The sequence below is a fragment of the Larus michahellis genome, chromosome 1 (genome assembly GCF_964199755.1).
Source record: "Larus michahellis chromosome 1, bLarMic1.1, whole genome shotgun sequence".
Classification (NCBI taxonomy): domain Eukaryota; kingdom Metazoa; phylum Chordata; class Aves; order Charadriiformes; family Laridae; genus Larus; species Larus michahellis.
The window spans coordinates 60113016-60185104 of record NC_133896.1 but is presented as its reverse complement, the minus strand read 5'-3'; the positions used below and the strand labels follow the sequence as shown (position 1 = coordinate 60185104).

The window sequence follows — 72089 nt, the reverse complement described above, 5'->3', positions numbered from 1 at the left end:
TCAGCTCATCTCTTTCTTTGTGCAACCCAGGGTGATGGCTGAGAGAGTACCACCAGGGAAGGGACTTAAGCCCTGCAAGTCGGGTCAGGGCTGTTTCCCTGTCTTACCTTCTGCACAAAGAATGATAAAACCTCTTGGTCCCACTCTCTCTTTGATTTTTCTACTTGATTATGGAGTTTTTGAGACAGGTAGAGATCTCCAGCTATTACACTAGTACATAGAGTAAATCCTACAGGAGAACTGCTCTTGTCTAGGACAGAAGCACTCGAGGACCCCAGAAATGCGGGTTTGTTGTTTCTATTTTGAACAAAACTTTCCAATGGGCCCCTTTTAAAGTTACGGTGTTCACTAGCCAAGTTATTATGTTCACCAGCAAACATCCCTGCAATATTGTGGCAGCAATTCCAGGGGTCTCAGATAAGTCCTATTTGTTCAGGGGCATCTTGACAATATGGAACTGAAATATGTTTAGCTTCACTCCCTTGTTTATATTCCTTATTAGGCATGTATAAGGGGTTTTATATTTGTATTTGCACTAGAGTGAGATTTCACTTTTGTGAATATCCTCTGTATATTTCTTACATTCTTACATTTCATACAGTAAAAAGAGGGCCTAAAACTTCAAATGATGAGAGGAAACAAACACAGAGTTTTCTTCATGCAGAAGGTATGGAAAACACCAGCTACTATTTTCATGAGAATGCTGGGAGGGGGTGAGGAGAATTTCTAGAAAACTATATTTTGCGTAGATTTGGTTTATGTTTCCTTTTGTTTTTCCCCTTCAGAAAATGTTGCTTTTCTAGCAGTCAGCTTTTCTTTTTTTTTTTTTAAGGAAAAAAACCCCAAGCACTCGAAAAGATTTCCTTAAGCTCAAAGCAGAGCATCCGTGCCTGGCATTTAAACTCACAGAATCTAAATTTTCCCCTTGGCCACTTCCACCAGTAGCCTCACCTGACACAGGTGGTTTTAATTCCTCCTGGTAACCTGAGCAGCAGCTCCAGCCCCGCACACTTTGGCCTATAAAGCCCAAGCAAAAATGTAGCCTAAAATCAACCGCTCAAGTGCGAGAGCAGCCTGGGCTGTGATTTCTGTATGCCTGGGCAGTAAATTCAGATCTGTTGGGCGTTTTTTTCCTCTCTGAGACTAGAGAATCAGCATTTTTTGATACTTTTGTTTCGGCTGGTTGTGGGCAGGAGGTAGAAGTCCTCAAGCAGTGTTTCCACAGAGGAGACGGCTGTCCTTTCCCTGACACCCTTCCAGGACAGCGGGAGAGCAGCGGGGACTGAAGCCCAGCTTCCCCTCCAATGTGTCTGTCCCAGCTCTGACGCTGACCCCCTGGGGCCACGAGTCACTTAAAAGACCTAAATTTCAGAAACGACAGACACCCGCAAAGTCTCCAGTGGGAGCTGATGGTGCTGCTCGTGCCAGCAGATCAAACGCGTGAGGGCTGTGGCAGTGATCTGCTTCAGCCATGTGCGGCCAAGGCCTTGTTGTGGGGTCAGGCTGATCAGCATCCATGGCCCCGAGTACTCTTTCTGCTGTTGATAAAGGGAAGTTTTTCATCAGACAGGGATCCTGAGGCAAACCCAAAAAATTCCTGCGGAGCAACAACTCAGCCCTGCCTGGCGGTGGGAGGCCCTGACGATGGCTCACGCTGACCCGAGGCAGCAACTGCGGGGAGGCCTCGGGGCCTCCTCCTTCTCCCGGCCCCGCCGCCGGGAAAGGCCTGTGGGGCTGCGCTTGTGTACCCTGGGCACTTCCAGCGACGGCGGCCATGGGCTCCCTGTAGCACCCAGGGATGCCTGGGGCTGTCCATGACCCTCCCGGCAGCTGCGGGTGCCCCTCAGCATTTCGCTGGGCCAGCGGTGCAGCTGCCAGCAGCCGGTGGCCATCAGCACCGCGGCAGAGTACCTTATTTAACCTTGGTGAGGGAAACACCAGCGCTTTCCCCTCTCAGCATTTGTTTTCAGTTGCTAATCCAGGAAACACACGTCCTTTCTGTTTACTTAGAAAAGAATGAATAATAACCACGTTTCTCCTCGGCTCCTTCCCCCTCCCCGGTCCTCTTCTCACACCCCCCCCACCTCCCTCGCTATTAAAATGGAAACCCCTGTGTTACAGACATCGCCGGGCTGCTAGAGCACTTAAGCAGCACCCTGTGAGCTGCAGCCATTTACTATGTGCGATTGTTTCTGCGAGACCTAATAATTCTACCATTGTTATTATAACACTGTGCACTAATACAAATGAGCTTGTAAATAGGGGTCCAACTAAAATAAAACCATTATAATCACAGCCCAGGCTGTAAATCACAGACTAGTGTGTTCTGCTGCGGTTTGACCGAACGCCAGGCAATAGTCAAATAATCAAACTGCAGATGTTGGGATAGCAAATCTGCTTAAATTTAAACAGTGGCAAAGGTCCAAACAACAGGGGGGGCAGAAAAGAGTCCGTTGCACAATGTTGGAATTCCCCCCCCACTTTCTTGTTAACTGGGTCTATAAAGTAACCAGACATGTTACCCGATAATAGCACTGTTCCTCAGCAGCTTGCGCACACCAGCGCCGGCTCGCAGGCACAGGAGCTGTGCAAAGCGTCTGCAGAGTGACTGATAATTAGCGCTAGCTGCCAGGCTTGCCGAGGCATCCCCCCCACCAGCCCCACGGCGACAGCGGATCGTGAGACCAAGCCCTCCAAGCCTTCCTAGTGGAGAAGCCCAAGGGTACACAATAACGTACTGTACCATGAACTTCATCAGAGTTACCTCAAAAGTCAATGATATAGGGTCACAAATTAATGCTCTCTAATTTCTTGAGCTTCTTACTGTGACTAACCTCGCTCCCTTCTCCCTCTCGGATGACACTATTTGCCCACAGTGGAAACCAGGATACAGCGGTAATTTGGATTCTTGCTCAGGGGAGCTCATGGCGGGCACTTACCACCCAATGCCAGGCCAAGGTCTCATGTCCCTGTCCCAAAGCATCCTTGGTCAGGGCACACAGAGATACCTGCCTACAAGTGGCACGCTGAGGATTGTTTCACTGAGCAAAGCAGCATGCAAGGGGCAGCCGGGAGACCATGCTGCAAACGTGGGGCAGCTGAGAAGAGGAGCCACATCAGGCTGTCCTGTTCTGCCAGCTGTTTCCACAGCTGTGGGAGATGCGGTGCGGTTGCTTCTCCTCCTAGCCAGAAACCAGGATCTGTGTCGGTAGTGCTCAAACTCAGGCGGTGTTTTTTCATTTGGAGAATACATGAGCCTTGGCTGTTGCCCCATGGCATTTGAAATGATGTTATAAGCTTCTTTAGGAAAAGTATACGGTCATTTGTTTCTCTGACAGCCCAAGGCAAACAAGTTGGATGGGTCCTGTTGCTCACCACGTTGTCACATGTAGTCGCATGAGGGCTGTTAAATGTGAGAACCTCCTTGATGTAACTTTAACTTACCATGAAGGAATTTTTTATGCTATTTTTTTAAATGTAATATTTAAGTGGCTGCTGGGCAACAAGTCATAAGAACTATCAATCACACAAACAGATGCCATGTAAATACTTCTTTTAAGCAAGTAGCTCAAGAAATCATTGAGGGGATAAAGCAGCCATGTCTCCAGGGGAAAATCAGCAAAATGAGCTTGCCAGTCTTGGATGAAGACTGGACAGGATACAAACCAGTCGTCCTCCTGGAGCTGCTTCTTCTCTGTGGCACTGACACAGCAGCTGTGACTATTAATGCTACTTCCCTAAAACCTTGTGACTAAATTCCACTAGCAGGAAAATTTGCCCTTCCTGCCCAGGAAATATTTGCTGTTAAAATGACTCGAAGGCAACATGAACCAAGCATGTTCCAGCTCCAAACTGCAGGGACCCCAGGAGGGGATTTTGGTTATGAAAAGCTCATTCACTGATTCGAAACCTTTTCCTTAGGATTTGAGTAACGAACTTGGAAGAACATCCTCTTTCCTCCTTTTTTCCATTCTTGGTTCTTTTTAAAGGACAGTTTATCTCTTGAAGGCAAAGAACTTTTTCGGCCTGAGTCTCCCTTCTGGAGGGAATACAATGTCAGAAGCAGAAAAATTTGCCACTCCAAGTACATATTGCAAAATTAACACCTTGGCATGCAGTTCTTGCATATCCATTATGCTAGATCCAAATTTCCACAGGTTTTCCTGCTCTTTTTGTCAAGGGCACCATTTTTAAAAAGTGCTATTCTTTTAGTCTCAGACTTACAGTAAGCCCATTGCTCAGAGGAAGCCTGCAGAGAAAGCCCGGTTTCCTTTGATGCATTCCTAAGTGTCTCGGTGAGAGGAATCGTTCTGGTGCGTGAATCAACTCTGCTTCCTCTGCTTGTCAGAAAAACAGCACAACTTTGTACTGCTGATGTCTGCCCCGCTGCACGGGATGTGGTTGATCTCTTCTGCTGCTGCTGCTGCTGCTGCTGCTGCTGCTGCTGCTGCTGCTGGTGCTCCACAGAGATCCATTTCACAATGTGTGTAGTAACCAGATTAAAATCAATGCCGGAGGTTGTTGTGAGCATTAAGCATTAAATAAACTCCAACATTGTACCGTAATTCCTCATGAATGATTAGATGATCCTGCTGGGAGTGCTACCATTATACATAAGGCAAATGTCACTGGGTGCCTCATAAATTTAGTGCACAAGTACTAAATATATTAGGTCTGATTCACTGCTGCCTAGCTTCAGTTTATCCTAGTATGAGGCAGAGGAGTTACATCGGCATAAATGTGCAGTGAAACACTGGTTCTCTTCCCGTTTTAAGGGATCAGCTGTTTCCACTGACTTTTGCAAGATGGACACTAAGTAGATTCACAGTTGCTCTACTCCAGCTATGTTAAGTGTCAGTTGCAGTAGATCACGCAGGGGAACCAGTCCCAGGAAAAAATATAGGCTGGTATTTCTGGCATAGAAATTGCACCCCCTAATAGTGAAGGTAGGTCTAGACTGCAAAATATAATGTGTTCTGGAGCTGGGTTGACAAAATCAAATTAGCTGATTTAGGTTAAAAAAACCCACAGGCGCAAGGCAGGTTGCCTTTTGACACAGGATAGCTGCTCATATGCAAGTCTACCACGGAGCTCATGTTGAACAGGAGCTATGTACATGATCCAAAACCCAGATTGTCTCCAATTCCCTTGATCTTCAACCAGAGAACTCCTGTCACCCACACTGAAACTTTTCTGGAAAAAGGGAAGGTTGGTGTGACACCATTTTGGTGTGTTGCACAGCCCCAGCTCCAAATATAGTGACTTTCCCTTGACATTTCAGATTTTCCATTAAAAGAGTAATTACCCTCAAAACAAGCTTCCCTCCACCTACTCCACATTCAGGGTGGAAATAAACATCTCCTGCGTCAAAAACATTGTTGGGAAAACCTTTGAAATCATATCCTATTGACAACCAGCACTGATACTAGAGCAGAATGTGGCCTCTGAAGCTTCCTGGTCCTTGACTTTCTCACTGAAGGATTATTCCCCACCATCCCCCCTCCGTGCATGTTGCCCAAGGTATTTTTAATGAGGTGTCGACTAATTCCTTCGGGAAACTTTTCTGCAGTCTGACAGGTCTCATTGTTAGCGTTCTACCCAGCCTAATTTTTGCTTTACCAGACTTCATCTCAAACTATTTTCCTCTTTCCTTGGTGTATTTTGCATCTTTCAAATATTTGTAGGCAGTTATCATATCCCTTTTTTAGCTGTCTGTCAGCCAAGTTAAACATAATTAGCTTTTTTAATCTTCCTCCATAAATCCATCTTGCTTTCTTGAAATCCAGTCCCCTTCTCCTGCTTACGTGTCTTTTTGGTATGATGAAGCTACATATTTTGTGGTTGTTTTTCACACGCCATCACTGATACCAGTAGGGAGAGGCATCAGAAAATCAGGCAGTAGATCGGGGATGGTTTCTATTCTAGGTTAATTTTTTGCTCTTTGTAGTATAAACTTAGCTTCACTGTCAAATCATTTAGGGTTTCCTTTGAATATTTATATCAATATTTACAGAATTCAAACCTTGTGCAGTATTTTCAAAACTAATTGCTGTAAGAGATCAATTAGGAATTTTGTGCACATTTTATGGGTAGACTGTGCAACAGTAGAACGCTACTGGAAGATTAATTTACCTGTCATGAAAATTTGTTAACTGATGGGGAAAAAGGATATTTTTTTCAAAAACAATTCCAAAAATGTTATCCAGGACTGGTTTTTTTTTTGTTTGGCACAAATGAAGCTAGTGCTTCAATGTCCCAGCACTCACTCTCTGAGCATTGGCTACATGATATCAAAACCCCATTTTTCAGATCTATGTAAATGAGAGGGAAGCATTTCCCAGCATATGCATCCCACAGGAGTAGGTGGAAGCTGAACCAGAGAAATGTTTTGCACACCTATTGATTTCGGCCGCAAGCAATATCTATTTACTCATTCCATCATTATTTAGTATATAGCCAGGTCTTTGTGGAGAAAGGGGCAGGGGATTAAGTGCACACGGTGGACGTTCACTGAGTGTTCATATTCTCCAGCCATTTTAAAATTTCTCATTGAGATCAAAAGACTTCAAGGACCCAATAACACTTTCCATTTCAGACATATTCCAGAGGGACACTATTGAAATGCTAAAGCAATCTGTCCGTATGGAGATTTTAAAGATGATCTGCCTTCAGGATTTGGGCTGCTCAGTTCTCAAGGTGACTCTGAAAATCTCAGTTTCATGTATTAGTAATAAATGACTGAAACACTTCCCGAAGGAATGCAATTGATTCTTCATCCACTGGAATGCTTGTACCAAGGTTGGTTATTTTCTAAATGATAAGCTGTAATTTAAACAGATGCAAGTCATGTCTGCTAAATCTCTATAACTTCTGTTTAGCAAAAAGGACAGATTAGAAACTAATCCTTTGTTTGCCCTTAAGCAGATACGAACAGCTCCTTCCTTCATTGCATGCGTACAGATTCGTAGCTTTTCACTTTGTCTCCCTCAAATACCACAGCTATGGCAAAAAGTCTAAAGAGGAATCCGACGAGTCAAAATGCCTGCAGGGAAAGTAGCAAATGAAGCAGGAAAATCCCTGCTGCAAGAAAATCCCCTGAAGCAGGGGTAGAAGCATTCTCAACTATAGCCCTCCTTCAATTTTAATATCCTTCCTGAGGGCAGAAGTCTTTGTTCTTCAGGCGTCTTATTTACAAATTCCCAAGTCTCCTCTAAATACGGCTGCAGAATGAGTGTGACTGCTTGAAGTTTTTGAAATTTTGGAATTTAGACAAAATGCTTTAATTACAATTTTAAGGGAAGCTGAAAAAAGCCTCGTTTTTTCCAGCAGCTTATATTGCTTTCACAGCTCTTCCTATGAGAATGTGCCTGTACCCAGAATCACTTAGACAGCAATTGTGCTATGCAGGTCTCCAGTTTCTTTGGTTTAGCTCACAATAAGTTCATAAGGAACACGAGTGTGGAAAAAAGTCGAGTGAAAGATTGAAGTCCAAGCAGACGAAAACTAAAAGAGAGGGAGCTACTTTTGTCATTACAATAGCTGAAAATACCCTGAACAGCAGATTTCACTCACCAACAGAAGAAAAATCCTACCTGACTTCCGTTTCTTTTCCTGACGATGCTTCTTCTTCTGCAAGATCTGCCCAATGCTGCTCCTCACTGTCATCAGGAAAGTGGAACAAAAGCCTGAACGCCACCTTGAGACATGTGGCATGAGTAATCATGACATCAGTTGGCGTTCTGCTCAGCTAAAGACTGTGGTATAAATGTGCATAAAAACTGCATAGCTGTATACGTGTCATTGTACCCCCACAAGGAGTTTGCAACCTGCAACGTGCTCCACGCAGACAGCAATGATCAAAAAAGATGCAAGCCTACAGTTTTATTTCTCGGTTCATCTTTTTTTAATAAAAATAATATTATAACATTACTCATTTTTACAAATTGGGAGAAAGCTGGATGAGCAGCCTGGGGCAGACGCTCGACTGAAAGAAATACATGTGGATGCAGGCGAGCTGCCCTCCCCACCTGCTTTAGCCAGCGGAGCAGAGGCCGTTATCTCAGCAGGTTATTGCAGGTCTGAGGTATCCCGGAGTGACACTCCGTTCTTGCTCTGCAGCTCAGCAAACAAGATAGCCTTCGTCCAGCCTAAAGGCGATTCCCGGCGCAGAAACCAACTGCTTCATCCCCCTAGTCCCTCCTTCCTTCCTGTACTTGGCTATCGACTTTTAAAATAAATTGCCTGCCCCAGCAGAAGGTGTAAATTAGCCCTGTCTAAGGGGAGCCTGTGAGAATGAACGATGGGATATGATGTCCAGCTAAGATTCAGACTCTGCTGTTGCCTGTGCAAACCCACAAATCAAAGTAGATTGGAAAAAATGGAGGAAAACACATGGTGCTTGTGCCCTGGCCCTTGATTAGCAATGAGCAGCAGCAGGCCAAATGCAAAGAAAAAAAACCTCAATGGTGGAAGTGCAGTACAAAAAACCCCAAGGGGATCCCCAAAGCCGTTCAGCTCAAGGTGTGCGTGGAGTAGAGGGTATTCAGGGGGGAGGATGCAGCAGGTATTCGGGAGGTTTCCTGGGTGTGATGGCACTTTCGGAGCAAGAAGGTCTGGGCTGGTGCTGGAGGCTGTTGTATTGTGCCTGGTGTGCGCCTGTGCTGTGACATGTTGTACGGCCCATGGTGTGACAAGGAAAGTCAGGGAGGAAAGAGGTGCGGAGAGATTCCCTTGCAACATCCATTTGCTTTAAGCTCTGGCTTTGCCTCTTTTCTTTCCTTCAAAGACTGTTTACTTTACTTTGGCACTTAAAAAGAAATCAAGCAGGTCAAAGGTCAGCTTTATTATTTTTGTTAGGTTTTTTAAGAAGTTTAAACCATAGTCTAAGGAGATTACCTATGCCATTTGGGAAAGAAAAATCTGCATATAAAACCAGTCATTTTAGACATAGGTGAGGATGACCTGTCCCCTACAACAGGGAAGATTTTACAGGCTACAAAGTTAAAAAATGACAGGGACCCTGGATGTACTGGAACAACCTCTTCAGCTTTTCTCTCCATCAATGAGCTTGCTGATTAAATTCCTTCTGAATTCATAATTATATAAAAGAAGATCAGGGCTGCCATTATAATCTTGCCAAAGTGTTCATTCCTAATGCAATAGTTCCTATAATGATCCTACCAGAAATGGGATCATTTTCTTCTGGGGCAAAGGCATAGGACAGGCTTTTGAGGGGCTGTCTGCAGAAAAAGAAAAAAAAAAATCATTGGGGGTTTTGCCAGTAACTTGAACAAGAACAGAGCTAGGCTTGTGCTGAATGTTTTTGAAAATCTCAGCTTTGATTTGTTAATGACCATTTGTATGATGGACTACTGCAAGCCATTTATCCGCAGAAATAAATACTCAGAAGAAAACAGGACATAGCCAGGCAAGCTGTGGTTTGTACCAAAGCTTCAGATTTGCTGAAAGACAGATATATAATATTCCTTAGTTTTTTTCTAGAAAACCACTACTGAAGAGTTTTTGCCAGCCTTTTTGAGTTCATGTCAAAAAATAATACTGAGAACTGACCTTTGGGGATTTTCCTGGATAGCATTTCACAGTCAGATAGAAAGCCATACCCCTGAATCAGCAAGGAACAAGCAGGCCTACCTTTAAACATGTGAAAGTTATTTATGGGAGTAATTTACTGAATCAGGCCTCGTATGAGAGAGATAAGGGGGAAGATTTCATAAAAAGACTAAACTACAGGAAATCCTGGCAGAGTTATAGTTGATATGTCACATGTGCCCCCTCCTCACTCTCCCTTTAAAATAAATTTATTAGTTGTAGCAAAACTCTTCTTTATAAAAGTGGTGGTGGTTCACTGGAAGGTGGACTTAATGCGATTTCTGCCAACTTGGTGGTAGACTTACATTAACGTGGAGTATGAAATCCAGGCAAAGCCTCCAAATATCAATGCAGAACAGATTACTGGAAGTCTTTCCTATTCTGATAGCAAGTTGGACTCGTAATTTCCTGAATGCTGACAAGTACCTGTCAAAGAAGCAACCACCAAGATCTGGAAGGGAGATCGAGTGCCTACATTTGTTGTTTCCTCATGGGAACCACTCATTCTCTAAAAAACAAACCTTGCTAGGGTGTCTCAAGTGGGACACTCGGGAACCGCGGTACCACTAGACATTTTATAAAACCCTAGCCTGAACCTACAATGAATTAGTCCAACACAAGAACAGATATCTCTAACAAAAACTTGCCTGTTCTGCTGAAAGACAATATCTGTAATCACTGGTAAGAAGACCACATTTGGTTATTTTTTGTAATTCTTCCCCACTCCTCGAAGCAAGCTGAAATGACCTTCCAACAATAGTTTATTTCTTCTTGGCTTGATCTGAACAAAGGATTTCTATTCACATGCCTGTGAAAGAGAGCGTGGATATTTTTGTGGTGAAAGATCAAATCTCTCTTTTGAACTTTGCAGTGGATAGCCTAATTGTAGCATCTCTGAGGCTTTCACTGGCCTTTCAGAAAGCAGCCAACTAAATGTTTGTTTGGCGTGTTTACCAGAAGCGAGGAGTTTATATACCAGGGCAGAGGACTAAATTAATCTAGAGTCTTCTACTGCTTCCAACATATTTCCTACCAGTGAGTAGTTAGTTAGTTGATAAGGCCTCATGGTATTTCTGGGAATTTGCCACTAGATACGCAATGTTCAATGCAGGCTGGTTGGCCAAGCTATGACTGGTCATAAGTCATGTAATTTTTATTTGATTTTGTTTTTTTTTATTTGATTTTGGATTTTATTTGAATGGAGCATCATTTCACTGGAGGATCTTGCTTCAGCTTTTGACCAGGGCTTCTTCAGAAGGAATGGTTTAAGGGAGGAAGACCTCTAAACCGCATGCAGGAATTCCTTTCTCAGCAGTACCAGCTTTGCCAAAAGAAAAGCCAGATAACTTTATGATGTACAGTTTTAATTAAGGCTAAGCAAGTGTGTTGACAAAAGTGGCTTTTCTGCTGTTTAAAGCAATCAGGTTCTCTCACAACAATGTGTGTTTTTTGAACTATTTTTAGAGGTGGCCTCTGTGGCAAGGGTGATTTTGCAGGTGGTGGGGGGCGTGCTTATGTCAGAGGGGAAAATATGCAAATCTTCCCTTCTTTGCATGGCAGAACTTTAACAAAAGCTGTCCCTGACAGCCCCATTCAAGCACATGACAGGCTCTGATCCCTCTCTCACGCTACAGTTGTCTTTGTACCAGGGCTCCCTGGAGGGGCTCTGAGAGCTCTCCCTCTGCCTGGTATCAAGCAGGCTCCTGTCCTCCACGCAATATTGCAGTTCTGCTGCAAACGGTGACAAGGTGCAAACCTGCAACTCTTGTGAGTAAACCTAACCCTTTGTACTTGCCATGGGAAAAGTAACAAGGGAGGCTTCAGTAAATCTGCTCCAATTTTAGAATGGAACACCAGGAGGAAACTGATCTATTCACTTACCTCTGGTGCAAGAAAAGGCTGTCCCTCTGCTCTTTCACCGAGATGAAACGTAGCCCCTACTCTGCCTCATTTTCTGTAATTGTCAATAGTTTAATTTCTTCCAGAGTTACCTGCCTAAGTCATTTGCCCGATCAGGGCCTTAACTTGGAACTTTTCAGAAAATAGCATTTTGGCTCTGGTAAACAAAGGAACTATGATGGCCACTGCAGTTATTTCTTCATAGACCAGGTGACTTTATTCATGTGCTACCTATCTGGGCTGTTTATGCATTCTCTATTAATGTCAAAGGAGGGCAATTTCCATGCCCATCCAGACCTGGATTGATCTGCATGCTGTTGCCACCGATCTGGTGGGATACACTGGGTTAAGACCCCATTAGAAACTTAACCAACAGCACCACTTCACTTCCCTTAGAAAAAGGCAGATTTATTGAACTATAACATGAGCTCTGGGCTGTTGGAAGCTTTGCAAGTGCCTTGTTTGCAAAGGGCTGAGGCTCCCTGTCCTCTAAGCAGTACTCCAAGTAATCCTGAGAAATTAAAACCATTTTGATTTCCTAAAAAAACGCCACTAACAATAAATCCCATTTCGGCTGAAGAATTGTGCAATTTCCCCAAAGTCCTGGAAGCAGGGACTGACTTACACAATGCCCCGGTGTGTCAATGATTGGAAAAATCCCTGCCAGCTAAGGCAAGGCTAAAGATTTCCAAGTTACTCACTTGGAGTATCTCCATTTTGAAATGTCCAGCCCGAGGTCCAGTAAGCCTTATCCTTGTAAGCACCAAGTGACCATGGCTCAGGCTGAGGTCATGGGGAGCAGAAGGTGGCCATTGGTTTCAAGAATTCAGGTGTAGGCAGCTCAAAGTGGCTTTTCAGAAACAGATATTTCTAAAACCACTTCTGAAAATCTGGAACTCTTCACACGGGGTATTCAAATGGTGAGCGTGTGGGACCTGAAGCCATCCCCACTGAATCCAATCAGAATTTCACAATGATATGAATTTATTTTTTAAGGCTGGATGCTTGTCCAGGTTGGGTCAACATCAGTTTGCACTATCTGTGGATCTAGTACTTGACCATTACCCATTGCTTCTTTCCACTCTGACACAAATTTTTCATGGGAGCGCAAGGGGATTAACTACCTTGGGGTTTCTAAGGGCCGGAGCTGACTAAACATTCCTCATGGCACTGAGTTGTATGGGAATTTAGCAAACCTCTCTTCTCAGGCAGCAGATCCCTTGTCTCAAGAAATCTTCTGATTAAACTGTCAAGCTCGGGGACGTGCAGCTAAAGAGAACAACAGAGTTTGAAGGAACATTTAAAGAAATATTTTTGACAATTCCCAGTGAGGCTGGGATGATGACACACACTCTGGTCCTAGCAAACTCGCCTGGCAGGCAGCTAGGGCTTTATATGTAAATATAAACATATATTTACATATTTCCTAACATCTGTTTTGAATTGTTTTTCCCTTTGGTTCTATTTAAAGTATGCCTTGTCCTATTATCTCCGAGGCTGAAGTTTGGAGGGGTCTGTTAATAAACTCTAGCACTGCGGAGCCACAAGACACACTGCCTCTCCTCCCTGGCTTTTCTGCCCCTTCCTCTACAGCTGTTCCTTGCTTGTATTTCTAAGTGCAACAGTATCTCCCCAGCCTATGAAAGGAGCACAGTTTTCTAAGTGGATTCCTGCTGGGTAGGGTATAATCTCACCACCAACTTCCAGGGATTTATATTCAGTTGGTCTAACCCATCTCTCCTTGCAGCCCAGCTTTTTAATTGTTCGTCGGCATGGTGTCTCTTTCAGAAAGTGCCCTGCTATTAGCTCAAGTCCCATCCATGGTTTCCCTATCCAGGAGGAAAAGTTACCTGCTGCAAGGCTGGAGACACTGCTGGAGCCGCCGTTGCAGAGCAAGACCGTGCCTTCAGCCAGCGATTCAAACAGCCTCCAAAGCAGAGGTGATGCCACGGCCAGGGTTAGCGCTGCAAAAGCTCCTCGTGAGCAAAGTTCAACCCGCCGTCCTGACAGGGTATTACGCAGTCTGTAGAGCAAAACTAGGCAACTGGACATCAAATGAGATTTGGACTACGTGAGAGAGTGAGGGACGTAATTTCTGTTAAATAAACAGGATAAAGTGAAAGGAGGAAGGGCAAAAAGAAAACGTCAAGGTTGGTTGATACCAGCATTTCCAGATGGTCTCCGATAGCAAAGGCATCAGCGCTGGGTGCGCAGTGTGAGAAAGCTCAGTGTCAAAAAAGTATGTTTGCTATGGCAGTAGAGCTGCTTTGCTGAATGAAGAAATAAAGTGATGTCCCGACCTGCAAGTGCACCTGTGGCCAACACCCACAGCTGATTTTCTTATTTCCATGGCAGTCAGCTATCTAATCCCTTCATGGTTCTGGGTCTGGTGCGCTTCTTCTCAGTGTGAGCTCTAAGCCCAGCACATGAGCTGGGATGAGGAGCCTTTTGGTGATGCATAAAATTGTCTTATAAAATGCTTTTCCAAGGAGCAATTAAGCATCAGTGCAAATACATGCCCAGTCCTTAAAAGTGCAGGGTTCTGTGTGGCCAGATGATACACAAATCAAAGGTTTTTCTCCACTGATGAAATTCCAGGTAATATGGGGCAGGGCGTAAGGGCTAGAGAGAGATAGATAGCCAGAAACAAAATGCTCAGATCATCTATCCAAAAACGTTGCTTCTCCAGCCAAATTACTCAGTCTTTTACGAGAAAGATGTCTTAGTTTGGCAAGGAGGAAAAGACAGCTCCACCAGACAATAATAAAATAAAATAGCCCTAGCTGAATACTGAATACCATTAATCCAGGGGAAACACGACTTGTTCTCTTCTGCGGTAAAACTTTCAGTTGAAACCCTGAAACCAGCAACCCTGGGACAGGTACCAGAGCGCCTGGGCTGACGCTAGCAAACACGGGAGTTTCTATTGGCTCTGCAAAAGCATTCCTGCAGCTTCGTCTCCAGAAGCATCTCATTAAAATAAGATGTGAAACTCTGAGATAAATGCTTAACTAAACTGATAAGCTCCTCATATACACCAAATTTACATGAGTATTGGACTGGTTATGACTTACCCCGTAGCTATAACTGAGGCTCTGGTGTTGCAAAGTTTATTATTACACATGCTTATGGAGTCGCTAGCAAGTTTCTCTGTAAACATAATTTGTCGGCAATAACTGAAAATGCTACCTCTTCACCTCAATTTAGCACCTTACTTTCGCAGTCCCTGAAGTCTCTAAACGGAGACCAGGCAGAGCTGTGAGAGGAGGCACAACTACTAACGGAACGCAAAGGTCTATGGCTAGAAACCATGCTGTTATCACTTTGCTCTGAATTTTGCTTCTTGCCAGCACTACGGGGCGGCTGCGGGCACCGCCTCAAAGGCTGTGACAGCACTGGAGGAGAGCTGCCTCCCCCTGTGTCAACGCAAGTCCTCTCCCTCTGCACCAGTGACTTTGGGGCTGGTGAGCTTTAGGGAGCAGCGTCAAGCTCTCCTGCAAGTTTTTGTGCTGGCCTCCAAGTGCTCTGCTGCCCCGTGGCAGCATCAGGCAGTGCCTCTCACGTGAGCTGGCGCCTGCACTCCAGCGAGCCTCCCGCAGAAGTGAGAGGCATCCCTGACTTTAGCACGTTACGCGCGTGCACAGGCCTTGCAGGATCCGAAATTGAGATTGTCAACTTCTAGAGGTAAAGAAAGGGTTATAACGGACAAGATTATTTGTGGCTGTATAAAAAAAAAAACGCTACTGCTTTTGTCACTTGACTGGGTAACTCCTAAGGCTCCTGTCTTGTTTCCTTGCTCCTGCCTTGCCCGATCCATAAAAATTCAACGATTCCTGAGAAACACTAGAATCCCCAGGGAGCAAGCGTAAAAGAAGATCGGGTCTGGCTACAGACTCACTATGTAACTTCAACTAAGGCGTATTGCTGTACACTTATCTCCTTTAATAAATAGGAAAATTAGACGCCCACCTTCCCACCCCACCCCACCCCAAAGCGTGCGCTCTCAGAGCTGTACGAACACGTACGTAACCACTTCTCAGTGTTTGCCACAGAAATGCACCATACCCAGCCATCCAGAACTTTCTTTCTAAAAGTCGTTATTTTTGAGACAAAACAAATGGTTTGCCTTCACCTTCACTTTTTTCCTAGTGTGTTAGGAAAAAAGACCAACAAGACGTTTCGTAATTGCTGTTGCAGAAGAGACTTGCATTATATTTTCCACCACCCAGCACCCACGCAGTTAGACCTTATTCACCTCAGATACAAGCACACTCGTGCTGACTTTGGATGTGTACCTTACAATCTCTGGCTCAATTAGCATACAGCAGCTAATCACTCCCTTTGTAATGTATTAACGGCTGTTTGCCTTTCTGCACCGTTGGCTTTTTCCCTTTATTCCCACTGGTTGTTAAGTGGTGATGATGAATAAATGTAGCACCTACAGCCACGGCTTCTTGCTTTAAAAAGCTCAAGAGAGAGAAAATGAATTAGAAAAATGAAAGCCTTTTTTGCATGATATCCAAACCTTGGATCCTAATCCAAACCGCCTGTAATTTAAAAAGCAGAACGTACACCACAGGTATCTTGGCTGGCTGCATCAAGGGTGAAGTTTAATGGTGTCTTGCTCGGAGCCAACGTTAGGACATTGCCAACCATTTCCTTTATTTTAACAAGTCCCCAGCACACACAGCATACCTAACACCCAGTTTCCCCTGTGATACCCACCTGTTTTCCAAGAAAAACACTCTAAAACCTTCTGGTTATCAAAGGGACTCCAAAAAATGAAAACTGACTCCCTTTTCCCCTCTCACCAGCTGACTACGTTGACTGCTCAAAGCCATCTGCCTGAAACCATCCCATATTTGACAGCAGTGGATGGCCACCAGTCTTTTTTGCCCAAACAACCCCTAAATTATACCAACAGGAGCATTAAAATTGTTAATAAAACTGTCCTCCTCCTTGTCAGAGAGTGGGAAAAGACCGTGACCATCTGCCTCCGGGCTACAAATGAGTCGTGCCGGGCCTGGTCGGCCAGCCTGCTTTGTCTCACCCCCAGCACACCTGGCCCACAAAGCTCGTTCATCTCCAGCAGAGAAACCCCAGTCAGCTATTCTTCTCCACCAAACATTTCTACAGCGGAAAGCTCTGGTTGCTCTGCAGTGCCAAATGCTTCATAGCACGGGAGTCTCCGTGGCCACCCACATTATATTCAAGTGCACAAACAAGACAAGAAGCTTTGCATAAACAACTTGGTACAATGTGCTGAGATGCTGCTGTATTTCTGCATGACAAGTTCATTACCATTTGGCCTCGGCTTATGCTGATGTACGGTGAAAAAGAAAAGGGTGAGAGAAAGAGAGACTTTTCACAGTTACATTAATTTCATTTTATTTAATAAAAAACAGTATCAGATTAAAAATACAAACACTTTGGGTGATTATCCAGCGTTTTCCCCTGTGTGCCTCGTAGAGCTCAAACCAACCAAGGATTGGGAGAAAAAAACAAAAAAACCCCAAAAAATAACACCAAACAATTTTGGCCGGAGCTGTAAAATAATGTTGCACCAATTAAATTACACCAAATATATTATTATACCTTTGAAATGGCTTTCAGACCAATAAATAAAAAAAAAAAAAGACAAATTCAAATAAAAAAGTCAACTTTGTATTACAAAAAAATTAAATAAAAATCACAACACTAATAATAACAATGTGCAGTCAAGTTTGTTTTTTTTTTCTTCTCTTCTAGGAATGATAACATGCCAGTAAACATGTAACATGCCAGTAACATGCCAGTAAATCCCTACGTAACATTTCCAGTTTGGCAGCAAGCAGTCACTCACTCATTCACATTTGTACACAAGGAAGCAGGCCTGGGCAAAAGCCTCGGGAGATACGAGCTTTTGGGGTGCTCCTCACTTCCCTGCCACGGCCGGCTGAGTTCCCTTCCCTTCGTCCTGAAACCTCTATAAATCCATTCAAGGTTTAGCGCCAGATCAGCAGGGAAGGTGTCAATCAGCGTAACCCCACCAAAATGATGCTCCGTCATGTCAAGGGGACAGCGCTGATTTACACCAGCTGAGGATCTGGCTCTCATGCTCCGGGGCACGAGTTAAAAGCCGCGGCTGCAAAGCACACCCTTGTTTCAGAAAGGCCGTGGAGACTATGACGAGTTGTTTTAAAATGCACCACAGCAAACTTGTCAACTCAATACACTGCAAAATGGGGCGTTCATTTGGGATGGGCTAAAAGAGCGCATGCAGGGCCTGTGAGAAGATGGGATGTCTGAACATCATACAGAGAGGTACACATCTGTAGGGAAATGACCTGCAGGTGCCCTTCCTGAGCAAATGGACAATGAGCCACATTTCACTTGACTGCCTGAGAGCACATCTCTCATAGATTTCATGGTATTGATGCCGCGTACTCCAGGGCCAAATTTGGTCCAGTGTTTCACAATAAGTAAAGGTTTTCCGTAGAGGCAGATTAACTGATCTAGGAAATTCAAGCTCATTCATCTTTCTGCTAGGTAGCCCAGTTGATTTTTAGGAGGAACCGGCAGACTTGAGTACCATGATACACTGAACAAGGAATCTGCAAGTGAAATAGCTCCCTGCCCCAGATGCCAATGATTTAGGGGGTTATCCCCAGTTTCCAGGGAATCGCCAGAGGAACTCTATTCCATTTCTGTCTGATCTCTAGGATTTGGGACACAGTGGGCCAAATTCTGCTTTCATTTCCAGTTACAGGGCAGGAGTGAGAACAGAGCTTGCCCCGTGCTCCTCTGCTCTGGCTATGCGTGTAGACATTAAATTTTGCAGCTGTGGATCATCTGACATCATAGGCTGAAACCTGCCACTTATTTGCACCAGTGCACCTCCAAGAAAGCCAGGGGCTATGTGCTCACGGAAATGAGACTGAAATGAGCCTGAAGATTCCAGTTTGCCCAGGCCCGTCAAACACACAGTGCCTTTCTGACGTAGGCTTACATTCAGGTAATCCAGTAGACCCATGTGGTACCTTTATGGGAGTTGAAGCCTTCAGTCTGAATAGTTAGATATGTCTGAGAACACAAACACAAATCCTTCTCGGTTTTTTTTTCAAACTGGTACCATTGCACACGCAGTACCAGCCACACTATAAAGAGAGAGGCCTGCAATTTTACGCAAACTCTGTTATCAAATCTACCATTATCATTTCATTGCTCAGTTCTTTCTGTTCCATTACTACCTACCTAGAAACATTTTCATTTGGAGAAAGGCATCTTCCCACTAACTTTCTGACCTCTATCCATTTCCTACATGCTACAACCTTTTCCTTATCTAACGTTCTGGTCGCAAACTACCTGTCACCCTCAAATACTACAAGCTAACGGCAAGGTGGCACCATTTGCTGACAGCGACTGAACTCTAGATTGGAGAGTCAGTTAACCCTTGAGACCCTTTGTTAGATCCATCTTTGTCTGGGCATTCATCTGGCTGGCCATTTTGAAAGAGTGACAAATTGAACACATGGGTTGAAATGCCTTACAAGGTCATTTAGCTGCTGATAACATCCATTCCTTTCAGTTCCCTTTATAATTTCTGTGACTGTTTTTGCTGGTATGAGCGGTAGTCGGAAACAATTTTAGGGCCTCCTGCTCCCTGAAGAGCAACGGCTGTGGGAGAGGCCAGATCTGAATGCCTGCTCCACCACTTGTCCACATACACCACGTGAGGTTATTCTGGGGTGAGTCTCTCAAATTGTCTGTCCCAGAATGCGTTCAGAACCCCTCAGGTGACCCCAGTGGAAGGGACCATGGTGACCACCTAGCCTGGCCTCCTGCATAATGCAAGCTAAAGATTCCCAATGTGCAATGCCCGTACCCAGATGAATAACTTCAGGGGAAAATAAAGGTTCTCTTTCTAAAAGACATCGAAAATTGACTTGAAGAATTCAACTCATCTCTCGATAAAGCTAATCTAATATGAATTACAAACCTCTCAAAACATGTGTCCCTCACTTCCAGTTTTAATTCTGTCTAGCTTTGACTCTGAGCCATTAAATCTTGATGCTTTGGTCTGCTAGATCCTGATGTGCTTACATCACATATACAAAGACCAAAGGTTTTGCTCTGGTAAGGTAGGTAATATTCTGAGGACACAAAATTATGAGAAGTGTGAGATGGCTTTGGGGCTACTTTACTAGGAGTTCAGCTTAGTAGGTATAGTCAGGTCCTTTGAAGCAAAACTTGCCATTGTCAGCAAATCAGTGACTTGGCTTACTCCATCATAAAGGTACACAGAAATACTCCCTTCCCTCCCTTTCCATCTTCCCTCTGCTAGTTGAGCTTGTTGCAGATCTCCAGGGCTTTCTTGTAGACCTGAGTCACATCATCCATGTCTGTGAGAAGGGAAAAACTGCTGTCCCCCAGACGGTTGCGATAACGTTTTAGATACTGTGGCCGTGGGCGGTTCTGAAGTCCTTCGAAGTCTTGGATCTGGAGGAAATTTTCAGCAGAGACACAGCTCCGTATCCGCTGTCTGTTTGGCCTGTTCTCTTGCAAATCCAGCAAATCAAAGGAGTCACTGGACAAAATACTGTCATCACTAATCACGCTGGAAGGACGACTGTAACTTCGAGGTAATGCATCCCCAGGCAGGACAACTTCTTCCATGGCCTCCAGCGTTGGTGTGTCAGGGCTAATCAAAGCAGATTCAGTGCTGCTGGTAGAATACTTGCTGTTATGTTTCAAGATGCCCTTACGCCTGCAGGAATGGCTGTAAGACCCATTTCTGGATGGCTCTGTGACCCCTGGAGAAGTGTCACTGTTTACTGTCTCATCATTATTGTCCAAGAGTTCAGAAGATTCACTTCGTTCTGGAGAGGAGTAATAGCCGGACTCCCTCTGCTGAGTCTTCTTTAAGATTCCTTTTTTTGGCATTAGTGAAGACTGCTTAGTGCCATATTTGCCCACTACCTCTCCCTCCACAACACTTTTAATGGCTACGCCAGTCCTACACAACTCTTGCTCCAGCTTAAAAGCAGAGGGTAACACTGGGCTGACCACTCCTTCGATGAAACCTGCACTGTGAGATCGATGTTCACTGTTGCTCCTTTTCTTCAGGATGCCTTTGGGTCTCTTGGAGGTGGGTTTGGATGCATTTTCAGCTCCTCCTTCCTGGATGGACTGTGCAATGTCATTTTCCTTTTTTGATTTTTTCAGAGACCTCTGTCTCTCTAGTGTGACCTCAGGACCTTTGGGCTTAGAAAGGCACTTCATTTTGGTATCAGTCTCTGGTTGGAGGCCAGTAGATCGGTGATGCCAATCAATGAACCTTGCCAGCAATGGGGACTCAGAGTCCCTCATAGCATCACAGTCACAAACACTACTCTTGTAGCCCCAGTTAACCCACCAGTGGTTGGCGATGTCTTCAATGGTTGCTCGGCGTTCAGGGTTTACCATCAGCATCCATCGGATAAGACCACGAGCATCTATGGACAAAGAATGGAACATACGATATTTAGAATATGTGCACTCTTGGTTTTCTCAGTTTAAAGTTGAAATGTGAAGCTAGTCAAATGAGCAAAAATATTGCTTCTTACTACAGAATAACTGAAAGGGGTCAATGCTTTGGGCATCAGTCCATATCTGAAAATGCATTTGAGAACTACTTCTGATCAAAAGAAAATTATTCACTCTGGGAAATGTACTCTGGGTTACCAAAGAAATTAATATTTGTACCATATTAGTCAGTGAATAGTTCCATATTAGTGAAGGAAGTCACCAACCTATCAACTCTAATAATCACAAAACTTAGAGGAAAACAAAGGGGAATTAGGATATTTTAAACGATCTACACATTATTGATTTTGTATTTACTTTTTCCATAAACAGCGTAGTCTTACGTATATTTTAAAGGTATATTTTCATAAAGAGAGCAAGAAGGCAGAAAACTGAAAGGGATGGCAAACAAATGATCCAAGATAAATATTCATTTAAATATTATATATACATAGATGTTTAAGGCTGGAAAGAGCCATTATAATCAATCACCCAGACTTGGTTGATGCTCTTCTGTCAGGTGACTGGTTAACGTGTTCTCCTCTAAGTAGAAGTAAACGCAAACATACTGGCATTAACTCAGATTTTGGCCTGCCTTCTCGGGTAAGAGACTGTGTCGCTCTGACCATTCGTCTTCTCTCTGCTTGTGATATACCACAGTGTAGTTAGAGGACTGATCTGTACCAGTATGCTGTATCGGTTTACAGCTTGTCTGAACAATTCCACTTGCAATAGCTAACAGACCTTCCACTGTCATACATCTAGTTAAAAGAGCCTGTTACAGCTTCCCCAAGGCAGTAAAATATATGTGCTATAAAACTTTCATTTCAAAAGGGCTTTTGGTAAATTCTGTACCCAGATGGGAATTGATAGCAGATGAAGTCAGTAGGGGAACGAGAGATTTTTTTTCTTCGTCATTCTAATATGACACCAAAACATGCTGGAAGGGGCTGGGCAAACCCTCCATTCTGAACTCCTGTCAGCTCAGTACTCAGCCCTCACTCCTTTTTTATACCTGAGGTCTGTGTTGGCTCACGATATTCTCCACTGCTGATCTGCCTGATGAGATTTTTGTGATCGAAGCCATCAAAGGGCATCGTTCCATAAACCAGAGTGTAAAGCAATACACCAAGGGCCCAGCTGTCAACCTGTAATACAGAGACAATGCGTGTGAAGCCCAGGAAAGCTGATCCCCACTGTTCTCCCTGACATTAGCACCACAAGAGCAGCATCGCCTCCAGCTGCGCCTACTGATGGGCAAACCGGTATCCAACGTCTGACTAACCACAGGCAAAGCAAACAAAAGCAAATGAAGGCAGCTTGAGAACTTTCAACATGGGAGAGACCCAAGCGAGACCACATGTGGCAACACTAGCATTAAGACTAACCCTCAAGAACATTACCATCAAAGACATCCCCATACCACCTCTAAAAACTGACCCTTCTTACCTCTGGGCCTCTGTAAGGTCGTCCATTAACTATTTCAGGGGAAGCATAGAGTGGGCTTCCGCAAAAGGTCTGCAGAAACTTGTCTTTGTGATAAAGGTTGGAGAGTCCAAAATCAGCAATCTGCAAACAGAATTGCACAAGGCATTTGTAGTATTAACAATATCTTAATGCAACAGAAAATCCTCTATCAGGAAGGACTTCGCTATATTTGACCCTGCTGTATGGCAGGGATCTTGATGTAGATAATCTCTCAAGTTCCCCTGTCAACCCATTATTCTATTATTTTTTTTTACTTTTTTCTTCAAAGACCATTCAGAGTAGGAGAAGGGTCCCCAGGTAAAATCCTCCAGATGAGGAACAAGGACGCTTTGGTTCCATTCACAGACAGGTCACCGACTGACTGCACAACCATCAGTCAGTAATTTTATCCTGGATGAATTGCTTATGCTTGCAAAGACAACCTCATGCTGGGAGGCACCGGGCCTGCTGTCCACTGATTGCTCTTCATCTTGTCTAAACACTAATACCAAAGGAAAGCAAGCAGAAGGTACTACCGTTCTTATTGTGCACATGCAAGCTGAAAGCCAAGACCTTTAAATCCAACAGGCGGAGTGAGGCCGCAGTGTCACAGGAAACTAAGCGTTACGGAAGAGAGGAATGTTTGAGATCATCTGGAACTTAGCTACGCATGAAAGAGGGGGAAAGTGAGGCACTCGCTAACTCTTCCAGATTCAGGGACTCCGGCTGAGGAATCTGAGCACACGAGATGTCTATCATGAGATAATAAACACAAGTCTGGTTCCTAACTGGAAACAATGGGCCCAAATCCGGCTTTCCCAACACAAACAAAACTTCCCTTGAGACTGTTGGGAATTTTGCCCATGTAGGAATTGCAGGATCAGGTCCAAATATTTTGTTTACTTCAATTCTCTGTTCTTGTTCTTACAAAACAAAGGCTGAGGACGGCAACACTAAATACTCCCACAACCTTTGCATTTCCTTTGTTTCTCTAGTACAAGGCAACACATCTCATTTTTCATCTTGTTTAAAACACAAACATTTCTCTTCCCCAGAGGTACTTCTATTACTGCCCACTATCACCATAAAAGACATTAAGCATCGGCATAAAAAAGGTATTATCAATTTATACCTATAAGAGACAAACATTTTCTCTGGGTTTTCTTCACCTTACTCAGGACTTTCCTACCAGAAAGAAATTAAATCCCAGGAATTTTCACAAGAGAAAATTCAAAAAAACACAAAGTGAATGGAAAAGAAAAGGATTTGCCAGCAGCATTATTCACTTGCTAAAATGTGTATCATCAGCGCTGTTAAGACCCACTTAATTGCAACGTCTAGTGAACTCTTGGGAGACATAAAGACTTTGTCTCTGCTATCCAAAATCCTACAGCTACACCTAAAAGTGTCACAGTTGAGACCAAAATGAACAAAGTTGATAAAGTATAGACAGAAGTTCCTGATTGTCTTTCCCTACCCCAAAATAGAAATATATATACACACACTTTATCTATGAATAGATACAGACATAGATATATAGATAAAGATACTTTTATGTTAAAAATATAAACTTAATTTTGAAAATGTCATTTTCATAAAAGTCACAGAGCAAATATCAGGTGTTCCACTGACAATTTCAACTCATAATATCCTGCTCAAAGAGCAGCTGATTCCTGTTCATTAATGCCAATTCATCTCACCATGTCCATTCATAGTTTGAATTCACTCAGTCCCCCAAACAGCATATTATGAACCCACAGCAGAAAATTCAACCCTTAAATAAATGCGGTTTGTAAAATCTTCATTGTATGGCTGGAATGTCATTGAAAACAGCTGGTGTAGAATTGCAGTCTGCAAACATATTCTCATGGCTCAGATTGCACTTAATTGCCTTAAATTCCACTTTCTTATCAAGTCACCCTGCCTGGCTTGCAGGAAGTTGGTTTTAAGCCTTATGAAGTGTGCCCTGTCAATCAGGGGAAGAATGGGATCATTTCAGTGTTAAAACTTCGTGCTGGTCATCGAGTCTTATTTTAGTTCAGGATGCAGCTAAGACAAGGACAAACACTGCACAGTGTGATTCCTTAAGAAAATATATTCCCTTAACACCATGGAATGTATAAAATGCATGTGGATGTGCATGAATATATATATAGGGATACACATACCATTGTTCACACTAAGAACTCTCAGACTTGGGCATTCATGTTTTCATTTTGACCATTCAGGAAAAGAGTATTTACGTTACAGTCCACTCCCATATTCACAGACTGATGTTTATCAGCTTTTCCCATTAAAACTGTCATGCCCCCCAAAACAAGATTAATAGAAGCCAACATTACTTCATGTTCTTGGCACTTAAATGGAACTAAGGCATCAAGTCAAAAAAACTTCCTAAATTGGGAGGAGCGGGGAAGTGGACTTTTATTCCCCTCGCTTCAGGAGGTGTATGTTTCATATTTACTGTTAGCTAGGGTAAACCAGATGTAATTTATTGTTTAAGTGTGGACTATAAATTCCATGAAGTTCACACTCATGGAAATTGACAGTTTTATCCCACTTAAGAATCTGTCTCTTTGTACTGTAGATAGAGAAATAATTAGGTCTCTTAAAGCAAATGAAATGTATGTGCAGTGGGTGAGACTTCCAGCACGGTAAATCCCAATTACATACACTTACTCTGTATATGTGAAACCCTCATGGGTTTTTAGTGGTTAGTCTGATTGGTGTCCCCTTACCAGCTCAAGAGAAAGTGCAGTTAGTAGGATTATGTTACTATTATACTTGCATTCTTCTCTCCTTCTATCACTTTGGGGTTGATCATACAGTTTACGTCAACCCCTGCTAGACATCTTTTTTAGGTGCAATTCACAGCCCAGGAGCTGCCACAGCCCTACTGTGAGCAAGCAGGCCCCCTCCATCGTGCCAGGCTGCACGACAGATGTGTCCCTGGGGGTAGGGACACGGTATTTGGATAGACCAGCAAGAGGCACTAATTCCCTGGCTGCTGCACTGGGCAGCAGTTTCTCTGCACCTCCCTGCATGCAGTTTTGGGGATTTAGGCTCTAGGGGAGAGCTGCAGCGCTGCACCGGGGACGTGTGGTCCTCATCAGGCAAAACTGCAAGAGCTATGGGCAAATGGAGGCAGTCACATCCTCGCCCCACTGCTGTTTCTTCTAGTAAATTCACACCCACAATGAACCAAAAGCTAGCATCCTCAGTCCTTTTAAAACCAATGAAGAGAAGATGACACCAGGAGAAGGCTTTTTTTGAAGACCACCAAAGACAGATCACAGAATCACAGAATCATAGAATCACAGAATATCAGGTTGGAAGGGACCTCAAGGATCATCTGGTCCAACCTTTCTTGGCAAGAAAGATGCCTAAAGGCGGTGTGAATCTCTTCCCACAAGGCACTTTCTAACTCAGCAACCCAGGGCAGCTCTTTCGGGGCTTTGGGACTGCCTTAGCCCTGCTGCCTGTCTGACCCTGACCACCTCCAGCTGTGTTAGGATTAAGAATGATGATGTCCTCTCGATGGGATGAAAATGCCACCAAGAGGCTGCTCTGCCACTGTGTGGTGGGGGAGCAGCTGTACCCCCCCCGGGAACCCGGGGCAAGCAGAGGGGCAGCTCTGAGTTACCTACAGCTGGATGGTGGAAGGCAGCAAGTGCGGGCAGCTGAAAGGAGAATGGAGTAAATTTTAAGGTGAACTGTGCTGTTAGCAGCTGGCATGTGAATGTGAGGAAGGAGAGGCTTGTAGATGCTGCAGAAACCCTAATTTCATCACCACGTTATTTCTTTAAAGAACACGGCACCCTGAACAAGGTAAGAAAGCAAATAACATTTTTCTGCCCTGGGAGGCTGCAGTGTCTTGGTGAAGTTTATCTCTAGGATTGTGCTCCACTGTTGACCTCCGCAGACAGACTAGGTCCCAGGAGATACATTCTCACTGGGGTTTCTGCTAGATAGTTGAGTGTATATCTGGGGAGCAAGGTAAGGTACTGTTTGATTAATGGATCAACTGGATGAACTGGATGAACTCCTTGTACCCCACGGATCTGCGTGCATGTTCAGTCTCAAGTGTTTTGAAACTTGTTTTATTCACTTGTGTTTGCTGCCTTTAGGGGTTTTAAGTAATAATTTGTAAGAAATATTGCTGCATACACCAAGTCCCTGAAAAACATAATTATATAGCATAGATCACATCACTTTCTTCCCCTCATCACCCTCCACCTCTGGCCTGTGGACCTGCAGAACTCTTCAAAATGTGTAATTTTCTGTCAGCTTTCAGACACTGGTATTTCGTAGTTGCTGTACTCCAACATATAACTCCAGAGACTTTTACTCACTATCGTAATTTTTTTTAAAAAAGATGATTATGTTACCATACACTCCTTCATGACTTTCATTTAATTAGCTAAAATTTAAGAAGGGTTTCCAAGTTAGTGTAGTATCATGTAAAATGGCTTGGGGCCCTTCTAGGTCAGATAATAATTTCTAATGGATTACTTGCCCTCTTTATTTCCTGTTCTAAAAGTACTGCTTAAGTTGCTATACATGGATCTATTTTTACAACATCTTATTTTTTCCTCACATTACTATGACATGTTCGTGTATATCATAATGTATAGAACACTGTCTTCTTCAGAAACATGTATTTAACTGCACATTGCACCCAAGAACAAAGAGATTCCTTTCATTTTCTCATTCTTAAAATCAAATAGCCAATTTTGTAAGTGCTTTGTAATTCACTGAATGAAATATAAATACTGGGAAAGTACAGATAAGACTATCACTCCATTTCTAGAAAATGCCTTCCACTGAGTATTTGAAACCGTCAGTCAATACCAAACCCCAAACTGCATATTTCTCTTCTTCTGCCTGAATAAACCACACGTAAATACTCTCAGAATGAGGACCTGATAAATTTACTCCTGATAAATAATTTACAGCTCCATATGTGTTTCCTTGCCAACGGTTACTATTTAGCGAAACAAAGAAAAAGTGGGAAGTAAAATTCTGTGCAAGTAGCATAGAAACCACAGTAACATATTCAAAGCTTCAGTATCCGAGAAATAGTGGCAGTGTGCTTAACAGCAAGCATTCAAAGCTCAGCTTAGTCATGAGGTGTAAAAAAAGAGAGCAGAGCGAAAAAGGAAAACAATGCAAAAAGTTATCTCTTGAAGTAACCCAAATTCAAACGCTATTGATAGCAAGAGGTATGAAATACCAACTGCTTCCCAAGCTCGGTCTTGGGAATAAATAGCCTCTTGCTAATAAATAAAGACCCTTTGCGGAAACAGTTGCCAGAGGACAACGAGGGAGCTTGCAGCCACCTACCCACGCCGAGGCAGCCTTGCCCGCTCAGAGGCATGCATTACGGTCTGCAGAGAAGTAACTGAGGAAAGGCTGGAAATACACAAAATACCTACGCTGCAGCTTAAACACAACATGGTTCAGGAAAACGAAGCCTTCTAGAAAAAGATGTCCAAATGATTGGAAGGGATGTGGGGAGTTGCGGCTACCCAAATTTCTTCCACAGCAGTGCCACTTGCTATGGCAGCTGAAATGCATCTGTGGTTCTGAAGGCCCTGGGTCACCTCCATGTTCCCTGTCCCTGCCCCATCCTCCTGCTCTCACCACAGGATGATTAGACTCCCATAAAGGAGACAGGGGAGGGAGCGGAGCCTTACGACAAAGTGCAGCTCCCTGGAGGCTTGAGGAAGTGATTGGTTTTGCATATGAGGACCACAGTGCGGAGATCCAGGCCACCGCAGCTAGCAAATTCCCCAAATTCCTCTTTTCTCTCAAGAATTCTCTGATTAGCTGGGAAGATAGTTTGGCGTGTAATGCGGAAAGAAAGGTCATCCTGCCTGCGGAAGCCTGTTTCGTATACAATGTCCTAGAAAGGCTACTTTTTGTTTTCAGCCCTGCTGAGAACAGCTCGGGCTGCTGCAGCCAGTGTCCCTGTCCGAACAGGAGTGGGAAAGTTCGCTCTAAGACTGGATGTTAACAGCGAAACACCCAAGTATTGCATTGGATGGGCCTTCTGTAAAAGCCTATTTTTAGAAACCACATATTTATGTGCCTTTAATCCACTAGTTGATCCAAGTTAGCTTCTGTCATCAGCGTTACACAGATGGCAGCTACCATATGTTACTTTCCATTTCCATTGCACATCAGCTTAAAATGAAGACAATCTCTCCAGCGTGAAGCACGGAAGGCAGTGCGTGCAGCCCTGTGGCTTTTCAGTGGAGTCAAAATGAAGATCCAGGCTATTTAGATATTTGGCTATGCAGGGAGCTCCTCGATTACTTTGTTAATGAAGCAAAGATGCCCAAGCGTCAGCAGAAACTCTTTGGTGTCCCTCCCTCTGCTTGTTTGCCCATAGATGAGAGCACGCAGCCACCCTCACATCGAGCTACCCAGGGAGGAGCAAAGTTGCAAGTGAAACAGGTTCAGCCACCTGGAAACTCCACTCATCTCTGCATTATTTATCTTTGTGCTACAGCTATTAGGAAAAAAAAGAAGAAGAAGGGAAAAAAGGTCATTCCCATGCTTTCACTGGGGAGAAATGACATGGAAATGACATCACTGACATCACTATCCAAAGTATACGTTAGTGTCTGGAGTTCCAAGGCCATTTCCTAATGAAGCACATGTGCTTTACTAGGTTTATTTTGAAACTCTATTTGCTTATTTTCCAGCCATGATCAAAAGGACATTCAGAGTGTTCTGTAGGAGGCACTTGAACCCTGTAAACCAGAAGAGTTTTTTCCTAGCCCCAGCAGCAGCCAGCAATAATATAATTCGTACAATAAACCCGACTGCACGAAATACTCTGCAGTTTCCTACCAGTATATAGATACTGCTTTGGGAATCATGGACCTTGGGTGGCAGGACAGGGCCTTCTCCCCCAAATTATGCAAAGCTTCATTTAGCGTGTATGACTCGTCACCACTGGTGCTCTTTCCCCAGCCTCCGAAACCCCTGAGCCTCTTGCCAGATGCTGTTGCTTAGCAGCTGTTGCCATAACACTGGCTTTTCTAATACCTTGGATAAAAATTTTACAAAACATGCAAATCCATTCTGAGAAGCTGAGAATAAGAATCCTACCTTAATATTAAAATTGTCATCAAGAAGGATGTTTTCCAATTTTAGGTCCCTGTGGACAACACCGTTCTGAAACAAGGAAGAAAAAAACAGGGGGGAGAACATGAGAAAATATTGGGAAAATTAAAGGTGAGCTGGCAGGGTGGTCTTTGCATCTTCATTTCAGGGCTGATTTCACTGTCATAACACTCACGGCCCAGTGACTAGTGACAGGCGATGTATTAGTCACTTGGTGTGTGGTTAAGGGAAGAATGACTGGAATCTGTCCTCCCACAAAGCCTCTAAAACAGCAGGGGGGCTGGGGGGTGTCTTTTCAGAACTTAATTCCAGCCCGGATCCTGCCCCACTGCGTGAAAGCAATATATTCTTCCCAGGCACCAGAAAACAATATCTGTCAATGACGTTAGTCCTTACAAAAGCCCTCGTTCCTCCAATGTGCAGCCACGTGGATCAGGGGAGTTATAATCCTAAAGGACTGTAAATGTTAGGGATGGAAGCAAACAAGCTGGGTTTAGGTCAGGGCCTTCTTTAAAGAAATTTGGGAAAAAATAACTGCAGAGGGAAGGGCGCTGCAGCTTTTCAGCGCTGCGCAGTGAGGACTTTGAGAACTGCCCTTGTTTATCAGAATTCAAGTGGAGATTAAAGTGTTTAAGAATTGAAACAAAAAATTGTGTTAGCCGTTCAATGCTCTCAGCCTCATGCAAGTTTCGGCTCTATGCAGTTCGTTCGTTAGCAAGGATAAAAGGTCCACGATGAGACCCAGTCACCTACCTTGGGTTTAATTTCTTAAATTGTCATTCTAGTGGGTACCATGATGGATAAAGTCATTAGCAAAGGGTATCTTTCTAGTGCTTCCGCTACATCTGGAAAAGTTAGTTTTGCCTATCCAGAATGAGTACATGCTAAAGCTCATGCATGAACATTCATACCTTTCTCTTGGCTTTTTTCTTTCATATATTTTATCTCCTATTCTAAAGTTGTTCACTTGCATATTCGAATTGAAAACTATAGTTCACTTGAATCCATTAATATTAATGTTGTAGAAGTTCTATGGGATTCCTTTTCCAGTTTATGGTGTTAATTTTATTTTTTTTTTATGTCAGGAGAATTATTTCCAAGGCAAAAATGCAATGTAGGGCTAATGTAAGGGAGTGGCTGCTAACTGCCATAACACAGGAAAACATCCTTAGTCTTTAAAAACAGGCAGTGAACTACTGCAGCACTTTTAATGAAAGTTGTGCTGATATAATCACATGCTGTCATACTTAATAATGAATGCTGTTGCCTCAGACATGCTTTGAAATATATAAGCCACTACTCAGCCTTCAAATAGCATTTTTCAATATCAAATCCTTTGCTCACCTTGTGGCAGTGATGTACAGCAGAGACTATTTGTCGAAAGAAGTGTCTTGTCTCTCTTTCGCTCAATCGCCGCCTCTCACTGATGTAATCATACAACTCTCCTTTACTTGCATACTCCATGATGATCACAATCTTATCTTTATTTTCAAACACTGCACAGGATAAAAGAAAAAAAAAAACACACCACAGTTGATTCAATAAATTTGATAACTGACACTTTAAAGGGTGAAGAAGACTTAGGATAACTGAACACATCCTATGTCATCACTGCAGCCTGGAGAGATGTACTACCAACACCACTGCAAAAAGCAAGCTCCAAAGCCAGTTTTTTCCAGAGGAAAATTACAACATTTCAGACCAAGAGAAGGAAGTTGAGGCTATCTTCACTTTCATATGGCTACATGAAAGAAGGTCTTTGCCTCTATATATGGGGTCACAGGATGGCAAAGTCAACTTGATCCGAATGTGGTAAGGTGGACACTTGTGCCAGCGACATCTGAATGCCAACCCCAGCTCCAACAGGGACTGTCTCTTACCAGTAGTCCTCTTGAAGCCAGAGGACTGAAGGAAACATGACCTATCACATCATTTGGAATGGGTTAATAGAAGGCATAATAAACCCTGTCTTCAATAACTGGCTGATACAGAATTGACATTTGGCTTATAATGACTGTTGGTTGGCTTTCACCTACCATCAAAATCCAACAAGTCAATTGATGCATGCATCCTCTTCCAGCCCAACTATATGCAACAGCATGGTGAGCACGGACACGTGAGCTAGCAGTGGCTGCAACATCTCCAGAGCTGTACAGCTCTTGTCAGTATGGCTCTGCACCCCATCTCATGCACCCAACCCATCCTCAAGCTTACTTATCTCCTGCCTCCTCCACATGTCCCGTTGCATACTGTAGATACGTCCTTTGCCACTTGCGCAGAGCTGGCAGCAATGCCCAACTCTCACGTAAGCAGTGCAAGGAACATTCATCTAATACACGTCACAACTTGACTATTCTTTGGGGCTGAGGGTATTCCGTGCCACATGCTGTCAAGGACTTCACTGGGAGTTGCAGATAACTGAACACTTAATCTAGTAAAGCAGGCTGTGAGTAGTCTCGAATTGCCATAATGCCCTGGCTGCTAAACAGTCTTTCCTTTCTGACACTGAAAATCCTCTGCAACCCACTGGAAACTTCCGGCACCTGCCATAAATAACCACTGCTCCTATTAAAACATGGTGATTTTCCTTCTCTTTTTATCTGTGGCAGCAGCCTGCTGAGGCCAGGTCACACTGGCAGCAAAGCATATGCAAGTTAATGAGGTTGCAGAGGTTATTACAAACGGATCATAGTTTTGTCCAGCCCTTCTGTAATGATGCCTTCCTGTATCTCTTCAGTAAAGCTCAGCTAGTAGTCCTTAGTGTTGTTTAAAAAAAACACAAAACAAAACACAACAACAAAAAAACCCAACCTTCAACATTTGCAGTGAAATGTGAAGCGGCCTCTTCTCACCATGCAGATATTTGCTGCTTTTAGGCTTTGTCTCATGTCCTCTCACACCTTGTCACTCAACTCTACAAGCCAAAGCCTCTGCAGTTCCCTCTAACACCCCTGAACCCCAGCCAAACAGCTCTGATAAAAGGGAGAGCGAACAGCCAGCTGAAATTGGCCGCTCGCTTGTCTGCTGGCCTCACTGTACCCCGAAGCAGAGGCTCCTGCCAGTGATTACATCCTATATGCATCCTCATTAGCAATAAACTTCGGAAACTGGAAGAGCGGTCTCTGGATGGATTATACTTACAGTATCCTCTCCAAGAATGACAGACTGATATTGTCTGGGAAAAACTGAACATGCCCCGTGTCACATAGGGAAGTGCTGCGATGTGTTACTAGTAAAGCAGTAATGCACATACTTGTTTTTCTAAGCTTGGAAAAGCTTGTTAGATACAGGGTTGTTTAGGAAGGCAAAAAGAAATAAGTTTCAGTAAGCTGAAACAAATAACTAAAAATGCTCTTATTTAAGTGACTTGATTAAAAAACCCCAAAAACCACAACACAAAACAAAACAACGCCAACAGCCCCCTGCCCAAAAAACTCAGCTGATTCAATGAGTTCGGGGTTATTATATCATGCACACAGAGGTAAAGTCGCCACGTGGCACCACTCTCAGCGGACTCTCACGCGAGAGCACACTCCGAGCAGTACCAGCCGAGGACCACCCTGACCTCGGGGGACGTTTGCCTCACCAGAGGGGCAGAGATGGGGGCGAAAGGGCCCTCGGCTCTTCCCGCCCCGCTCCCCTACCAGGTGCTCAGTGCTGCTGATGACAATAACAGCAATAACAGCCCCGCTACAATGGAGCATTCTTCCAGACGGTGTTTTAAGTTTTGCTTTCAGCACCCAGTCATGAGAGCTTTCTCAAATCAGCCTTGACATTCTGGAGTTTTAAATTCCAAAATCTAGTTTTTCTGGACTAAAATTTGCCATTTTAATACAAGTTCTGATGCAGACATATTTTCCTGCATTTCTATGGAAAATGAAACAGAAAGCACTTGGTGTGGAGGAATGTGCATTTAAAGGTACTTTCCATTTCAAATTTTCTCTTATACCTTCTAGGAAACTGAGACAATACCTTAAAATTGAACTTAGGAAAGCATAAATCACTGTTCCAAATTTTGAATTTTTGTCACAAAACTGCACTAGAATCAATGAGAATAGAAGCACCCAGTAACTCATATTTGGGTTTCAGTTTACCAGCACACTCAGGTCAAATTGGCACATCTTTTTCTTCACGAGGGAGCATTATGAGAAGGACACTACCCTTGGCCTTAGATGACATTACAGAGGCCACCTCAGCATCATCATAGCTGAGCGATTACAGAATCGAACAGCAATTTATCTCTTCACTGAGGAGCAGGGTGAATGGAGAATCTTTTTAATCTTTTTTTTTTTTTCCAGGGAGGTGGGAGGTACTTTTTTACAACTGCATATTGCAGTTTAGAGCACCTCCATTGTATCAGCTGAATCTCAAGAGAGGGCACGCAGCTATGTTCCTGCGGAGAGGAAACTGAACAGCAGACAAAAATGTCTTAAATGGGAGCTGCCACTGAAGGAATAGGGAGTGGAAAGGCAGGAGGATTTATGTCTACACACACACACAATCTTAAGGAGGAATTTAGTGGTCAAAACAATCAGGCACGTGACAATGTCGTATTCTGGCAAGTTTCAGACTATCAGCCATGTACACCATGAATTTTCACAGCAGCAGTTCGGGTGCCAGGCAGGCTTCATACAGACACTTCTGAATTTCCCTTCTGAGCACAGTATGTAGTTTTATAAACATATGCTCCAAGAAAGCATTGTGGCCAAGGGCTGGGAGAAGACAGAAGGGCATTAATTAAAGGCTGGATTGACTTACTGCAAATATAATGAGGTAATAAATATACTGCCCTGTTAACACCTGGGCCGTAACCTGCGGGCTGATGACGGACGGATTGCCTCCATATAGCTTCTGGGACTGCTTGGTTCACTCTTTGTTTTCGTTGCAGATGATTTATTACCTGCCATCCTACTGCATATTCATTCCGAAACTCACCCCCGCCTAGATGTGTGCCTGAACCCCGGCTGCAGTTACTGACGATGGAGAAACACGGCTTCGGTAGGACACTGCACCCTGCAGCTTGCTACTGATGGGATGGCCGTCTCGTACAAGCCTGCTCCTCAACCCTGACCAAGGTCAAGGGAAGGAGGGAGGTTATGTATAAGAAAGGTGGGGCTGCTCTTGCTTCTTTCAAACCACCGATACTCTGCAAACAGAGCTGGCCAAATAAGATAAGTGGAGAACTGTCAGTATCAACATCCAGATGGGTGATAGCAGGAGAGATGCTCTGTCAGTCACGAACCAAGAGATGGGGGTTGCTTAGATACGAGGCATGAGCTCCATGTATTAGAGGAGACAGCAGCAGGAGAAATGCTTGCTACAAGCTGTGCATCATTGATTTCTGAGCCACTGTGTTTATTTCCACCACTCTGCAAGCTGAGTTACGCTGGGAAAGCTGCAGCAAGACCTCAGAATCTCACCCACAGCAGTCAAGTGGTGCAGGGTAGTGGCTGTGAAACGCCACCACTCCTTTGCAGACAGAGCCGGCAGGATGAAGGATTGACTTCTGAGACGGCTACGCTTCCATCTGGCCACAGGGGAGGAGGGAGGGACAGCCCTGTGAGAGCACATCAGGAATGGGATGTAGCATGGGGTGTGAGAAACAACATGATTGTATCCCCAGGAGATGAGCAACAGTGTTGTATTAATGTACTAAGACATGGGTCATGGCAACATGGAGAAACAGCAATTTCCAGTGGGATACAAGCTTGCCTGGGCTTGGCCTGTTCACCCCAAGAACTGTAGCAGAGGCTAAGGGCAGCACTCTACCCAAGCAGCAATGGGTGCTTAAGATGCAGTTTTCAAAGAAATATTTCTTTCAGCTTTTCTTTAAACTCCCTCCTTAATTCTAACGTGTGTGTTTGTTGGGGGTTTTTTTGTTTTTTTGTTTTTTTCAAAAAAAACCAAAACCCGACAGACAGAAAGTTCTATACTTTTAGGCTGATAATTGAAACCAAATCTGCTGGCTTTAGAGCTCATTGAAGAATATAAATGTGAAACTGGGAAAGAACTTCACTTCTCACTACCAAAGACATATCTGAGACAAAGTACATTTTGTAATATCAACAATCTGTCTCTTTCACAGGCTGTTCTACTATAGCAATAATTCTTGGATATAATCTCTCCACTTATTTATATTTAGAGGCCGTGAAATGATGAACTCAGCTTCTATCTACAGCTTTCCATTTTCTAAATAGCACTGGTTGCGTAGGGACCTCTTGCTGATCAGCACTCTTCTTTTCTTTTCAATCCTACTGCTAAATTCTTCCTTTTAGCCACACCAGGGTCATCACCGCTGAAATTCCATGGGACAAATTTGACACTGGACGAACATACTCACTACCCATCTTAAATGCTCCTGAAGACAGACTTCACCCTAAAAGTGTTGAAAGCCCACATGGGCACGGTTTTGCAAACACCAATCAGAAAGATTTAATAGTACATTGTACACCTCTCTGTTAGGACAGTTCGCTTTGAACTTATTTACTACCAAATTCAAAAAGCAAAAAAAGCAGAACGCTTCTGCCCTTCCTCGGAGCTTACAGGATGCTAAAGTCAGATCAAGTGCCGAGGGGGTTGGATTTCCCCCCCCCTTTAATGGACTACCTCCTTGTGGGTTGATTCCACTTGGTTTACATGTAACCCTGGGGTAAGGATTTTAGTTTGTTAGTTTAAGAGGGGCGGCCAATCTCTTCGCACTGGAACCATTTGAATTCTCCTCATGCCTTTGCTCTCTATCAGAGCAATCTCCTAAATTAGTTCCAGTATGTTGACATTCCTTCCATCTGGTGTCTTTCCATTCAGCGGTATTTTTATTACTCTCCTAACAGCCGCAGACAGAAGTACCTTTCCACTGCTACAAAATGCTCTTTTATTAAAGGTCAGCCAAATCAAAAGAACAAGCGAGTTTGTTTTTAATTTTGGAGATGCAGACTAGAATAACCTTTTCATTCAGAAAAGTCATGTATGACCCAATTACCTCACTTGTGTAATAAGGCACGAATTATTCTTCAAAAAGATACGTGAGTACTGAAAAATGGTTTTTTACCTCAGAAATTCAGCCTGATGTGTCTTCTACGTTCTTGACTGCTTTGAAAGCTTTACAGCCCCTTGGCGTGTCTTTTATTTATTTTTTTTTTATATTATTATTATTATTTTATGACTGTTTTTTTAATAGCGCATACAGCAGACATGAAAATACCCAATGTAGAAAACCACTTGTATGCATATGCATAAATTTATGCATATGCTTAATTATAATTGAAGATAGCGAGATATGAAGTATGTGTTTTAAAGCTAAGCTTGTGTTAAATTGTTTCCCTGAATTATGGCCTTATTCAGCCGAACTGCATCTCTTCTTAAATTAAAGGAATGTAGTTAAGATCCTGCAAGAATCATTTGAAATCAGACAACATGCTAGAATTCACTCCCCAGTGAGGAGATTAAATCAGAACGACAACCATTATCCTTGCCAGGGCTGTTTCTCTGAGAATGAGACTGAGGATACGCAGATTTTGATGCACCTTTAAAAAGGAAGGAAAAATGAGAGCTGCTAATTCAGCCACAATAACATGTTACACTAATTGCCTTTTGTTTCAGCAAAGAACACAAGAGCTAGTTCCCTTTTTTTTAATTATGATTACAAACTACTGCAGAGCTTCAGACAAGCAAATATTTACATTGTAGTGGGAGGACTGTGTAAATGGGACAACAGAAATAACTGACTGTTGCTTGCAATCATTTTGACATATGAATTGAACCTGCCAGTGATCTCACACATTCGAGATCATGTCATGTCTGACAAAGTGCTGTTTAGGCAATCACCACGAATGACAGGAAATTCATAAAGGTGGGGTACAGTAATGAAAGAGTTAAGTTTGTTTATACTTGTTTCACTACTATCACCAGACTCTCCAAATATTACTTTATGTTCTTGGACGTTATCAACCGAAAACAATGGGAATAAAGCACTCAAAGGTCAAAAGCTTACATAATTAGAGGAAACCAATTAGAAATGTGGCTAAACAGTGTCACTGCTGAAGTACTTTATCTTGGCTAAATAAATAAAAAAAAAACATTCCAGCTTTCCAACTTTCATCATTCTTGATTAAAGCCCAGTTGTCCACGTGATGTTTTATGGGACTTTTGACTTTTTCAGGTGTTTCGCACACAGAAGAGCTGAAGTCATTAGGCACCAAAGTTTGTTTTCATTACATCTGAAAAGCAGGAGATAGCAGAGGTTGGGACAGAGGCTGGGACTGCCTCCCCAGCACCGTCACCCTGAGACACATAACTCCAAGTCCTATGAGGAGAGGCTGAGGGAGCTGGGCATGTTTAGCTTGGAGAAGAGGAGGCCGAGGGGAGACCTCATTGCCCTCTACAACTACCTGAAAGGAGGTTGTAGAGAGGTGGGTGCTGGCCTCTTCTCCCAGGTGAATAATGACAGGACCAGAGGAAATGGTCCCCCCCTGCGGCAGGGGAGGTTTAGATTAGATATTAGGAAGAATTACTTTACTGAAAGAGTGGTCAGGCACTGGAACAGCCTGCCCAGGGAGGTGGTGGAGTCACCATCCCTAGAGGTGTTTAAGAAACATCTAGATGTGGCACTTCAGGGCATGCTCTAGTGGCAGAGATTGTAGGGGGGGGTTTTGTGTGTGTATGGTTGGACTTGATGATCTCAAAGGTCCTTTCCAACCATGAAGATTCTATGATTCTATGAACTTCGTTCTGCCTGTGCACAAACCCCCAGGAGGTACGAGCTGCCACCTCAGTCCCCGGCTCCCTGACCCATCCAAGGGTGGCCACCGCAGCCGATGGCCGGGGACACTTGCCTGAGCTGGCACTGCTGGGTGGGACGCAGTTTGTCAGCAATGGCTCACATCCACTCACCTTGCCAGATGCCACCCAGGCAGATTTTTGGCAAGGCAGCTGCTTTTGCTGAGGATGTGGTGGCTTGACTGACACAACTCAAGGAGTCTTGCATTGGAGACAGGCCCACATGTGCCTAAAACACCGAGCCTGCATTTACTTTTTGTTGCATGCAGTCTGGCACAAAGTGTGAGATTGAACATGTATTTGGCAAGTAAGATGAGTATCGTGAAATACTATGCCGCCACCGTTACACAACGTTAGATCTTCCGTTGCCTTTGGGATTTGGAAGTACAAAAGAGCTGAACCAGTTTCCTGATTAACCAAAGCATGCAACCTAACTCAACTCATTGTGGACTGGTTGATACATGACAGAGAACCTCTGTGCTTTTTCTTAAGAGTACGAAAAATGCAGCCTTAAAAAAAAAAAAAAGTAAGAAGTCCCTCTTACAGGGGAAATCCATTTTTTGTGCCGTGTTGCTGTGAAGGGTCCAGCACTGTTCTAAGCCTCCTGGCCCAGGTCCAGCAAAGCACTTCAGCACATGCTTTCCTTCAGTTACTCGGTCATATTAACACCATCGTGTTCCATGGGCACCAAATTGTGATCCTAATATTTATGCATTCTTCAGGGAAAATCTTCTTTAAACTATTTCTACGAACATGTTAGCTAATAATCTGTTCATTTTTAAGTGCATTTTGCAAATGGGCAGGCTTTTCCGTGTGGTTATGCTGACCAAGGACAACTCTTCCAGCACAGAAACATTCACATAGGCACTGGATTTCACACTACAAAGACTCAAGAACTCACTCCTGAATGTACCAAGCGTAACTTCACTCTCATGATTGGTCCAACACGTGTTTAAATGTTTGCAGAATCAGGCCTGATGCTCTTTCCCTGGTTTAACTTTTATTAAGTATTGCCAGATGGGATAAATTTTGCACTCAGGCTACCCCTGGAAAAATATGTTAGCTCTCAAAGGCTTTATTATCAAATCCTGGAGTTTTCAAGGCAAAAAAGAAATGGGGTAGGGGAAGGTGGGGTGGAGGGGAGACAGACAGATGAATGGACAGAGGCATTATTCTATAAATTAAAATTTATGTGCTGAAATCAGAACACTGCTAGCAAAGCCAGCTTCATTTATCCAGTCCCTTTCAAGGAGTTTAAAGTCACTTGAAAGAGCACTTCCCTCGCAGCCGCGCTCAACAGATTGCCAATTACAGCCCTGCTGAGAGGATGGAATTTCTTTGGAGTCACAATTGTACGTCTGCCCTCGCGCTAACAGGCAAGGTACGTGCCTTTTGATTAGGTTACAAAAAAATCTCTCTAAGCTGGAAAGCTTTGTTTCCGCACATCTGAATTTGCTCAGTATCAAAAAAAAAAAAAAAAAAAGAGATAAGCTTGTGTTTACATCAAGTTGATAAATTCAGAGGTTAATTGCTTTTAAGCAGGCAGGTCAAAAGGATACCTAAACAAGGATCCTACTTAAGGAAAACACGTGTTTGTAAATGCAATACAAAGAGCTTTCAAAGATATTAGGGGAAGATACAGCATTGTCCACACTAGGTAGATCTGTGCAACCCAGCACCTACAGAAAGTGTTGTCTAGATGTACTGTGGCAGTCTGAAAACCTACAGTAAAAATTAGTGAGAGACGAGAAAAATATCTGTGGAGTGGGTTCCGTTTCAAAGTTAAGCATCTGATCTAAGTTAGTCAGCTAGACTCCATCTACAGCCAACAGGAGCCTCCAGTATGTCATTTATCCCACCTATCTGAAAAAATATCTCCCAGGAGGGAGCAAACCGCCCCGTGTAGATGCTGATCTCTCTTGACTAGAGAGGGAAACTAGACTTCTAGTGTACACCAACTGCCTACATGTTGGATGGCTTAAATTTGGTGAGATTAAGCCCATCCCTGAGGATGGAATAACTTCAATGTTCTGTGTCAGATGATAGCAATACTATCGCTCTTTATGCATCACTCAAGAGGAACAGCCATGTGTTTAAAATCCAACTTCAAGAGGATACAAATACTTCAGTCCTAGATGTGGTCCCTTAACTTCACCACGAGTATACTTCAGCTTAAAGTGAAGCACACGCTTAAGGATCCCTGAGCTCACATCCTGATCTCTGGGCAGTACGTAACCGCTCCTCTGGATTCAGCTGTGCGACCACATGTCTTCCCAGTGCTACAATATCTGAGTTACAGTGCTGGCAGCTAAAGGCCAAATACCGACTCTGACTGCTTGGAAAGGCTGGGCAGGCTGTATAGCTGCTATAGCTCTGCCCTGCGTAACTCCTTCCACTGGACTACAGTCCAACCAAGAAGCTGACTTCCACTGCCCATCCTTCAGGCCAGGAATTAAACATAAGAAGCCATGAAAGCCTGCTCTGCTTTCTAGTAAAAGAAAAGGAAACAAACCAGTAACAGAACAGAAAACTTCCCAGAAATGACAGAAAAAACTGCCCCCAGGTTTGCCGCTGCAAAGCGCTGCTGCTGGCTGAGGGACCAAAGGAGGACCACAACATCACCTGCTGCAGGCGCTCGCCCACTTGCGGACAGGAAGAACCCTCCATTGTGGAGCTCAACTGGCTCTGCTGCAGAAGCACCGCTCCTCCCTCCGTGGGGCCAGAGGGGAAAGTTTTGCTCCCACGGGACTTTATTGTCTGCTTCTTAAAAATGCTGTAATCTTTCTAACTTTTACAAATGTTTTAACTCAGTAAAAACTATTTAAAGTAAGGACGAGAAGGGCAATTGGTCAAAGGACCGCAACATGCTTAATCTTTTTTCTTTCTGAGTTCCCGTCCAGATTTGAAATAACTTTTGTTCCATTTGCAACCCACATGCTGACACAGCATCCCTCCCCTTTTCTGTTCCCAGATCCTGTTATGAGTTTATTCAATAAAAAGACAGATATTCATCTCTTTTCAAGTACAAGAACATGCTTTTGAATAACTCAATATGCGATACTGTAACAGTACTCCAAGCCAGCTCGTTTTAATCAGTCGTATCAACTCTCAGAGCAGAGCTGCCATATACATATCATCACCTTGCGCATTTACCTCATGGGTATGTAAATACGTAGGGCTAAATTCAGGCTGCCTGTTCTGCACATAGGGGAAGAGGTGATGCCCGGAGACAAGGCTGCCCAACCCAGGTCCCTCCAAACCTCTGGAACCCACAACCCAGGTCCACCATGCAGCTGCCCTCCTCATGGCCCTCTCTGCCAGTGTCTTTTAGCACGTACCCGGCCCAACTTGAGGAAGGAAGGAAGGAGGAGGAGATTTTACTACAGAGTGACACTCTATAAATATATAAACAAACAAACAGGCAGATCAGGGAGGAAGGCTCCTGGCTTCCTGCTCCTTGCTGTAGGACCAGGGAGCAGTTCCCGGAGGCAGGAATTAGAAGCTATGTCCCAGGAAGAAAGGAGGTAGAGGGGGAAGACAGGATGAGGAAACAGGAACGATAAGCCAGAGACCAGACTGACAGGAAAGCGTGCAGAGGTGGATAGGAAGCGGATGCTGAGATGCAGGGTAAAAAAGCAGCGATGACAGAACCAGCAAGACTAACTGGCAGGTAAGGGAGGACCAAAGGCCTAGAGCAGACGAGACAGGTCTTGTGCAGTTCAGCGAAAATAAAGCATACAAGGACTGGTTTAGAGGCTGGCGACATAAGTGGACACCAGGCTGGAGTGTGAGTGAGGGAGAAATTAAACTGAACTGTCCAATGGGAGCAAGGAGATGAAGTGATACATGCAACAGTTTCCCACCTGCTGTGGACACAGCACATAAGTCACACGTGAAGAAGCTCCTCCAGGCAAAGGGTTATGCATCTGTGAAACACCGGTGGTTCGGAGGGAAGGTAGTGCTCAAAACAGGCCCTTTGGTAAGGGATGGGTTACACTAGGACTAAAGAGTTTGTCTGGTGCACGATCTCAAGAAACATGAACATCAGGTCTACAGGAATGCAACAGAGCAGTCAGGAAGGAGAATCGCATTCACTAACCTTCATATATGGTGATGATATGAGGGTGGCTGAGGGATGACATGATCTCAATCTCCCGTCTGATGTGAACCATATCTTGTTCATCCTTAATTTTGTCCTTACGAATGGATTTTATTGCAACCTATAAATTCAGGAAATCAAGCATTATTCTTGGAACTGAACAGATGCATATAATCCATTAAGGAGAGTTCAAAAAATAAATACAGATGTTAGATGCTGTCAGAATGTGGAATGACCAAAACAAAGCTTTAAAATACAAACCTCCATGCCCCAGCGCCTTCATTTTATAGCAATAAATACACTCTCATTACAGTAATGGGTGACATGAAGTTTTAGGGTCTTCAGGTCTTAGGACTTCACTGAGGGGGAACACAGCATCTTTTGGAAGGATCTCTGTGTTAGCCTAAGTACTGCCACCTGAGGCAAACGGCAAAACTCCCAAAAGATTTTGAAGGGAAGTACATTTGCTTAGACATGATTGCATCTGACAATTTCAAACAGAAGATTTGGAGACAATTTCTCTGAAATAACGTTGAGATCTCTGACGGAACAGAGGCAGGGAATCCAGGATGCCAATTACAAAGTTATATTTGTCCATGTTAAAACACCGAGGATCACATTAACACCGGTTGCTCCATGGTTCTCTAAAGCAGGCAAACTGCTCAAGAGCTCAAGTTACGACTTTTTTAAAAATCAGAAGCAATAAATCTTTGAAATTCACATCTAAACTCGTCCTCATATAAACCCAAGGCTTTCAGGTCCTACACAGCACTTATGCAATCACTGCAAAACCATATCCTTCCTGCATCCTTCCTCAATCAGCAACCTTTTTTTCAAGCACATCGTGTGACTGGGTATCTTTCCAAAAGGCAGGGTGGGAACAGAGGAAGTGATAGCTGAACTTGCAATATAAATTCAAATTATAATTTGTGAGTGTGTGTATGTGTGTTGCCTGTGAAAAAAGGGCTTATCTGAACAACGCCATAAATAATTGCAGAGGTCAGCTCATGCCCTGTGAGAAACGCACAAGCCAACAATGGAGAGAAGGTGGTGGGAGAGGGAAGGTGAGGGCATTGTGCATACTGAATGGCAGCACAGCCTTTATTATACTCAATATTTACCCTGCTTTATTTTTGTAAGCCAGAGTTCAAGGAATAAATTACCAGCTAGTTTAAAATCAACAATACGTCTTTGAAAAACATCACTGACCTGCTGAGATGACCACCCTTTTATGGGCAAACAAAACTTTTGTCATTCTATGCAGCCAACTACTGTGGACCTCTCCTGAGAAAACATTTGTAAATCTGTGATTTATGTGATTTTCCTAGTTCCTTCAGAAAAAAACAATTTCACTGCCTACTCCAGTAATTGCAAGTGGCATGACCGGTACTGTTTTCATTATATGATGTAGCATCGAGGATATTGAAGAAAGAAGGGAAAAACTTACAATATTATAAAATTGAAATGTACATAAACAGGAGCTAGTTTAAAGGATCAGGTTTCCTACAAAGCCTTCAACTCTGAAAAGCAACATTGTTCAAAAAAGCATTAAGCACATGCCCCATCCCCTCGAATTCCCAAAGACTTCAGCACACGCTTAAAATTAAGCTCATACTCAAGTGCTATCTACTTTGGGACAGCAGAGCAAAAAGTAGAACCCAAGGGACAAACCGATTTGCATGTCAAAACCAAAACCATTCTCTTCTTCCTCTTGACCCAGACATTTGGTATAAGGTTTTAAAATTAACAACATAACCATGGTCTTATCTACATGGCACGTATTTCTAGAAAAGGTAATACAACAGATTTTAATTGAATGAGTGATCAAGATAATCTCCAAGTAATTCTAGAGATGGAGAGGGCAACTAACACTAAAGATGAGTTTGGATTTTTCCCCCTTTCCATGTTTGCACTGCGACAGGCTGCAAATGCAAATACACCCTGTATACAAGAAGGATGTGGGTGGCTCTTGGAGCAGCATGTGCATTCCTGCAAGAAATAAATATAGACATGGGTAAAAACACATTTTTTATTAAAAGACAGCCTTGTACTTGGCTCTGAGGAAGAATTTAAGAACGGTTTCATTGTCAAATATACAACGGGGAGCAAATTCTTCACCATTCATGGCTGGTAAAGTAATAACGGCACCCCAGAGGGCATGCCAATCTCCTACTAACTTGTCTCTGTGCTTCACAGACAGGACTTTTGTAAGTCTACACATAATTACTGCAAATGGCCTCCGTGGAATAATTGCACATGTGAAAACATATATTTTTAGATTCAAAAATGCAAATGTGATTGAACAGCATGGCAGCACTCTGTAAATATATGTTTGGATTAATCTTCAAATGCAAACAGATGTGTTGCCCAGAAACATATTTTTCAACAGGACAAGAGAGTTTACAGTCTCACAACCCATGCCGAAAAGTGATTAAGGCACCTAGGCGCCTTAATTTATAAAGGCTATGCCTAAAAGTTTAACCAAATTTTGAAGATGGTACTTAAGCTCTCCTGAAAACATCATTCCCAGTTGCAGGGGTGAAATTCAGCATCCCAGCCGAAGTACTTGGGATTTTGTCAGTGACATCCAGGTTGCAAGATCTCATCCCAACATAAGGAGAGAAGGCATGCCAAACACACCTCTTGGCTTTTAAAATTCAAGACTTTCTCTTCCTTCCCTCAGCTACTTCAGATCACAGTGACCAGCATTCAGAAACAGGGACAGATGCTTGGAAGGTGTGAACTATCTTAACTCTGGTGGTGTCAATGGACCCTGCTAAGCATCCGCCTGCCCACGCTCAGACCGTACCCTGCAATCCTGACAAACAGCAAGAGCACTGAGGGGAGGCAATGCCCCTTAGCCAGGGCACAGCATGTTACCAGGACACGCACTCCACGTTGGAGCAAGGCTTCAGACGCTTGCATGTACAAACAAAATAACATCACCGTCTATCTACATAGCAAACGAGGATGCTCAAAGCACGGTGCAGCCATTTATTGATTAAACCTTGGGAGGCAAGTAGTGAAACAGGACTATTCATCCGCTTTTAGGAGATGAGGAAATCGAAACGGAAAGCCGATGTGACTCCTAAAGGAATCGAGGACAGTAGCATCTCAGAAATTGCTGCCTGCACCTCCCTCCCAAACTGTGCAACACATCACAGGCCTGCCTTGCTCAACGAACCATCCCATTACTGAAGGCTGATTTCTGACACCTTTGCCCACGTTCAATTGCTCTTTTTCTCCTCAAAGAGAGCCTCAGGGAAGTGAAAGGTTTGAATGCATCTCAATAAATACTTTTTATCCCATGCTACCTGCCTGGTGGCCTACAAGATTCCCAAGAGGACAGGCTCTGCATCTCAAAGCCTTGCCGGTGACCTTGTATAAAAGGCCAAACAGCGAGCAATCCCTGTCAGCGAGTCACTGACAGAGGTGGCATCCCAAAAGAGGATTAGCGGAGCAGCAGGACAGCATTCGCTCCAGCTCTTCCCCTCTAAGTAAGGGACTTCTGCCTGCCAAGCGTCTTTCACCTGCGCCAGTCTGCTCAGACCGTGTCAGCAAGGGTACATGGGCTTAAGTCTACTGATGTGAAAAAACCAACACAAACAAGAAAGCAGTCTAGTATCTTTGTATCTTTTTTAGTATTTCATGGAAATGTTATGAGTCATGGTCACATTTAGGTATTTATTATATGTTTCATTTTTTTTTCATCTCTCTGAGCAAAATAAGATCGCTAGCCTGTATGTTATGGTTTCAGGCTGTAAAACAAGTCTCTCTTCTAGATATTCTAAAATATCAATAATGGAATTTCTTTCACGAAATGTATTTTACTCAGAAATACGTTCCAGAAAATACATTTTCAAACTGCGCTTATGCTTTTAACACCAGACAGAGCTGGCTCCGTTTTTTAAAACGCCATGGGCAGGACTGCTGCCAGATGCGGTACATGATGAACCTGAATAACTTAAGCCTAATAAGAAATAATCTCAATTGAGAAATACCTTATGAAAGAACTTGTTTGTTCATTCTTTAGGTCCTTTTCTTTCTTGCTTGCCTGCTCACTTTCCTTGCTTTCTCTGAAAGCAACAGCTCCACTGTGTGCAACATCAAAATTTATTAAGGGTCACAGCCTATGAATCAAGAGTGGAGCAAACGCAACATGCTTTTTTATATCAGCTACATTAACTACTCCAAATATTCCAGCTCAAGATCTGCAGAGAAAGTGCTGCTAGTCCCTTTGGTACGCTCAGAACATTGTATTTATACCTCTACCACACTTTCTCAATATATTTTACTGGTTTTAAGACTTAGATAATTTAATTATAGTATTTTTAGTAACTTTACTAGTGGAGGAATTTGTATTTTTCCTAGCTTCTTGTCTTAATGAGAATTTCAGATAACTCCAAGACCTTGCACTCAGACAGAGTAACATATCAGATTCTTAATAATGAAATCTAAAGCCTCTCACCCCAACAAAACAGGTTCAGGTTCACCCAGAGCCCCTATAGACACAGTATCCAATCTGGCAAAACACTTTAGCACATGCCTAACTTCACACATGTGAGCCGTCCGTTGGCTTTTGTGGGATAGCTCACACATGTAAAGTTAAATACATGCATAAGCACCAAGGTCACGGCTCAAAACTAGGCTATGCGATGGTCCCTCCGGGGATTGATACTGGCTGTATGCACCAGTTAACATCCTCGGTACCTCTTCTGCAGCTCTGATGACAACATGGTCCCACATACAGGGTTGGGGAGGGAGAAAGCAGCACCAAAGATGGTCTGAAACCACCTCCACCTGCACTGCCAGTTCTGGTACCAGCCTCTGCTCAGAAGCAGGTAGGGAAAATACCCTCTCCAAAATGTATGGCACAGGGGAGAGAAAGTGAGGGTTGCGAATCTCTAATACTGCCAGGCATTTCCAAATGTCTTTGCACAAGCACAGCCCCTGCTCCACCGCTGCTCTGCCTTCCAGAAGCAGATAGGAAAAGAGGGAGCCCAGCTTTTGGCTTCCCATCCCTCCATGAGTCAGCTTGCAGTGTTTGCTGGGCAGGAAGCATGGAGAAATATGCTGATCTCTTCAAGGCTGCAATAAATTACCTGTCTCCATTTGCTGGAAAGAGGATATATACTCACTCTGTGAACTGGTGTAGAGAGATTATTTCTTTTCCAACACACTTCATGCTTCTTTGCTTTTGTTTGGTACAAATAACTTGAGTTGAACTATAAATACTTCAAAAAGATGACGATTGCAAAGGTTTCTGCACATTCAGTCCCGTCTGTAAGAGAAATGTGTCTCCTGCTTTACGAGCTTTTCGGCTGCTGGGCAGAGCAAAACGAGTGGAATTTTCTTTTTACAGAGGCAGATCAAGGCCATGGCGTACAGAAAAATATCTGAAAGTTTAAACATCTGGCAAAGGGCATGGCAGACAGTAGGTGCCCACTTCCATATCAAATCTCCGCGTCTGCTGAGTCACTGCTGGCATCATCATTCATGGGATGAGCAACAAAGCTCTATTTTCATCAAAGCGTAAAGCTGTTTCTCTTGATTTCAGGCAGGCAGTTCATGTGTTTGTCTTAAGCTAACGAACCTATGTTTGCCTCATTTCCAGCTGCGATGTGTGAATATAAACAAAGGTAGAATTAGCCAAAGCACCAAAAGGCGCAGATTTTTACATCAGTTAATGCTGTAACCGAGGCTGACCACCTGAATGACACAAACCACTGAGCCTTCCCCAGCAATTTCTGCATGCAGTACATTCAGTCCCATTGAAAACAGTCTTCCACTCCTTATTATCTATCGAGGCTATTTTTAGGACCATGGCGAGATATGAACAAACTGCTTTTTTTCCACCATGGGGGCTGTGACTTTTAAGCTGGTTCCAGCACTTGTGCATACCACCCGTGCTTGAGCAAATTCCAATGGGCTCTTGCAATGCTATTGTGGACAGCCGGGAAAATGACATCAGGACGGAGAGTGCAGGTCCCCGAGGAAGGGAAACCAGCTTGCTGCCACCAGCAGATATGTTAGAAATGCAGCTTATGGAAAATTAGTAAAAATTATTTTCTTTGGGTGAAGAGGGAGGGTTAAATACCCATAAGCCTTTCCCTCCTGAAAGCTGGGAGCTGAGGCCACCCCCACCCAGCAATAGGAAGTGGGTGAGCCCAGCCGGTTTCACAGCTCTGCTTCCTTTCTTTGAGACTCCGAGGTGGGAAGTGCAACGCACCAAGTGCCAACAGGGGTGGGGAGGTAAAGAATAGGTGGATCAACCGGCGGCAGGGAGGGGGGAGAGAAAGGGAGAGCAAAGGATGTTTAGGGGTGGGGAGAGAAAAGGCACATTGTTCTTTCTCCAACTCCATGGAGCTGAGCAAGAAAGAATAAAGTCTGGCACCACATTATGTTTTTCCAGGGGAGTCTCTGCCTATGGCTCTTGGCCCAGACGTCACCAACACAAGAGGAAGAGAAACAAAGCTATGAAATTGGGTGGTCCCTGAGGTTCCTGCAATCAAATGATAAGGAGGTGGACGCTGATAGTGGAGTTGCATTGAAATGGCACTTCCAGAGGTTGCACAAAGGAGAGAGAGGAAAGGCAGGGAATGGGCTGAATAACTGTTTAACTGGCCTCTGGACCTTCCAGGTTGGAAGAAGGAGCCATGGACAGATATCCCTACAGGGAAGCCAAGCATCCAGAGGGTTCTACAAAGGTATCCTCATTCTTCTTGTAAGCCTCTTCCCACATGATTATTTCTTTGCTGTGTCTATTTGCTGGAAAAAAACTCTCTGGAAACTCCAATCCAAGGCCAAACACAGTAATCAACAGCATCATGCAAAATGTGCAATTCTAAGAACAAGCTTATGCACAGTCATAGAAAACACTTCATGCACTCACTGAAAAGTTGGACAAAAGGCCACTGTGAATTGAAGTAAAATTAGTGCCTGGCGGTGATATATTTTGCTAACACATCACCAAGAGCTCTCTCTTTCGGAGAAAGAGTAAGGTCGACACAATGCCATTGTTTTGGAGACTGTTAACTTTTCAGATCCTAAAAGCCAGATCATCTCCATGGTGATACTGCTTGGGAGACAAGCATGCAACAAAATCCTTATTAATTATTTATCATCGGCCCAACTCTGTTGTTAGATAGGTTGGCAAACTATGCAGTAATCAGGGGAGTTGCTCAAAGCCGTAACTGGTGCCATCTGCACCCAGTGAAACTCTGCTGATTTAAATCTCGGGGCTTCTGCCCATTACTCTGTTCCATTGCATGTTTGTTTGTGTCATGGATGTTACCAGAGACAAAACGCTGTTATTGCTGTTGCGAGTCAGCAGCTGCACACATAAAGGGCGAGGATGCACGTGCCACGATGCACCTTTCAGTTCATTTGCTTATAAGAGGAAAGGGTATTTTTTACAGCTGCCTCACTCTGCGTGGCATTGCAAACATCTGCGCCTCTCTGCTTCATTGCTCTCTTCCCAATGTATCACCTAAAAAAGATTATACTTCTAAAAAACAAAGTTGATTTACTGCCACTCTATCACTCTCTGCGTGTAGAGAAACTCACTCTTGCACTAAGCCACTAGAAGCCCCAAGTCAGTGTGATAAATATTAAATCAAAATATTACTTGCATAAGATGACACACAATGTGTCAGTGCCTCTTGGAGAACCAGAGTGTGATTACCTCAGGTTTAATTTTCTATTCTGGTTCTGCTGAACATAGTTGCTGTTATCATATCATAAATAATGATTCATCAAGTGAAGAAGAATTAACTAATCACAAAAACTAAGCAAGGGGGTAGTTCCGCCTTTATTCACAGAGAAAAATGCCTGTGGAACCAAGTTTTAATAAGCAGTAGAAGGCACCAGATGAACACATTTACGCTGTACGTATCCAAAGTGGGTGCCAGGAGGAACACGTACTACACCCTTCCTCCACTTCTTTCCTCACCCCCACATACGGTGCCTGTTAACAGGATCTGTGAGCGCATTTCCTGAGTAACTACTGCCTTACTGGAAAATTTACATCCCTTCATTGTTTGGTACCCACTAACCTCAGCTATGTATATGAAGTCTGGCGTATTTATACCATGCATCCTCTGATAAGTTTACCTGACAGATCTTTCTTCATTTAACACTGAGAATCCTGGCCTCGAGTCATCCTTACTACCAGACGGATCTTACAGCTCTGTATTAAGCATTTCAGGACTGATTTACCACTAGGAATTTAAAAAAAAACCATCTAGTTTAGCATAGATCTGTTTTCCAGCAGCATCTAAAAACACAAGTTAGCAACCTGGTTATTGGTTCCTCATTGTGAGGCAGTGAAATGTTGAAAACAGGGAGAAGGAGGGACAGCTGCAGAATTCAGAAATGGACATTTCACTGATAGATGTCATAAATCTACCAAAATAACTTCTCCCTTCCCAAAACGAAAGTTTTTCATACAGCATTACTGAAGTTCCAAGTCATCGTACTGTTCAGTTTTAGAAAAAAGATCCTACAAGTAACCACCATCCCTAGCAATAACGAAGCGTTTCCCATAATGCTGCCTCAAGTTGCCCCTTCTCTCCCTTCCCCACTGTCCCAGTAGCATGTTACCGCAAATCTGCAGCCCCTTCAATCCTCCCTGCTCCACAGTGAAATGAATTTGCCCTGGTAGCAGCAGAGGTTGCAAACAATTTGCTGAAAAGCAGAGATCTGATCAGTCAAATTTATTAAAGATGTTTGCAGCCGTGGCTGCCAGGACTGGAGCCCATGGCCAGCATCCTGGGAGAGTCCCTGTCACGCGGAGACTTCACCTTCCTGGAGCAAAGAGTGGGACTGCTTACATTTTTCCTAATTCACTTCTAAATGTAACTCTATAGCCTTCTGAATATCCAAACACGCAATATCTAATGCTTTAAAATGTTCATAACTCAGTCTGCAAAAAAACAGGGTTATGATCTAATTCCGAAGGACTAAAGTAAAGAGAAAAAAAAAAAAAAGGCCAAGTTGAAGTTTTGGGGCTGTCATGCACAGATGGATGGAAGACCATCTCTTTCCCAAAGTCTAATAACTCACAAATATCCCATCCAACTACCTTCAAGCTTTCAAGGGAAGTTCACATTTTGGCACATCAGAAATTATATCTGGAAAGCAACTGGGGTAGGGGATTTCTCTGAGGCAATGGAGGTTCGTAACTGTAATTAAAAGAAAAAAAATGCTTTACAACCTCAACTATAGATCGTTCCTCCTTAATAGATGTTAACCAGCACTGAATGCCACATTCACTGAAAAGATGAAAACTGCATTTACAGTTAACTTCTGGTGAAGTTGCCAAGCAGATGTTTATTTTTGGCTTCCACATTCACTAAAGCCAAAAGCTACACTGAATTGGGATTTCACAAAGTCTAACTGCTTTTCTTCCAGGTTACAATTTTATTGGAACCAAAAAGGAAAAAAAAAAGGAGGAGGGGGGAAAAAGGCAGAAAAAAAAAAGCTGACTTCACTTTTACATAGGAAAAAAACTGGTAGCATCCGTTTCTATCGTGTCTGTTTATATCATAGTTTAAATAAGGTTAGAATTGTGCAACCATTACTGATCAACTTCCAAACACAGCACAGCTCCATCCAGCACATGTGCAAAAGAGGAAAAGTCACTGGAAGCAAATCCTGTGTCAGTTAGTCTTTTAACTTCTGCAAGGCTGTGTGCAGACTGTTTAGCACTAATTAAATTACTGGCAAGTCAGGTTAAAGAGGAGTGAAAGAATTCACAAGCCCCAAGCTTACCGTTCTCAGCGTTACATGGGTATTACAGATTCTTCCTCCAAAAACTGGAAGATAGATTTCCCATTAATTTTGAGGCTCGATCTCACAGCTACCACAGCTGCTGATGTAATGCAAAATGCTAACCTGGGGCAGCAGAGAGGGACTTTAATTCAATGTTGTTTTTTCATTGTGAATAAGCAGTGAACCACGCTGAAGTAATCCTCCGAAGTAGGAGTGCACACTGTTCAAGGCACCGATTTGGGGATGAAACGCAAAACCAAGATCCTGGCTACTTTCTTAGAAAAAGCCCTTTATGACTTTCTTAAGAGGAGAGGTATAAAGCCATGGCGCCTGGATCTAGTTCCTGTTTGAAAATGACAGTGTCCTGTAATTCCTCCCAATAATTTCAATTGGAAATGGGGTTATTCACACCCTCTAAGCAACTCCTGCAAACTATTGCAATGTGCTGCTAAATAATTGCTAAATAATGGTAACCTCAGCAGTTACCAGAGTCTCTGAAGTGATTTTGCACATGTTTAGGTGAAAGGTGGTATATCAGTGCAAGGCTGTAATTCACATTAAACAAGGAAGGGGGCTGGACATTGTTTGAACTCTTTCTTAGAACTAGTTTTTTCCAAGAAGCCACCTGATAATGCATTTTCATTCATTGGCACGTTCTGCTTGAGGAAGTTGTGGGTAAATAAATGTAACTCAGCTTATTCTCTCTTTCACTAAAGGTTCTGTGAGTTCAGAGAAGCCTCAGAACCACTAAGAGCTTTGCATATCTTTACAATGCCTCTTCGGCCGCAAATGCAAAGTCACCTGCTATTGTGTGAATCTTTCAATTTTGCTCTCCTGGTTCTGCAGGCCTTCGAAGAAAAAAGGAATTGCTATTTCACCATGAGAATTACAATAGTACAAGGAAAACTTGGGAAGAGTCTTTCTTTTGAAGAATGTCTGTACCTTCAGGCACCACAATGCCCACTAAAACCCAACTCTATACTGACTTGACCACCTCAAATTCCTAATGAACCTAGTGGAATTTTCAATCATAGAGAGATTTTCAAATTGAGATTATAGACTTTAGGCTTTTGGATTAACATTGATGAGCAGGGATTCATTGCACAAGGATGGTGGGTCACACAGATTATATCACAGAAGGTACACAAATGTGTGTCAACAGCACAGTTAGAAGGGTTAATGAGATAGAACTATCATAAGCACCTATATCTAGTATACTTTTCTAAATTGATCAAAGGTGGATCAAAATATAAATACCACTTCCTAGTGGGAATCTAGCAAGCCATAAACCCACATCCTATCTGGAAAAATACTCTTGGAAAACAAAAAGATTGGCAATCGTGTATCAAAGCCTCACCCAGGTTATTTTGCTCCAGGGCTTGCAGATCACTTTGCAATATTAAATTTGTTTTTGTAAAAGCACTGCTTCAGTATTACATTGTTCTGCCTGGACGTTACCTACTTAATGGTCCCTTTTTGGAAGGGACTATGCTAGAATTTATGACAGAACATGGCAGAATTGCTAGAGAGGGAGGAAAGGAGTTTGCTAACATTTCTTCCCCATCCGTCTCTGATTTCTGAGAAATGTTTATACCCCTGAAGGTAGAGGAACCTCCTGTTGTTCCCTTCTATTTATTGAAAGTAAATTACCAGGGCCACCCTAATGGCTCAGTGGAGAGAGCAACTCAGGAACACTCTTGCTCCCCCCAGCCAGTTGGGCTTGGAATAGACGTGAGAGGGTGAGGAATGAATTATGCTTTCCTACAATTAAGTGGCTAGTGATCAAGCAATTTTGCAGCCTTAAATGCATAATTCTAGCTTTCCCTGCTAGAAGAGGAGTTCACAACTGCAGGCAGTTGTTATAACTAGTTACGGGGAGAGTTAACGTTGGAAGGGAGGAACAGCAAAACAATTTTTTTTCTAGATGGAAAGCTTTTGGCAAAGAACTCCCCCAGACCCTGTGATCTCCAGGAGCATTGTCCCCTTCTTCAACGCGCACAAACACCTTTTTTGGCAGGTATTTTGGCCAGGGTCGGTTGAACAAGGGAGAGTTAGCACTCAGATTTCTGGGATCCCCTTGCCAAAAGCTAAGCTGTTAGGTAGTGCAACAGCAGCAGCGCAGGCCTCCCGCTTCACCCTGCCAGTGACCTTCGCACAGACTTGGACATACCACCTTCCTCAGAGTGAGGAGCAATTCCCTCTCACGCTGCTCGGTCCAGAAATTCATCTCAGCAAATACCACAAATCATGTCAGACCGAGCAAGACTATTAAAGCAGTGCTGCGCAATGTGAATTGCTGTCCACAAGGGACCGGAGCAAGAGACTGCCTAACCCACTTTGTTTAACTTTTTAGTTAAACAATCCTGAAAGGGGAAGCTGCATTGCTACTCTGGAAATTACAACCTTAATCTCATTTGAACCACACATTCCTCAGTTAAACTGCAGAAATAATTTAAGAACCGACTCCCAAAAAAGACGTTTTTCAACATTTCCTACATTTCCTGGAAATATATTACCTCTGATGCTGTGAAGTAAAAGAAGCTTATTAATTTAACCAGGTTAAAGTTCTTCCAGTAGCCCCAATAAGCTCTAATGTCAGGTTAATTACATGCATTTCACCAGTTTGCATTTTCACATTCCTCAAAGCAAAAACACACACCACCACTGTAACATCGACCATTTCCAACTCAACCCCACAAACCATTTGCACATATTGCATTCATCGCTCACTCGCACTGCGTTGCCCGTGGCAGGAATCAATAGTGCTTCGTTGAAAACAGAGCAAACTTCATTTCCCCTTAACGGTAACGGCTTCCTTAAGTTTGCTTTAATGCGCACGCCACAGCTCAGAGGTGCCAACATTTACTGGGTTGTTTAAACATCGTTTAGAGTTTTGCTGGGCAGATAAGAAGAATAACTTGGGTGTACAGTAAAACAAAGACACGGCTGTTTGTGCCAAACATTCAGTTTATGGCAATACTTCATAGGAATTATTCCCCATAACAACTGAACTGTCATATCCTACAACTACATCCCAGGCAACCTCCCAGCTGAGCTCACTACGGCTGCTGTCTGATGTGCTCTACATACAAACACCCAGAACTACCCAGATGTTCTCTATGTAAAACATTTGGTTTAAAACACGCAGTGCTTCTTTCCAAAAAGCCATTACATTTGTTTAATGGACTCACACAGTTCAACTAAAATATCCTGGAGCAGACATTTGACTGCAACTCTACTCTACAAGCCCCATCTGCAAAAAGAAAAAAGAAAGAAAAAGTAAATGAGAATACTTTACATGATTTATGCTGTCTTTATGATCAGCCAGTTCATAAAATACAAGCTCTGCTCTACAGACAATAACACAAATCGCTTTCAAGTGTATTGTTTAGTCCTTGCCTGTGTTAAACAAATATTTCAATTGAAACAAAGGGCCAAACTCTACTCTCCGGTTTACAACAGTGTTAATGTAACTGAGAGCAGCATTTTATCCATGGACATCACAGGGGATGCAATTTTTTGTTTTACGCTCGGAGTGAGTGAGTAATGACATCCAGTAATGATAACCAGTTACATTCACGGCTGCAGAATTTTCCTTTCATCCGAGAAAGGCTGGAAGGAGTACAGCATGAAATCCTTCTCCCCGATGAATTCCTCATGAGCAACGCACAGCCCACAACGAGGCACTTCACAGGTCCCATTACATCACGTTTTCATCACGAAACGCCAGACAGGATGAACTGGGAGAACACATTTGTTTCACTAAAACAGAGAGGCGGGTAGAAAATGCTCAAACTGTACACAGAGAAAAACAACTGTCGTTGAAGAAGACGGCTAGTCCTTAGTCTAGATGTAAATACGCTGCTCAGTCCAGCTGAAGGCCCATGCTCCTCTCAGGTTGTGAGGACACAGCGGTCCACAACGTTGGTACCAACTCGTGACCAACGGTGGTTCACAGTAGTAACCAGGCTCGAAGACACAAGGGCTGGCGGGCTTTGGAAAAAGTGGCACCATCCCTTACGAAGTGTGACTACAGCCATGAAAGAGGACCTTTGCTTTATGAGCGACCTTTCTGAGATGGCTACACCCATCCAGAGAACAGCTCAGCTCTGCACAGTGCTAGAGCTGCGATCAACCTCAGCTCTCCCCCCAGCTCTGCTAGCGACTTTCCAAATGAACCTCAGGGAAATTGAGGGTGGTGAGACACTGGAACAGGTTGTCCAGGAAAGTTGTGGATGCCCCATCCCTGGAAGTGTTCAAGACCAGGCTGGATGGGGCTTTGAGCAACCTGGCCTAGTGGGAGGTGTCCCTGCCTATGGCAGGGGGGTTGGAACTAGATGATCTTTAAGGTCGCTTCCAACCCAAACCATTCTATGATTCTATGAAACAATTTACCCCCTGAGCACCTGCAGAACAGCTGTGACAGCAGGCTCCTAGAGGAGATGGAGATTCAACCCACAGATGACTCTTCCATTATTTTGCCTCATTTTGGCACCCCAAAGAGAGTAAACATGACAAGGAAAGGAGTGTGAAGGACGCTCTGCTTCATGTATAGGCCTGGGTAAAAATGTGTCTTCCCGAGAAGGCAATGTGGACGTCTCTCAGCTGTATCCCTATGCAGGTTGGCTAAGCTTGTATTGCCTCCAGCAGGCATTTTTACAGGTGCTTTCACCTTGCGCCGGAGCGGTGCTATCTCATACTCCAGGCCGTGTGGCATTAGAGCACGCACCAGCCAGGACAGCTGCGCTCTCCCCTCTTCTCCTCACAAAGGCAGTTTCCCTCCCACCCATGCCAAAAAAACGATCCATAGCACAGCCCTGCTGAAACCCCTGCCAAGTACGGTGCTGTGCCAGGCATCCCCTGATGTCCCCGGCCACCTGAGGGACTGGTTGGCCTTCACTTCTCCTTCCCCAGCCAAACTCCACTGGGAAAGCTACCAGACTTGGTTTGTACAATGCAAAAATCTGCAAATAAATGACAGCTCCAAGCAGCCTCAGGAGCTGTTTTTTTAACAAATGCTTCGCCATCTTCCTCTGTCAAACTTGTGTGCAAAGGACTTAATCTTTTTGCATCAATGACAGCAAAACACTGTTTAACAAAAAGGAACATTTGCTTAGTTACCACATGGCTCAAACTGGTATTTTTATCCAATCTTCATTGATACCTTTTGTGATCAAAAAGATCTTCACACTCAGTTTTAAAATAACACTTGCACTTCAAATAAAGGAAGGTATCATTCACCATCAGGGTTTTGTGGAGATTAGAAATACTAGCAGTGATGAAATGCCTTTTTGTGTATGGGAAATACGATATGGGGGCTTGGAGATCTTCATCGACAGCAGGACACGAATTTTTCTGATCTACCCATGAATGGCTAAATATAGTCTCCAAACTTGGCATGGTATCTTTTCACAGGAACAATGGATTTCTTTTTTTTCTTTTTCCCCCTTCTTTTTTAAGCCTAATATCCCTTAACTAGTGTCTTTATTCCAAGGCACCAGCACTCAAGCCCAAGCGCGCTGACTCAGCTCTGCGGCACAGTGAGACATTAGGATAATTGCAAGTCCCTCAAGCCGCCAGACCTCAGAACAAAGACACTTGGCTCCTCCAGCCTCTCTGCTTAAGTCGTCCCACATGGAGGCCACCGGCCAGGGTAGCCGAGGGGCTCTGGGGCTACCATAGACCGATGTCCCTCGGAAAGGCAAAGCGACACGGATGGAGGGCCCACCAAGCACCGATGCTTCGTCATGGAGGCAGGCAGCCCCACGCAAGGCACAGAAGACACTCCTCTTCACCAGGCCAGCATCCCAGGGGACCCAATGGCAAAGGGAAGGGCCTTGGGCGCCACGCTGGAGGTGTGGCTGAGGTGAGGTGGGAAACGCCAGCAGGGAGAAAGGAAAGCCGAGGAGGCATCCAAAAATTAAGTTACATTGGTCGTACATTAACCTAGGTGACCTCAGCTGTCTTCTTAATACTTATAAGCCACAAGATCTGTGTTTATTTTGTGATTTTTGCATTCACCTACAACTGGCCAGTATGGTTTCAAACATGCCAGCCATGCCAACCCCCTTTCCCATAGCTACTGTGTGGCCAAGATTTTTTCAAATGAAAGGAACCCCCACTAAAGTATTTTATTATTTTCCTCCATTGGTAAGAACAGAGCCTGAAAAAGGTCACACTTGAGCAAGACCCAGGACATGCATCCCATCATGGGCCAGTGGCAGCTTTAATGACTGATGTCTCATAAACCACCAGAGCAAGAGGCAAATCCCACCTGTCTTTTTGAAGAGTCAGGGAACACTACCATGCAATCAGTTAACAGGCTGAATTGAGGGTTCATCCATGGTCTTTCATTCAAAATATAAAAAATACTGAGCTCCAAGGAGCGCACTGAAACAGCACAAAAGCAAGGGACAGCTACAGCCTCATCCCCTTCACCCTCCCCACCTTTGCAACATGCAGCAAAGGTTAGGGGAAGGCCTCCACATCCATTGAACATCTGGCATTTTTGGTGTGGGTCCAGGATGTTTGATGGGTACGGCCAGACACCGTACGCTCACGAAGAATCTCACCCAGCCCCCTAGTGTTCAAAGGTCTAGGATCTCCTAATTTATACAACGTACCACGTTGCCCGTGAAGACACGGTGATAAATATATTCTGTTTAAAAGCAGATACTTCTCAAATCATAACTTGCAGATGCTCGAAGTCTTTCATGTGGGTAAGACAAATGAGAGCCATAGAAACTGATTTTGTAGCCAGGGAGTACAGGAAGCAACAGCAGGAGAACACTATTGAAAGCCTGGATACACTTATGGCTTTAATGAATTGGTCATCAAATATAACAACACACATATGCAGTTTTTACCTTGCTTTGTAGTTCGCTCCCCGCCCCCCTCAGCTATTCCCCATATATCGAGCAAAGTGGAAATTATTTTGAGTTTAGTTTATTAAATGGACACACATGGTACCCACATCTGCTGGAATATATTTGAGGGAAAGCTGACAAATATCGTTTGCATATTTAGTCAAAGACCTTTTCATCTGCAACATTTCCTCTGACATACCAACTGTCCCAAGTACATCAACCCATCAGGGCTAATGACAAGAGTTTTGTTTCTATGAAGTGTCAGGTGCACGCCTGGGCGATTTAGGGACAAATCTTGACTTACGCAGGAGGCAAGAAGAGACAAGATCAATACTCTCCGTAGGTCAGAGACGTACACGCCAGCACACCCAGTACCGATGTAGCAAACCACAGCAAACCACCAAAACTGTACACCAGAGCTGTAAAAACTGCCCAGGTCAGAAGCTGTTGAGGCTCCAGCAGAGGAGTTGGCAGCTGCCACCGCTGCTTCTTGCCATCCATGCTGAGAGCTTCTATTCCACCAAAACCCATCCTTCTGGCTTCAGAGCATCATCCAGGGCTGCAGCGGAAAACATATGGTTTGGTCCCACTTTAGACAGGAAGAGCATACAAGACGACACTGAGGAGAACAACAGTGTCCTGCTGAGAGGCGCATGGTTGCACAGTAAGAGGAGATGCTTTGGCGTCAGCATCCTGGTTTGGGTAGATAGAGGGTACGTAAGCATGGTACAGGCGGCGGAGACCCGAGCCAGGGAGATGCCCACATCAAAGCAAAGGTCAGCAGCCAATTTCCGAACCCCTGGTATGGGGGCTTTGGAAACATGTCCCATCCCATATGCTCTGCATTTGGATTACCGTGGCCGTACACACGTTGACCTGCCTGTGTTCAAGGCTGATATACCTGGAACTGGTTTTCAGCCCACATCGAGCATTCTTCCTTGGCATTGTCACAACCCCCATGTGCCTCCTCCCAATTCCTCACTCCAGCAAAGATTCTCTAGTTATTTATTTACCAGACAAAACACAGACTAACTACGATTACAGTTCTGTAAAGAATAAACAATTGCTCGCAAGAACTCCACATTCCACACAGTTTTATTCAACATGTATGACCCCAAACTACAATATATACAATAATTGTCTCCACATGGTAAATCCACATTGCGGTTCTTGAAAAATAATAATAATTTTTAGAACACATGCCACCAAAAAATGCAGTATATTTTAGCCATATCTAATGAAAGACTTTGTACAAGCAATTTCCATTCTGCTGTGTTCTCTAGCATATGGTGCTATGAAACCATTTGTAATAACACTTAGGCATGTTATAGTGTTTTTAGCTGAAGGCTGAAGTATAAACATTGGCTCAAATTCTGTTGTGAATTTCATATTTAGAGGGATCACACTAGGTATGTATTAGGCCAAAACATGCCCTGTTAATTAGTCTAACTTCCCTACATTAAATAGTATCCCTTCAGAAAGGGATACACTGAGACACAGTGAGGTTAATTGACTTGCCCAAAATTGTTCAATCCAACGGGGGAAAGGAAAAAAAAAAACAAAAACAACAAACCAAAGAAGCAAAAGTCTCTCAGAAATTTCTAATTTCTTCACCTGTAAGAGAGTCCAACATCATTGAAGAAATATCACTTGATGTCCACTCAAAGCTCAGAAAGAACATGCTGTTCTTTAACTTGGTAAAAGATTTGACAAGCTAACGCATTCAGATGACCCCTTACTGGCTAGTCATTAATTCAGACTTTCATACCACTGAACCACACTCCCCTCAACAAATCTGCTTCTCCAACAAGAATTCTCACTGCAGAAAACAAGTGTTTTGCACTAGTGCCTTTCCCCTAATGACCTGCGTGCTGTAATCAGTTATTTCTGTCTGCAGCCCTTGATGTTGGAGTCTTCTTTGGCATTTCAGTTATACAAGTGTTTACGTGAAGACTACAGTAATTTTATACAACCAGGTGGTAGCTCCTATTGTAATAAACCCACAATATTCACTAGATTCAATCCAGTATATTTTTCTTTTTTAAACCAGAGTCTCAGAACACATCTAATAATTAAGGGCGGAACAAATAACAAATTAACAGCAGAACTGTTTTCAAGCCCATATACTCTTTCCAACTTCTATTCATTCCAGACCTAGAATTTCCACGCTTTGGTACAATTTTTACAGAGGGTGACCTGAGTTTCACTAACATGCCTTCAGCACTGTGAAAATGTTGTCCAGATTTAGTCCCATTATGAGTCCCTAAAAGAATTCAATTTGCACATTTAAAAAAAATTTAAATATATATATATATATTTTGCAAGAATCCCTTTTCAGATGAGGAACCTCTGGCCCCATGCAAGTGCTGCCCAGCAGGAGAGGCCTATGCAGCACCCGCCGCAGGCTGCACAGATTCTGCTGGCACGTACCAGCTCAGAAGCAGGGAGCAAGGCAGCAGCCTCTGAGCGGGTCACAGCGCTGGCGCACAGAACACAGCGAGAGGCAGCAGCGCAAGTAGAGGACAAAAGGGCTGGGAATGGAGACCGAAGCTGAATGTCACACAGGGACAAAAGCACAGGGTAAAAAGAGAGCCCAGGAGGCAGGAGAGACTGAGCTCTGTAGGAGGAGGCTGTCATCTGTTGGACCCCCACATTACGTACTCTACAAACCTGGAAAAATCAGGTATTGGGTCGTGCACTCAAAACTAGCTGATACTTCTGATGATTTTGTCTTTAATCGGCAAGTTTTTCTTCCTCATGTATAAAACTGGGTAGCGATACAAGCCATTGTTACTATTATTCAAGTGTATTATCATAGCTGTGGAAGCCACATTCACAAATCAGGATCCTGCTGTGCAAAGTACTGTACAAGCACTTCACATCACAGCAGTGTTGTGTAGATACTTCCACCAGTGTCTACAATAAAGGAAGATATCTTAATAAGAACAACAAAGAACCTCAAAAAAAACCCAAAAACAGTTCTGCATCAGATTGGACACTATGCTGCATAAGATACACGCTGAGCGATCAAGACAAAAATCAATATTAAGTGGTGACCCAGGTGCTAACTGAAGCAGAAGTTCTCAGGAAAAAAAAAAATGTAAATTTAACATGTCACTAAAGATAAGAGAATTCACGCACATAAGAGGGAAGAGTGACAATACTGACTTTTTCTGTGATATCAGCAAAGCAGACAAGAGAATAGGGAAAAACGTCCCACCGACCAACGAGCACGCTTTTATCTTGTTATTTGGAACCCTTAAAAACCACACCGCAAACAAACAAATGGTTGTGTGGCCAACAAGGCCTTAATTACTGACATGACAGAGCTGTCATTGTTGGTATTCATGTTTTGGTTGTGTCATGATACAGAGAAATACAATCAGCAAAGCAAAGGTCCTCCTTTCATGTAATCTGTTGCCATTTCAGGGTTTCAAAAACCATGTGTGAGTCTCCAAAAGCATCATGAAGCAGAGCTATTTCAAAGCAAAGATCTTCACTCAAGTTGCACCTAAAAATATTTCTGTTGCTCTGAAGTTTGGAGGTTTTTTTTACAAGATTTTAATTCAGAAACCCATTTCACTTAGCAACATTCTTCTACCTGCACATGTATGCAAAAAAGATAAATAACATGCACCACCGCACATAGCACGCCTGCACAAATATGTACCGCATGCCTGCTTTTCATGTTGGGCCACAGCTTGTCATCAATTCCCAAAATAATTAACTTTCTGGAGGAACGGCTGGAGGAGAATAGTGCTTCCTCCACCTGCTGGTGAGGAGGAAGAAAAGATGTCCTGGCTCTCAGGCGGAGAGAGGGCGGTGAAAGCGGAGGGGAGGCCCCTGAAGCTACTCCCCATCACCTCCCAAGTGTAGCCTAAGGAGAGAAAGGAAGAAGAGCTCTTGGCTTTTGCAAACGGCCAAATCTCTCCTGAGGACAGATGGTAACCAAAAGGAAGGGCAGACAATACAGGATGCTTCATGAGAGGTTATAACAAACAACCAGCACTATTTGCAAGCTCCACGTCCAGCAGGGAGAGCAAATGACTCCCAGCAGGTCACCTCGATGGAGAGCACCCACAGGTAGCTGTGAACCAGCCAGAGTATCAAACCCCTGTCTTAAACTCTGCTGGGAGTGCTCCAGGCAGCCTAACAGGGGTTACCTGGTGTCTTCCATGCTCCTTTACTAACAATAATTTAATTAACATTAATGTATTTTTGTATCCAGGCGTTGCTTTCTGCGTAATGTCAGGAAAAGACAGACATGTCTGAAAACACCTATCTGTAATTTAAAGTTGCATTATAAGGAGTATTTACTCCAGTGAAATCACTTAAAGAAAACCCAGCAGCATCTACCGTCTTCATGCACCATCCATGGGATTGGCCAGCAGCAGTCAATACACAGCTTATCTAAGGCTGACATAAGTGTAACCGTGGATTTCTTGGCTAACAAACATTGAATACATAACATGAACAAAAGCTCGGTTCTTCGGTTTAACATGTGCAAGATGACAAGTGGAGAAAACACCCACAGAAATGTCAACATGAGTGTTACTTCACAGGCTTGCAATATCATCTCTTCATCCTTACACTTACTAACAGGTGCCTTAATTTAAAATATCGTAAGTTACACAGTGCATACTGAGCCAGTACTAATGAAGGAAATCTTGCTGGCAAAATTAGGCACCTCATATATCATATGGTGGGCAATATTTTAACTGCTTTGTGAAGTACGCAACGCTGTCTGTAGTCAGTGCGGTAACTAATACACAAATTCACACAAGTTGTTTCCAATAACAAACTAAATGTATCATGCAATCTACCCCGGAGCTTTATGGCAGGAAGCTTTATGATCACGTTCCACTGAGCTAAGAGGAAAGACAAAGAAACTATAACAACGTGAATAAACCTGCAACCTGTTAATAAGTGCCAAATACTACTTTCATTCAAGTCAACAGAAATCCTGCTATTGATTTCCAGTGGCACAGGACTGAAGCACATCTGTACCTTGGATCGAACTGTCTTCTCACCTTGGTTTTGCTTCAGTAACTCAAATCTGCCAATTTCTATTTCACTCCCGAGCTCTCTATTTATACAGATGATGACAAAACCAAAGTTTGTGCTTCATAGTAAAAGCCGGGCTAATCATGCAAATATCTTTATGAAATGCCGTACAGCTAAAGACAGCGTTAACAAACAAGAAAGCGGAAAGGCCAAATAGGAGAATCTCTTGGACAAGGCTGATGACTGGGAACACAATGCCGCTGCCAAGGTCCAGCTTCACAATCTGTTACCATACAGCTTCAAATACCTGCTTACCGCTGAGTAAAGAAAAAGATGATTAGCTAAACCAGCAGCAGGATAGGAAGCAAACAGACTGGACTAGAGCGACCTTGGGACTCTGGCTACCTCGCTGCCAGCTGTGAGATGATTTGCATTGGACTTGGTGCAAGAGACGTGCCGGCCGCATCGCTCGCTCTGTGCATCCCCTGCTGGACACACGGCACCGGCCAGTCCAACCTGCTCATGAACGCTGCAAACGCTGCCCACTCATAAGACCTGAGGAGGGGAAAGGGAAGAGAAAGGCTGGGGGGAAAAATCTAAAGGGAAAACTCTGCCCCTCTCTGATCAGTCGTCCTGTTGCTGCCCTCATCTCGCCCCCAGAAAGCAATCGGTGTTCACTGCAACAGCCAGGCGAGGGAACCGTCAGAAAACAAGCAGCGTTTTCCATTCACTTAGGTCTGGCTGGATTCCTGACAACTAGCTTTTATTCTGCAAGCAGACAAAACGCGGATATTTTACATACGCTCACAGATGTTAAAGTTCAAGCAGACACATTACACCAGAACTCGCCTGCAAATTAGTTAATAATTTCAAAATGCCGCACGCCAATGCTTGTATTACTACAGTGTAAAACTCACACCCCCGGTAAGGATTTGTTTAGCTTCTACATACCAGCTGATAGAGCAAGTGTAATATTTAATTGCATTTAAGATTGCATGGGTATTCTGATTTTCACCCTCTCCGTTTCAAGATATAAGCTGTAAAAATTTAGTTCAGACTATATCATCTAAGTATCCTTAGCTGTGTAGCTGAAGTGCTTGACAGTTAGCAAAATACGGAAAGACCATGCGTGTTATTAACTTAAGAGGAGATACACAGCTACGCTACATCCTTTCGTCTCAGAGGGCCCTTCCCAAAACCAAATCTCATTAACAATATGGTCACTTTTTTTTTTAATTGGTCAAGTCTGTTAAAAAAGGTGTTTTCAATGTATTTGCTTATTTGCTACATTTTGTAACGCGCCTCAAAAATAATCTGCTTACAAAATAATAGTATATAACATAGCCCCAGAGCTTTTGTTAGCCTGAAATTGTAAAACAGCCAAGGCAGCAAACTTTAAAAATCATGGACTGGGAGTGAGCATGTGCAGAGATGTCCATCTCTGGTTTCTCTTTAGCCAGCCTCCAAATGAGCTAATAAACTGAAAGCATACATGATATGACTCTACAAGTTGGCTGAAACTCTCATTTTCACTGTCGACACAAAGATATTTAGTTGCAAAGTAAGTGTCCTTTATTAAAACCACAGCATCTGCAATTTCATTTTCTGTTTTACAGTCACTTCTGCCTCTGGAGAGCATCGAGCTTCCAGGCAACCAGAAGGGAAAGATAAATGAGACAAAACCCGTAACGTCACTAGGGAAATGTCTTGCTTTTAGATGAAGTCTAGTGAAAACTCAATTAGTCTACTTCATATGAAAAGCAGCATTAAGACCTCTTTAGAAAAGCATCTATTTCTCTGGGCAGCCTTTAATGCAATGCCTGTCTCTCACTCGCTCGCCCTCTGTGAATAGTTACATATTTCAGGGAAGGAAAAATGACAATAACTCTGACTAATGTGTACATTTCTGCAATTGCATTTCTGCGCCCCGCTTGGAGCGCTGTGCCAATGAGGAAATGCTGAAGCTGAGTTATTGCTGGACAACCTCCGGGCTGCTTGAAGTCTCGAGCCAGCCGGCACCGCCGAGCGGTGAAACGGATCGTAAAAAACCAATGGGGCTGGGTTGCAGTCCCTGCCATTTTATTATTTTTTTTTTTTAGGTGTCAGCAAAGTTCAGGTCACAAAAGTACGACTGAATCACGGCATTTTTAACCGGAGAACCGACGTTTGCCCTTCTGACTGTACTTTGTGAGCGGCTTTGGTCAGCTGGAGGATGTGAGGTTAGCCGAGGGATGTGACAGGTTTCGCTGCAGCGTGAAATTTCCAGTGGGGAAAGAATAACCGTTCACAGCGGACCCACGTGTAGAAACAAAACAAATACAACAAGCCACCCTATTTTTCCAATAATAACCCACCCTTTTAAAAATGTAACGATGTGTTATTAAAATACTACCCAAAAAAAAAAAAAAAAAAAAGTTTCTCTATCGGATTTGCACCCCAAACAAAGCCCCGGACCCAGAACCGGGGTGGGATGCTGAGGCTGCCAGCAGCACCGAGGCACCGACGGGTCCCTGCGGGGATGGAGGGATGCACCCAGCCGGCTCCCTTCCCAAGTCGGTGTTGGAAAGAAAAGTGATAGATAGATAGATAGATAGATAGATAGACAGACAGACACACACACGTACGTACATATAATAAAAAGGCAAAGAGAAGCCCCTCCGCCTGCCTTACCACTCTGCCAGAAAACCTCTCGATGGCCCGCTTGACTTTGCCATAGGTGCCTTTGCCCAAGGTCTCCTGCAGCTCGTAGCGATGCTTCAGGTTGTGCTTGTGGTGATGCCGCTTCACCCCCTGCTGCTTCCTCGCCGCCGCCGTTACCTCCGGGGACGGAGCCTCCCCGACCGGCTCCTCCATGGCCGCCGCCGCCTGGCCGCCACCGACCGGCCCGGAGCCGCAGCGGGGCTGCACGGGGCTGCTGCTGCCGCGGGCAGCCGCCTCGGCGCCCTCCATGCCCGGCGGCGGCGGGCGCGGTGTGTGAGCGCCCCGCCGGCCTCGCAGCCTCTGCCTCGGCCCGGCGGCCGCGCCGGCACCATGGGGCGCGGCGGGGCGGGGCGCGGCGGCGGCCCGTTCTCCGCTCTCCTCCCCTTCCCCGCCGCCGGCCGCACAGGCGTGGGGCGGCTCCTCCGCCCCGCCCCGCTCCGCGCCGCACCGCCCCGCCCCGGCCGGGCGGGGGACGCCTCGTCGCGGAGGGAGCAGGCGGCGGGTATCGCTGCTCCGGGGGCAGCCGAGCCGGCCCGGGCCCTCCTTTGTGCGCGGAGGAGACGGGTCTCCCCGGCCGCTCTCCCGCCCTGGTGGAAGGTGCTACAGGGGGCTGACCCCCGGCGCGGCGGGGAGGGTGGCCTGCCCCCTGCTCCCGCCTCAGGGCCGCGGGTCGGCCTCGCCCCGGGGCTGAGCCCCCCGAGCCGGGCCGGGCCGGGCCGGGCTAAGGCGAGGCCGAGGGCAGGCCCCGGCCCCGTGGCTCGGGTGCGTGCGCACCTGCGGAGGCCGGGCAGGGGCCCGAAGTAAGGCGGCTGTATCAAATTTAGGTCTGGGAAGTTTTTTCCAGAAAACACTTTAATTTTCCCCGTTCGCAAAGCGGGCGAGGGTTTCCTGTAGGGTTTCCATGTAGCTGGGGCTGGCAGAAAAACAGGGGCACGCCCAGCCGCTGCCTGGCCTTGGCAGGGGCAGGAGCTGTTTGCCTACTCATGGAGGTTTTGGCCTGTAAGAAACCTTCCCCAGCCCACGTCCTGCCGTGGTTGGCATCCACGCCAAGATCTACAGCTGAGGTAGCCCTCGTGTCTACTTCCGTGAACTTTTGAAATACAGATGAACACATCGTTTTTACGCTTCATTATAAAGTAAGGTGGTTGTTTCTTTCTCAAAGATGTCTTGAAAACTTAAGCCAATGCAGACAAATAAATTGTTGCCAGGGTTAAGACAAAGCAGAAATTTCCTTTAGAAGAGAAGCCACCCCCAAGCCCATGGCTGTGAAAGGCAGATGGTCTCTGTTGTAGCAGAAATGGGAAACTGGCGTGGGGTGAAAGCACTTTGGCATGCTCCAGTATGGCCGATTTGCTGGACCGACGCAAAGGCCTTTATGTGAGAGTCCTGGCTCAGCGCCTCCCTCCCACTGACTGTCCTTAATGTGTGGGTTACAGTGGGGGTTACAGTGGGGGTTGTCTGCTCTGCAAGGGTAATGCACAGGCCTTCTGAATTCCTGGGTTCACAGCAATGTCAAGGCACAAGATTTAGGAATTCGGTAGCCCCATGCCTCTGTCCCACTGGGGGAGTGTTAAATGCAGAGGTTGCTCCATGTGCTCCACGGATTGGAATGGCTGGCTCCTGTGAAGTTCAAGTTTGTCAGAGGGAACTAACTCATAGGAGCATCAAGGTGATGGGGTGATATCCAGGCACTGGCTTTGGTGAGGGCTCTCGTTCGGTTCCTCTAACTTGCTGGGCCAGTGTGTAAGGCTAGACTTCCTTGAGGTTTCTTCCTGAGATAGTGAATGCACTGCACTGAGGTTGTAGCCTCAGCCCCTCTGACTTGACGAACTTGAAAACACAAGTTTCTCTGTAATTACCATCTCTGCACCTTTGTTTTAGGATCAGGAAAAGCGCCCAACTGGCTCAAGACAAGCCTGTCCAGTGCAGTACCCTGTTCCTGGCAGGAGCCAGCACCACGCCACACACGTTGAAGAAGACAGAGAGAGTCCTGCAGTGTCCAGAGAGAGGTATCACCTCCCACATTAGGTGCTTGACCTTTGGGAACCAGGTACTGGTTTAAGTCCTGGAGCATGGAATTTAACATCTCTTTCACAGAGTGCGCCACAAACTGGCTGTTCCAAAGCAGAACAGGTAAGGGAAGACTCACTCTGTTACTATACCAAAAAAAAGAGCGCCGTTTCTTCCTGTAGGCGCTTACTTTATTTTAATTGTTGAAAGGACGAAAATGCTGTAGCCTTCTCTTTGTAATAAGTAAGACTGCATCGCTAGCTTTCATGGGGGTTTTTTTGTTTTATTTTAGTGCTCTGGAGTGCTATTGCGTTCCCGCCAGCTGGCACAGAATAGAGCAGTGCTCAGGCTACCTGAAGGTACAGGAGAGGGAGATCTGATAGTGCACTGGCTGCCTTCTGTGCCGCCAGTTGGAACCCTACCTATGTAGCTCTTCTCAAACTTGGGGGATACTAGCATCCCCCAAGAAACATCCGTGTGGAGCGGAGACCTGCTGTGGGAATGGGATGGGGATGCAGCAGCACCAAGAGGCAGGAGGAGCTAGGAGAAGGACTGGTAACACAGAGAACAGGAGGGGTGCCCTTGACTGCTGGGAGAAGTGAAAAATTGTCCTGGCGTGTGTTCATGTCAGTGCAACTTCACTTAAATAGATTAAATCAGAGTCTCGATCTTGCTCAGTGCCAAGGTTACCGCTGTCTGTCAAGATGACAGTAACAACTGCCTGGTGCTTTAGAATGTCCAGTGCAAGCCCTGGTCCCAGCAAAGATGAGAGCAGCCTCATCCTGCTCTGATCTGTGCCAGCTGACTGCACGTTGGACTGCACAAGCAGCTCACAAATGGCCAGGTCCCCCCAGAGGCAACTTGGAAGAGTGTCCAGCTATGGTTGTCTGACTGTCTGGAAGCTCCCTTTAGGCTGGAACTCATTATAGCCTATATCCAGGTCTTTTATATCTCTTGAATAGCCAAAAAGAGTGAATCCCAGTGATGAAAATAGCTTTCATTATGTTACGCTCATGACCATTGTTAATATTCCCAAGAGTATTCTCCTTTAGCTGCTTGGAAGCATACATCACCAGTTCCATAAGGAAGTGTGTCATGAATCGTTGGTATATATTGTGATTGGAGAGATATAAGGCATAATAAGATACCAAAAGCTCTAATATGAAAAATACCGATTCTGTAATGGAATAAACACAGGTACTATGTAGGACTAGAAATACCACTGTTCCTTTTAAATTTCTACGGTCTTAAATCTGAAGCCAGAGGGCATTAAGCAAATTAAATATGTAAATTAAAACTGGATAGAGGAGACTTTCTCTGCTCGTATGTAATAGCAATGGGAACTGAAAATAATGATATAGAAGTACACATAAGATTGAGTATGTCACTGATATATAGAGATATTCCCTTTTGATTTTTAGCATATTGTCAGCTTTGCAATCAGTATCATACTTGTCACTACAGGAAGAAAAATCAATAGAGCAAATAGTAAACCAGCGTCCTTCACAACAGGCGTAAGAATACCAAGAAGTAACAATTACACGGGGAAGGCAAGACAGCGTTAGAATGGACATGGATAATCTTAAATAATGACTTTTGTAGGCAATTTGTATCATTCAGCTGTTCATGTCAGTGTAAAACATGCAGTGTTTCATTGTTTCCGAAATAAACATTTGGTGAGAATTTCAGCTCTCTGAGTTTATAGACACCACTAGGGAATTCTTCATTTCTGACAGTATTATCTTATGTAAATGCTTTTCCTTATTCGCAAAAAGGAATTATCCTCCCATTGAAACCAGCAGACTTCTGCTAGCCAGCTTCAAAGGAAATAGGATTAGGCTCTAATTTGCAAGACAGTATTGGAAGATATGTTGTACCAAATCTAAACTATACAGATAATCCCAATAACAACAATAAAGCCACTGGTTTCAGTAGGCTTACCTTCCTGAAATCAGTGTGAGTTGGAAAACAATCTTAAAAGATTGCTACATGTTAGCAACATAAATTTATCATAAAACTCTGTGTATTTTTAGGATTAATTTTTGCCATGAACTTTCAAAGCGGCACAGCTTATTTGTTGTCTGGCGTAGAGACGCTCAGGATAAAAAAACACTGGCTTATTAGCTCTCAGTTGAATTTTTAGGTCTCCTCAGAGTCTACACGACCTGTAATGAAATATAAGATTCATAGAGCTGATGTTAATTCATTCCATGTATTTAGCTAAATTGAAAAAATAAACACTGGATTTCAAAATACTTGCTACAAATGGATATTTTACAAACTGAGGCCAGGTACTTTCTGTGCAACAATTTCGCACATTTCAGCTTAACTTAGTGAGAGGGTATCCTTTGTGCACAAACAGACTTTTTGCTCATCAGCACTGTTCAGTGTTTGCAAAACGTTCAACAGTGTTGTTACCACCCTTAGAAAGGTGGGCTTCCAGGGGGCTGTTGGAGAGCTGGAATACCTTCTTTGACTGTTCCCTACAGTGTACAATAGAGGAAAGAGGAGAAATGCGTATTAAAGGGATTCCTGGTTACAACGCACCTGCATTCTCTAAAACGAACGTGCAGCTCCCTTAGGTTTCAGTCCTCTCTGCTGAGCTCTAGTCTGTATGTGGGAAAACACATAGCCATAAAGTCAGTTGAGCTGCTTTGACTGCTCCTGCTTGATGATCAAGCTAAGTATAGGCTTTTGCTGGACCAAGCTCAGCACTGTCCAGTCTCCACATCTGAACATGACATAAATGACAATATTCGGAAGATGCTGGCAGGCAAAACCGGGGGAGACATTCTCTCAACTGAACTTCCTCTTCTGTGTAAGTACCTGCTGAGAGAGAGCTTTTTGGCTGGATGAAGCGAAAGCATGTTAATGTGTTCCACTCAATGATGGGGATTATCCTTTAGAAAGAGGCGGCTGGCAGAGACGGCTGGCATCCATCTGTTTCCTGCAGCAGGTATCTGCATATTATCTGCCCTGGCAGATCACATCCAATCCTTGAAATCGCAGGCTTTATGAAAATTACAGGAGTCACGCAAGTTCAGGATTAAGACCCTAACACTGATTTTCTCTGCAGTGAGCTGTATAAAAAACTTTAACTGGACAAGTAGGGGTCTGTTGAGGTGTGTCTTGTTTGCAACCCACAGATGTCAGTTAGCTATTAAAACAATACTTCAATCAAGTAACGAACAACCTGGCCCAAACCCACACCC

General features: G+C 44.0%; 1 protein-coding gene across 1 annotated transcript; it reads right to left on the bottom strand.

Annotated features, from left to right (window-relative positions):
- Window positions 1-16874: 16874 nt before the first annotated feature.
- NUAK1 (NUAK family kinase 1) lies at window positions 16875-67275 on the bottom strand. Its single transcript, XM_074581026.1, has 7 exons — window positions 66838-67275; window positions 42527-42647; window positions 30997-31148; window positions 29638-29703; window positions 22501-22620; window positions 22067-22199; window positions 16875-20981 (listed from the first exon to the last, which is right to left on the bottom strand). Exons 1-7 carry the CDS (start codon window positions 67114-67116, stop codon window positions 19828-19830), a joined length of 2025 nt encoding a protein of 674 aa, XP_074437127.1. The 5' UTR covers window positions 67117-67275; the 3' UTR covers window positions 16875-19827.
- Between the last annotated feature and the right edge of the window lie 4814 nt (window positions 67276-72089).

Coding starts and splice junctions, on each gene's coding strand:
- NUAK1 (XM_074581026.1), bottom strand. CDS start 67,116: ATGGAGGGCGCCGAGGCGGCTGCCCGCGGCAGCAGCAGCCCCGTGCAG. Junction 29,704..30,996: donor CTGTACATCACTGCCACAAG/GTGAGCAAAGGA, acceptor TCCTTGTTTCAG/AACGGTGTTGTCCACAGGGA. Junction 22,621..29,637: donor ATGACAATTTTAATATTAAG/GTAGGATTCTTA, acceptor TTCTGTTTGCAG/ATTGCTGATTTTGGACTCTC.